This window comes from Schistocerca nitens, chromosome 1 (genome assembly GCF_023898315.1).
Source record: "Schistocerca nitens isolate TAMUIC-IGC-003100 chromosome 1, iqSchNite1.1, whole genome shotgun sequence".
Lineage (NCBI taxonomy): Eukaryota > Metazoa > Arthropoda > Insecta > Orthoptera > Acrididae > Schistocerca > Schistocerca nitens.
Window position 1 is genome coordinate 1,098,034,343 of NC_064614.1, and position 72,089 is coordinate 1,098,106,431.

Below are 72,089 nucleotides of genomic sequence, written 5' to 3' on the forward strand. Positions count from 1 at the left end.
ACGCAATGACCACAGTTACCCTCTTCCTGAGTGTAATAAAAAATTAGGTAGTTCGGTTACGGTGAAACGCACACGATCTTATTTCCCAAAGGAAAGGAAGTAGCAGTCTATGTGGAGGCAGATCTTGACGGCTGTTACACAGAAAGACAAGAACTGTGGTTGCCGCACGTTTATTGCGCAGAGAAAGCAGAGTTCACAGATGGTATTGTTTTTATTATCCAGTTGCAGAGTGGCTTCTATTGCGTCTCCGCAAACCTCAGCTGCTGGATGAACGGAGAGTATCCCGGGCGCTCGGTGACTGCCGAGTTCCCAGCTGTGGCCGCCGGCGTTTACTTGAAAGGCTGCCACGAGGAAGCGGCAGCTGCCAGAAAAACGTTCTGACTGACTGAAGGCTGTCTGCTTTAGCGGGAAGTCCAGCCGTGCCCTGCCGTCAGCTGGGAGTTAGCCAGTCACTCGAGTCAAGGGGGTCAGGAAATCGTGGCGTTTTGTAGCCTGCGGGTGCGGTATCTTCTGTCGGAATGAACGGCGGCACATCTGTTCACAAATTTTTGATTTTTACACTGACGGCTCGAAAGAAGTGCCAGAATGAACGGCAACTGTCAGGACGTGTACAAAAGACACCAGATACGATTCAACAAGTACATCTACATCAACACTCCGCAAGTCACCTGACGGTGTGCGTCGGAATGTATTTCTCATACAAGTGGATCCCCCCCGTTTCTTTTCTACACTACTGGCGATTAAAATTGCTACACCACGAAGATGACGTGCTACAGATACGAAATTTAACCGACAGGAAGAAGATGCTGTGATATGCAAATGATTAGCTTTTCAGAGCATTCACACAAGGTTGGCGCCGGTGGCGACACCTACAACGTGCTGACATGAAGAAAGTTTCCAACCGATTTCTCATACACAAACAGCAGTTGATCGGCGTTGCCTGGTGAAGCGTTGTTGTGATGCCTCGTGTAAGGAGGAGAAATGCGTACCATCACGTTTCCGACTTTCATAAAGGTCGGATTGTAGCCTATCGCGATTGCGGTTTATCGTATCGCGACACTGCTGGTCGCGTTGGTCGAGATCCAATGACTGTTAGCAGAATATGGAATCGGTGGGTTCAGGAGGGTAATACGCAACGCCGTGCTGGATCCCAACGGCCTCGTGTCACTACCAGCCGAGATGACAGGCATCTTATCAGCATGGCTATAACGGGTCGTGCAGCTACGTCTCGATCCCTGAGTCAACAGATGAGGACGTTTGCAAGACAACAACCATCTGCACGAACAGTTCGACGACGTTTGTAGCAACATGGACTATCAGCACGGAGACCGTAGCTGCGTTTACCCTTGACGCTGCATCTCAAACAGGAGCGCCTGCGATGGCGTACTCAACGACGAACCTGGGTGCACGAATGGCAAAACATAATTTTTTCGGCTGAATCCAAGTTCTGTTTACGGCATCATGATGGTCGCATCCGTGTTTGGCGACATCGCGGCGAACGCACGTTGGAAGCGTGTATTCGTCATCACCATACTGGCTTATCACCCGGCGTGATGGTATGGGGTTGGTTACACGTCTCGGTCACCCCTTGTTCGCATCGACGGCAATTTGAACAGTGGACGTTACATTTCAGATGTGTTACGACCCGTGGCTCTACCCTTCATTTGATCCCTGCGAAACCCTACATTTCAACAGGATAATGCACGATCACATCTTGCAGGTCCTGTACGGACCTTTCTGGTTACAGAAAATGTTCGACTGCTGCCCTGGCCAGCACATTCACCAGATCTCTCACCAATTGAAAACGTCTGATCAATGGTGGCCGAGCAACTGGCTCGTCACAATACGCCAGTCACTACTCTTGATCAACTGTGGTATCGTGTTGAAGCTGCATGGGCAGCTGTACCTGTACACGCCATCCAAGCGCTGTTTGACTCAATGCTCAGGCGTATCAAGGCAGTTATTACGGCCGGAGGGGGTTGTTCTGGGTACTGATTTCTCAGGATCTATGCACCCAGATTGCGTGAAAATGTAAACACATGTCAGTTCTAGTATATTTGTCCACTGAATAACCGTTTATCATCTGCATTTCTTCTTGGTGTAGCCATTTTAATGACCAGTAGTGTGTTTCCGAATGGCGCGTAGGAAGAATGAGTGTCGGTAAGCCCTGAGTATCACCTCTTAATTTCCCGAATTTTCTCGTTGTGGACGTTTCATGAGACCTATTTGGGAGGAGGTGGTATGTTGTCCCACTCTTTCCAGAAAGTACCCTCTCCAAATTTCAGTAGTAAATCTCTCTGTGATGCACACCGCCTCTCTTGTAGCATCTGCTACGCTCTCGCACCGACTAAACGATTCCGTGACGTAACGCGCCACTCTTCGTTGGATCTTCTCTATCTCTTCCATCTTTCATACCTGGTAAGGTGAAAAATACTGATCCGATTGAACAAGCGCCATATAAGCCACTTCTTTAGTGGATGAACTGCGATTCCTTAAGATAAGCCTCGGCTGCAAAATACTAACACGAATTCTTTACAGACGCATGGAAAAACTGGTAGAAGCCGACCTCGGGGAATATCAGTTTGGATTCCGTAGAAATGTTGGAACACGTGAGGCAATACTGACCCTATGACTTATCTTAGAAAATAGATTAAGGAAAGGCAAACCTACGTTTCTAGCATTTGTAGACTTAGAGAAAGCTTTTGACAATGTTGACTGGAACACTCTCAAACTTTAAAGGTCTTCTTCTTCATGTGCCGTCTCCTCTAAGAAGGTTGGCTGTCATCATGGCAATTTCTGATCTTGATTTGGCCGATCTAAGGAGTTCTGACGTTGAACAGTTGTACCAATTTTTTAGATTGTCAATCCAGGATGTCCGTCTTCTACCCCTCGTTCTCTTCCCACAAATTTTCCCTTCTAGTATTATTCGCAATATTTTGTAATTTACTCCCCTAATAACATGGCCTAAATATTGTAGCTTCCTTACTTTAATAGTTTTAATTAATTCTTTTTCCTTTCCCATTCTTCTTAGGACATCTTGATTAGTAATCCTCGACACCCAACTAATTCTAAGTATTCTTCTATATGCCCACAGTTCAAAAGCTTCTAAACTGTTCATGTCCTTCTTTTTCAATGTCCACGCTTCCATTCCGTATAATAATTTTGAGAATACATAGCATCTTAGCAACCTCATTTTTGTGTTTAAACAAATGTCTCTCGAACAGAATGCATTTTTCATCTTATTAAAGATACTTCTGGCCTGTCCTATTCTCGATTTAATTTCTTCTGAGCTTTCAATCTCCTCATTTACAATTGTTCCGAGATATTTAAATTTACGTACTTGATCGACTCTTTCCCTATTGCTTGTAAGATTTTCTTGTTGGTGTGTTTTAGATATCACCATGAACTTAGTCTTGCTTACGTTAAGAGTCAAGCCAAATTCTTCACTTTTTTCTGCGACTTTGTCAAGAAGTAATTGTAGATCTTTGAGGTTTCCAGCTAGTAGTACAGTGTCATCAGCAAACCTAACATTGTTAATGTTTAGCCCATTCACTTTAATGCCAGCTATTTCATTTGATAGAGCTGCCTGGATTATGTCTTCTGAATACATATTAAACAATAAGGGTGAGAGAACGCAACCTTGTCTCACACCCCTCTTTATTTCTATATCATTCGATAATTCATTTTCTACCTTCACGGTTGCGGTTTGATTGTAGTAGAGGTTGTATATAATGCGGATGTCTTTCTTATCAAGTGTTTTCTTTTCTAACAATTCTATGAGATGATCATGACGAACTTTGTCAAATGCTTTATTATAATCCAGAAAGCACACATATAGTGGCTGGTTAACCTCCATACATCGTTGCGCTAATATGTTAAAAGCAAACAATGCTTCTCTTGTACCGAGGGAACTTCTAAAACCGAATTGTGTTTCACTTATACCTTCTTCTACTTTTTTGTATATTCGTTGGTGTATAACTTTTAGAAATATCTTTAAGGTGTGACTTAAGGTGTGACTTTAAAGGTAGCAGGACTAAAATACAGGGAGTGAAAGGCTATTTACAATTTGTACAGAAACCAGATGTCAGTTATAAGAGTCGAGGGATGTGAAAGGGAAGCAGTGGTTGGGAAGGGAGTGAGACAGGGTTGTAGCCTATCCCCGATGTTATTCAATCTGTATATTGAGCAAGCAGTATAGGAAACAAAAGAAAAATTCGGAGTTGGAATTAAAATCCACGGAGAAGAAATAAAAACTTGGAGGCTCGCCGATGACATTGTAGTTCTGTCAGAGACAGCAAAGGACCTGGAAGACCAGCTGAACGGAATGGATAGGGTCTTGAAAGGAAGATATAAGATGAACATCAACAAAAGCAAAACGAGGATAATGGAATGTAGTCGAATTAAATCGGGTGATGCTGCGGGAATTAGATTAGGAAATGAGACGCTTAAAGTAGTAAATGAGTTTTGCTATTTTGGGAGCAAAATAACTGATGATTGTCGAAGTAGAGAGGATATAAAATGTAAACTGGCAATGGCAAGGAAAGCGTTTCTGAGAAGAGTAATTTGTTAACATCGGGTATAGATTTAAGTGTCAGTAAGTCGTTTCTGAAAGTATTTGTGTGGAGTGTAGTCCTGTATGGAAGTGAAACGTGGAAAATAAATAGTTTGGACAAGAAGAGAATAGAAGCTTTCGAAATGTGGTGCTATAGAAGAATGCTGAAGATTAGATGGGTAGATCACATAACTAATGAGGAGGTATTGAATAGAATAAGGGAGAAGAGAAATTTGTGGCACAACTTGACTAGAAGAAAGGATCGGTTGGTAGGACATATTCTGAGGCATCAAGGGATCACCAATTTAGTATTAGAGGGCAGCGTGGAGGATAAAAATCGTAGAGGGAGACCAAGAGATGAATTCACTAAACAGATTCAGAAGGATGTAGGTTGCAGTAGGTACTGGGAGATGAAGAAGCTTGCACAGGATAGAGTAGCATGGAAAGCTGCATGAAACCAGTCTCTGGACTGAAGACCACAACAACAACAACAACAACAACAAGATTCTTCCATGAATCTCAGTCTGGCATCTGCTTTTCCTTCTTGCTTTGTTTTATGTGATCATTCCACTTAGGGTCGCTCCAGATAGATACTCCTTGGTTACTGTTTGCGGAGTGAGTTATTAGTGTAGTTCTGCAGTGGTCGATTTCTTTTCGTAAATATGCGGAACACGTTATATTTATTTACGTTTAGGGTCAACTACCAGTTCGTGTACTATTCCTCTAACCTCCGTAGGTCTTTACAAAAACCGTTACTGTCTTTCGGCGTTGCCACTTTCTTATAGACAACCACATCATCTGCAAATAGCCTTAAAGAGCTGCCGACGCATAAAAATAGATTAAAATAGTCACTACTGCAGTACCAAATAATAGAATTTCAGTGGACAAGTTGCACAGCAATTTCAAATATTACCTTCTGTTTCAAGTTATTCAGTCAGTTCTATGGAAAAGAAGTACGTTTCAACATGCAAAAAGGTAGGTGGGGTAGTCAATATAATAGTGTGCCTCAACGAAGTGCGCTGTCACAAACTTCATGCCGGCCACGGTGGCCGAGCGGTTCTAGGCGCTTCAGTCTGGAACCGCGCGACCGCTCGCTCGCAGGTTCGAATCCTGCCTCGGACATGTCTGTGTGTGATGTCCTTAGGTTTGTTAGATGTAAGTAGTTATAAGATCTAGGGGACTGATGACCTCAGATGTTAAGTCCCATAGTGCTCAGAGCCATGTGAACCATTTGAACAAACTTCATTTAATTCGTACAGAAATAACCAAACAGCTCTCAGTAACATGGAGCGTTTCCTCGCTGCATATGATCTTGCTCTTACTGCAGAGGGTAAAAATTTCTTACTCGTCGAATAGCAGCTGACAAGGGCCCTGTCTAATATGTCAACGTAGTACAAACAAAATACGTTGAGGCTAAAACCTTTAAAAGCACAAGTATGGACAAGATCTAGAGTGGTGAGACAAAAACTCAAAATACAAACATCAAAAAAAGTTTTACATCACCCCGGTTCCCAGAACTCCTGAAGATTGACGTTGACTCTGGACATTGTATCACAGACACAGTCCCTTTGACTGTTCAGATATGTCACTAAACCCGCCCAAAGACTTAAACAACCATGCATGACCAGCGCCTATTAGACGGACGATGTCTGACAGCCAATCAGTTACAGTCGTTCCACTAGGAAGGAGGCACACGGCTCGTGTTATCTGTAGTTCAACCATGCCTAGACAGACAATACCGCGGTTCTATCTCGTCCGCATTGTTACTTTGTGCCAGGAAGGGCCCTCCTCGCTTCCTACGCCCGGGTTCCCGGGTTCGATTCACGGCGGGGTCAGGGATTTTCTTTGCCTCGTGATGACTGGGTGTTGTGTGATGTCCTTAGGTTAGTTAGGTTTAAGTAGTTCTAAGTTCTAGGGGACTGATGACCATAGATGTTAAGTCCCATAGTGCTCAGAGCCATTTTTGAAGGGCCCTCAAGAAGGAAAGTCTCCAGCCGTCTCGGAGTGAAGCATAGCGAAGTTGTTCGGACATGGAGGAGATAAAGAGAGACAGGAACTGTCGATGACATGCCTCGCTCAGGCCGCCCAAGGGCTGCTACTGCAGTGGATGACCGCTGTCTACGGATTGTGGCTCGGAGGAACCCTGACAGCGACGCTACCATGTTGAATGACGATTTTCTTGCAGCCACAGGACGTCGTGTTACGACTCAAACTGTGCGCAACAGGCTGCATGATGCCCAACTTCACTGCCGACGTCCATGGCGAGGTCCAACTTTGCAACCACGACACCATGCAGCGCGGTACAGATGGGCCCAACAACATGCCTAATGGACCGCTCAGGATTGTCATCATGTTCTCTTCACCGATGAGTGTCGCATATGCCGTCAACCAGACAATCGTCAGAGACGTGTTTGGAGGCCACTCGGTCATTCTGAATGCCTGAGACGCACGGTCCAGAGTGTGCAGCAAGGTGGAGGCTCCCTACTGTTTTGGGGTGGCATTATGTGGGGCTGACATAGGCCGCTTGTGTTCACGGAAGGCGCTGTAACGGCTGTGCGATACGTGAATGTCATCCTCCGACCGATTGTGCAACCATATCAGCAGCATATTGGCGAGGGATTCGTCTACATGGATGACAATTGGTGGCCCCATCGTGGACATCTTGTGAAAGACTTCCTTCAGGATAACGACATCGCTCGACTAGAGTGGCCAGCATGTTCTCCAGACATGAATCCTCTCGAACATGTCTGGGATGGATTGAAAAGGGCTTTCTTTATGGACGACGTGTCCCACCAACCACTCAGAGGGATGTACGCCGAATCGCCGTTGAGGCGTTGGACATCCTGGATCAACAGTGCCTTGATGTAGTTGTTTATAGTATGTCACGACGAATACAGGAATACATCAATGCAAGAGGACGTGCTACTGGGCATTAGAAATACTGGTGTGTACAGTTGTCTGGACCTCTGAAGGTCTCGCTGTATGGCGGCACAACATGCAATGTGTGGTTTTCATGAGCAATAAAAAGGGCGAAAATGATGTTTATGTCGATCTCTATTCCAATTTTCTGTACAGTTTCTGGAACTCTCGGAACCTACGTGATGCAAAACTTTTGTTGATGTGTGTATATTGCAAGGGTCAAGCAGTTGGGACACACACACTCCTAAACAGCTAGAGGTATTCCGTGATAGGTTTTTGACCTGTAAAAATCACGGCATCTAAACTTCTTAGAAAGTTATTTGCAATAATTGGAGTGGAAATCCATTTGTCCTCAGAACTATTGGTAAGGCCCTGTGCTTTTCCACTGCATTATAGGCCTGCCGAAACTAGATTAGATATGCCTCTATGAGAAACGTCGATGTCATCTGAAACGAAATGTGCCGTTTAACAACTGCCTATATGAAGTCGACACCCGACGATACGCTGTATAGTGCAGCTGGTTTCTCTATCATAAAAGTAGAGGCATATGGCACAAATGGCTGCAAGATCCCGAAAGGCAGGTTCAGCCGCCTAGTTGGAAGGGGTTTCCCTTTCCTTCGAACTCGCAGGCGCCTTTCATTCGAGAAGTATGAGAGCTGCTTGTGGAAGTGTACCTGTTACGTGTAGGTGACTGTAGTAGGTGTGTTTGCAGCATACTCATGTTCCTACTGGGGACACTGAGAGAAGGGAGAGGGTAAAACTCGCTGCCGGCACATAGCCCGCTTCTCTCGAAGACCACTTGGGGGGCCGCCAAACTTGACGTCCCCATCGGTCAGACGGATCACCTTCAACAATGTCTCAAGCCCTCACTTCATGATACTTGAAATTTAATCCTAGACACTGGCACAAAAATTTGTGATCAGGGACTTCACGCCACCAGCGCTTGTAATATTTCTGGTTTTGCAGCCATCAAATCAATCTATTCCAAATCGTGTCTTTCCATCTCAGCCCATGTTTCACAGAGGAGAACAACGGTTGAGGGAAAGTGGGAAACTCACATGTGATAGAGCAAACTGTGGTGCTCCGAAAGGATGACGCACTGTCATATTCTAAGAGGTAGTGCTTTATCGAGTTGCAGAGAATCCATCGACGAGTACTCAAATCATTGCACGTGACTTGAATGTGTCTCACTCGACTGCTTGGCGTGTTCTGCTTGAACAGCTATTCCATCCATATCATTCTCAGATGATACACACCATGCTATCGGCGGATTTTGTGCCACGTATCACTTTCTGTACTTGGTTTCTACACCGTTGTGTGGCGTTTCCTTAGTTTCCTATGCGAATTTTGTTCGCTGGTGAAGCACATTTCAACAGGGAAGGTGTTTTGAACGCTCGAAATTTTGGGATCAAGAAAACCTCAAAGCTACGTGTACACGAAGATTTAAGCACACCTTCGGCATCAGTATCTCGGTAGGTATCAGCGATGTTCGCGTGATTGGACCATACAACCTTTCCCCCACTTTAAGTACGCCGGTACTTGATATCCATGCAACAAGTGCTGGCGCAGATTATGGAAGCTGGGCCATTGGACATTCAGCACGAATTGTGGTTCCAGCATGATGGCGTGGTCCATATATTGCAATTCATGTCCGAAACCGTCTGAACGTAGTCTACAGCAACTGGTGGATCAGCCGAGGTGGACCACATGCTTGGCCGCCAAGATCCCCGTATTTAGCCCCTTTGGACCTTTCATTGTGGAGTCACATTAAAAGTCTTGTTTACAAGACCACTGTCCAGTTGGAGGAAGATGTAGTTACACCGATCATGGCTAGAGCAGACGTAACTGACCATACGCCACGTATGTGTGTATGCGAAGTTTCTGCATAGATGCACTGTGTGCACCGAACCTGGTGTTCGTCACATCGTACAGCTTTTGTAACATCACAGTAAGTAGGAAAGTCCCCTCTACAACCTCATGTGTAAAATAAATTGTGAAACACCCTGTATATTGAAAGGTCTCTGTTGGATTCCTTTCATGTTAATTTCTTAAATCTGTTGTCATTTACGGCATAAATTCCTCTTCTAAATTTACTGTGGTGTTTCTGACTATCTGGGAGGAGACTGAGCAGTGAAACGTGTTACTTTTACACATAAACAAGAACGATCTGTCACACTACTACACTTTAAAACACAGTTTATATGTAATTCATGTCACACAGTCTCATACGGAACCTACATCCGCTTTCTTTTATATACTGTATATGATAAGATACTGTCATCCCCCTTCCCTTCTGTGTGAGAGGATGAATGAGCAAATGTACTCGTATTTCTAGTTGCATGCTGGATGGTACCAGACAAGCCTGTCTGCTAGAGAACAGTAGGACCAACGTCGAAACAGGTAGCTACGCTTTCCAAAAGGAAAGAGGGTTCTATCCTTAGTATGGTCCTGTCCGTCCGTTGTCATGTTGGTATAGGAAGCTGCCTCTCTGGTCACTTCCGTTTGTATTTGTGAGGCACCCCTCAGGTAGGAGCCCAGGTCAGTCTGTCCGCGGCGAGCGTCTGAAGTGGTAAGATCTCCGGCTAAGCGCGTGTCTGCTAAGTCCGTAGGACAATGGATTTCTTAACTTCAGCCTAACTGAAAATTTAATCACCTTTATTTCAGGTTTAGCTCTAAAATATCTAATGTTATCTTAAATTGCAATGCAGTGTGATTCGAGTGTACAGTTCAGAATATCTTCCAGTAGTTGCTTTGTCACTACTTTATGAGTAAAGTGGAACCACGTGTTGATCAGTAACTCTAACTAAGATCATCAATCTTAAATGCGTATGTGCGTGAGATTATAACGTCTCGTCTTGACAATATTTTTCAATATAGCAACTTTTCTTTATGTTCAACCCACATGGGGTGTACTTTGTGAGACCAGTACCACGTGCTTATACAATTGTTTGACCCATCAGGTTAATAGTAAGACGATAGTAACCAGTTCGAGGTTTTTCTTTTGTAAATTGCATTTCGATGTAATTTATTTTAATTATCAAAATTATTGTGGAGTTATGCTCTTTGTGTAAAACAAGTTGACCACGTGTAGCTTGTGGTGTAATCATCAAAGTAGCCCTCAGCTATTCTTTTCGGGAAGATTTCACAGAGAGTTAGTATGCATTTAGTATACCAGTGTGTGGTAATTACATGACGGACAGGATTGCGCTACGAACGTAACTTCTTTGGGTGAAAATTGAATCGGTTGGTTGTGGTTAATTTCCTCTTGCATATGTTTCAACGTTCTTTGTGTGTTATTTTATTGAATGCAGTGTTGTATGCAGTCTCCCAATCTTGGCTCCATATTTGATGTGTTCCGTAAGATTACAAACTCACATTTTCACAATCCTAAATAAGGCACCAGTTTAATTGTGAATCAGATTTAATATGCTGAAATTTCAATGATCAATGTTAAAATAAATTTCCAAATATAAACTGATTTATTTCTTTTTATTTAAATTCTATTTTTTATATACATATCACCGGTTGTCGTATGACTATTAAAAGATTATAATTAATGTTAGTCTGGTTGGGAATTTGGTAAGCTAGACTGGATACCTGGTGAAACAGTTGCGCAGTAATGCAAGGTTAACTTCCCCAGATAGCTCACAGCTTTTAAACCGCTTTTATTGTTTATCAGTACCGCTTTCATAGCAAATTAAAGCAACAACATTACAATATGGTAATTCCCGGCGGGGTCAGGGATTTTCTCTGCCTCGTGATGACTGGGTGTTGTGTGCTGTCCTTAGGTTAGTTAGGTTTAAGTAGTTCTAAGTTCTAGGGGACTGATGACCATAGATGTTAAGTCCCATAGTGCTCAGAGCCATAGCCATTACAATATGGTAAAAAATATTTGTTCAGACATGGGCCATTTAGTTGCGCCTAGAACTCTATGGTGTAGGGATTCATCCTGTTGCCTCTTGAGTGTAACGCTGTTGCACATACTTCTGTCCTCAGCTTCAACCATTCTGTATGTATATTTTTCAGGTTCCGCTGGTAACAGAACACAATTAGTGATTCCGTAGAGTTCCAACAACACAAACAGTGAAATGAAGTGGTATTATGGTATGTTTTAACCAACGACGTTAATCGACAGGCGACAGGCAGATGTCATGTACGCCGAAGGACATTCTCAACGTCGCATTGCACTTGTTCAGCAGGCTGTTCCAAGAACTTGAAGACAAGGGATCATTCACATCACCGACAATTGACCGCATTGGATCTTGTACAGTTGACGTGCGAGTTATGGCAGAGTGTCCCCGATTCAGCGCAAACAGTTACTTGAGCCATACCACATGGAGCGTGAGCAAGCTCTCAGGACGCAGGACCACCATGCCGCATTACAGCTGATGAGCTCTTGAATTCTGAGACCAAGCGGTGCAGCTCCGCAGCTTGCCTATTACTTACAGATGAGGTGCGATTCACATAGAGTACTGTAGTAATTGATTACAAACACGCGAAAAGTGATGCTCTCTTAAACATACTGACGTTAGATTGAACAAAGCAAAAAGCAAAAATATCGTCGAAAATTTCGCCAATATTCTAACAACCCTTTAGTTCAAATGGTTCAAATGGCTCTGAGCACTATGAGACTTAACTTCTGAGGTCATCTGTCCCCTAGAACTTAGAACTAATTAAACCTAACTAACCTAAGGACATCGCACACATCCATGTTCGAGGCAGGATTCGAACCTGCGACCGTAGCGGTCGCTCGGTTCCAGACTGAAGCGCTTAGAACCGCTCGGCCACAACCCTTTAGTGCTAAAATACATTCCTTTGATTAGAAATCCCGTTAATTCAGATAGTGCAAAGAAGGAAGGAAGATCAGGGTTTAACGTTCCCTCGACATCATGATCTTTAGAGCTGGAGCACACGCTCGGATTGTTTTCGAAGACGGGGAAGGAAATCTGTCTTGCCCTTTGAAAGAAACCATCACGAAATTTGCTTGATTGAAAAAAATCACGGGAAATCTAAACCTGGCTTGCTGGACGCGGATTTTGGACTTCGTCCTCCCAAATGCGACTCCAGTGTGACAACAGTTCAGAAATTGAAGAACATGACTGTGAAATAAACAAGTCATTCAACGTATCTGGACGTTAAGCACATAGCCATTGACACGTAAATAATATCGAAAATTAATATGCTCGTTAAAACCGTCTTTTAATTAGATAATTATATGTCTGTTATTGACAGACATCTTTGGCGTGTGCTAAAAACTGGATATACAACGCATGTTAAATAGTACAAAACACTGTATACTAGAGATACTTTTATTTTCAAATGTATTTTGTCTTCTGTAATGCTGATGCCGGTGATAATGGCCATGCGCCCGGTACTAATGCAGCAGTAAATAAATGTCGTGTGACTAGGGCCTCCCGCTGGGTTGACCGTTCGCCGGGTGCAAGTCTTTCGATTTGACGCCACTTCGGCGACTGGCTCGTCGATGGGGATGAAATGATGATGATTAGCACAACACAACACCCAGTCCCTGAGTGGAGAAAATCTCCGACCCAGCCGGGAATCAAACCCGGGCCCTTATGATTGATATGCTGTCGCACTGACCATTCAGCTACCGGGGGGCGGACAAACCACCAGTAACGAAGCAAAGAAAAAGTTAGTCCTGTTGGGCAGACTACACACACACACACACACAAACACACATTTGTACTTTAACTTTTTATAGTTTCCCAATGAGTCTTCCCCGTGTGAAGTCACCTAAGACTTGTCTCCGGGCCATATTGTCGTGAAAAACATCATCACTGTGGATCATAAGTGCTCGCTGATTCACACACAGTCTTTTCCCGTTTCTTCAACTGGCTCACGCTATGTGACGTCCAGCTTTCTGTCTACGATTAGCGACATGCTCCCGCATTTTCATTCATCTTCATCCAGTTATCAACATGTCATGTTACTTTACCTATCTCTTTGTGAAGTTTTACGGAGCAGTGTCTATTGCGAACTCGGGCCAGTGTAAGTCCCAAAAGACACAAACGGCCGCTTGGGGCGCCCAACTGAGAGAGGCACCAGAGATGTACAAGTACAAAATTTGCGTACAACATGTGTAATAATTGACAGCGAAAACGGACACAGATAAAATGGAAACTAACGTTTGGCGTCATTGGCCGGGAGGCTCTTGCTGGGCAGGTCTTATTACATTCGACGCCACACTGGGCGACCTGCGCGCCGGATGGGGATGAAATGACGATGAAGACAACACAACACCCTGCCTCTGAGCGGAGAAAATCTATGACCCAGCCGATGGTAGTACCCGTGCCCGTAGGACGGCAATCCGTCACGCTGACGACTCAGCTATCGGGGCGGACAAGCGACACAGATGAGAGGTTACAATAACAGGAGCAAAAAGGAGCCGTTTTCGAGATAATTGTGAATGTGTGATTCTGAGTCGCCACTTACTTCAATATGAACGATTGTTCCAGTTAGCATACATGCAAAAATGGTTCAAATGGCTCTGAGCACTATGGAACTTAACTTCTGAGGTCATCAGTCCCCTAGAACTTAGAACTACGTAAACCTAACTAACCTAAGAACATCACACACATCTATGCCCGAGGCAGGATTCGAACCTGCGACCGTAGCGGTCGCGCGGTTCCAGACTGTAGCGCCTAGAACCGCTCGGCCACCCCGGCCGGCACCATAAATGCATTTCACATCCAAATTTCTAGATTAAATCCCCACCTAACCTGGCTCAAGTTTCTTCAGAGGGCTACCTTAAAAATAATACAATACAATTTCAACACCTTTCATGTTACAATTTGTGTTCCATGTGTAGTTCTCATATGGCTTTATTAATCGAACGTTTCTCTTTCGTATCACAAACAAAGTGGTCTTTCTCTTTTCAGGTGCATACGTAAAAATTTTTAGTGGCAACAAAGTTTTTAACAATTAACTACCAGATGGTGGGGTGTTCTTCACATGTCACAAACAGCTTACGCAGCTAAACAGTGTCTTACATTCAACAAGTCTGTTTGTAACCATACTATATTTTTTGTATTTCTGTCCCAATTTTTTCGATGAAATATGAAACAATTTGCTTCGACGATTTTTCTCTGTCGTCGATATCAATACTGGCTAGATATACGTCTACCCAGTCCTGAGAAAAAGGGATCTTAACAGAAGGACAGATCGACGGTCGGATAAAAAATGACAAAAAATGTTACTTGTGTGATATGATTAGAAATTAACAGTTTCGGATGTTTCTCCTTTGCAAGTACTGCGAAACCTTGTTTCTTTCCAAATATCGCGATTTTTAGGTCAATGGGAAGTAAGTATTGATGAGTAAGTTAGCGATATCGAAATATGTGACTATAAGTAGCAGTATCTTTTTGGTTTTATTGTTTTAATAGCTTACATTTATTAGCTTACTTTTCTCAAACCGCAAAGAAATTATAGACTGTAGTATTACACGCAAATTTCGACTTGATCTACCCGTTCCTCGGAAAAAGATTTTTGTATGTCCATGCCTCTGAGTCAATGTTTGGGGATTTTGGCCGTTCACTTAAGTTATAAAATGAAGCACTTCCAGTCGATCTTAACACCGCAAGTGCGTCTGCATGTGTTTTATTTTATTACGTACGGCTGAGAAACAGCGTCTAACAGAGAGATGGATAACAAATGACAAAAAAAAAAAAATGTTTTTCGTTTGTTATAATAACAAATAAACAATTTTAGAATTTTTGCTTTAGTTCTACATTTAGTCCTTACTACTTGCCAAATTCATGATTCTAGGTCGACGTGAAATACCCTATAGATTTCCATAACTGTGTTTGGGAGTACAAAAATATGTTACATAAATGGCCGTATCTTTCGAGTACATTGACTTAGAAGCTTAAATTTTTGACTGCGCCAAGGGGTCATAGATCACACTACGTGACATAAATTTAAACATGATATCTCTTCGCATTCCTGAGGAAAGGCGGTCTTAACACTCGGACAGACAGCCAGAAGCATAAAAAAGTGATTTATTTCCAGTTTTTGCCGATCGAGGTACAGAACCCTAAAAAACCAGAAATTTTCTTTTTCATGATTTCCACTAAGTTCAATAGGCACCATATTTTTATTGAAACTTGAGCAATACAACAGGTCATTTTTTTGTGTTTCTTCTTGATACTTTTAAATGTATCTCAGGAATTACCTAAAATGGGAATTGTTTTATCTTTCAATATTTATCTCCAGAAAAAGATTAAGAATCTTATTTCTGTTACACAGCAATGTCTATATAGTACTTACTTTAAAAGAGAAAAAAACAATAATCATTAGAATTAGCTTCTTGTCCAAAACTCTTAACTAGCGCCCAAGGAAAAGCAGCTCTTTTTGGGAGTAGATAGGTACGGTGGGGAGCGGGCGTCTGGGGGGGGGGGGGGAGGGCTGAAGGGAGGCACCAAATGATTTGTAGCTTGTGTGGAAAAATGTCTTCGAGACAGGCCTCCAGGGTGTCAACAGACAGTGCTCGTTACATGGCAGAGTGATCTATATCTCATCAAGTATTTGTTTCCAGGAGTACGGCAATTGGACTTTCATTCCAGTCAGACCTGTGGTATCACCTGTAACAATAGGGACAACCTTTTTAAACAGCCTAATTTACTATCCTCTTCCGCCCTTAAAGTCAGATTGGCCTCTGAGGCCGGTGATTCTAAAACTGCACCAGGCACCAGATAGTTCGCGAAGTCCATCGGGAGCTGACGGCAGCCTCTGAAGTTGGGCTGGGCGCCAGCGGCGGTGACGAGAGTCCGACAGCACTCGCTGAAGGTACTGTAATTAGTTTGCCGAAGTGAATAGCACTCAACGGGGCCACGCGGCTCTAACCAGGTATATAAATAACGCCACGGAACTAGAAGGTGTGCTAAAAACACGGAGTAATTATAACATGTGGGTCAAGGCACGGGAGTAAATGAGGGTAAAAAAAGAGTACGGCGGTGCAACGTGGGCGTTGTCTTCTCAGAGCCATTGCTCGCCAATGTTCTGTGTTCCCCGGCAGCACAGCAACTGGGGACGACACAGGTAGTTGCGTCGCATTTCACGGTTTCAGCGAAAGCAATTACAAACTAAGTTTATTTAATTCACGTTTAGTCCCCTAACCAGACAAGCATCCTCTTTCTACATATTCACCTAAAATACTCACTGAGAGTAAAAAGTTATTCTACTGAACAAATTACTATTTATTTGATAAATATTTAGTGGGAATTAAAGAAACAAATAACTTGTTAGAAAGAATACGCAATGAATATTACACGTTATTGCACTTGTAATATTAAAGTTAATTTTACGAAATAGGTAGGAATCCCCTAAAGGAATGGTCAGTATTCAGGGGTACCAGTGGAGCAAGCAGATTTTACACAAGAAAGAAGCTGCTGCGACCAGGTGCTGGCACTTACCACACACGTTGAACGAGGCTTTCAGGAAAAGAAGAAAACAGGGATAGTCCTCATTGACCTGAAAGCGTACGACACTACATGGTTAAATGGTCTCATGTAAAAACAGGCAAAGATAGTCAAATGCAAAGCAACGTTGAAGTTCATGAACAACATGCTGAGCGAAAGGAAGTCCAGGGTCAAATTAAATGGTGAAACCAGCAAGTACCAGCTAAAGTCTTAGCTCCCTGGCTCTTCAACATCTATATAGCAGATTTGCCTGATCTGCACTCACGTAAATTTGCCTACGCAAAGTAACTCGTTTCAAAACCTGGAATCAACACTAAATGAAGATCTAGTTACACTGAAAAAATACTATGACACATGGCATCTAAAAATCAATGTGACAAAAACAGTAAGCACAGCCGTGCACCTAAACAACAAGGAAGCGAGAAGGGAACTGCGCCTGGTTATAAAAGGTAAATCTGTCAGCCGCGAGAATTTGCCAAAATATCTCGGTATTAAGCTAGCTCGCAGCATGACTTTCAGACAACACCTAACTGATACTGCCCAAAAGCTCAAGACGAGAAAAACCTGCTCAACAGACTGGCAGTCACCACTTGGGGTTGTGATGCTGCCACTCTACGAACTACTGCACTGGCACTGGTGTCTAGCGCTGCAGAATACTGTGCCCCAGTCTGGAGCAGAAGCCCGCACGCCAAAAAAGTGGATGTAGAACTAAATGACACTCTGAGAACAGCCACCGGCACTCTCAGGCCAACCCCCGTTGAGTGGCTTCCGGTTCTGGCTAACATCGCTCCTACCTCCATATGTAGAGCGAAAGCAACCCAGGACATTGTTGTTGTTGTGGTCTTCAGTCCTGAGACTGGTTTCATGCAACTCTCCATGCTACTCTATTCTGTGCAAGCTTCTTCATCTCCCAGTACCTACTGCAGCCTACATCCTTCTGAATCTGTTTAGTGAATTCATCTCTTGGTCTCCCTCTACGATTTTAACCTTCCACGCTGCCCTCCAATACTAAATTGGTGATCCCTCAATGTCTCAGAACATGTCCTACCAACCGATCCCTTCTTCTAGTGAAGTTGTGCCACAAGCTCCGCTTCTCCCCAATTCTATTCAATACCTCCTCATTAGTTATGTGATCTACCCATCCAATCTTCAGCATTCTTCTATAGCATCACATTTCAAAAGCTTCTATTCTCTTCTTGTCTAAACTATTTATCGACCACTTTTCACTTCCATACCTGGCTACACTCCATACAAATACTTTCAGAAACGACTTTCTGACATTTAAATCTATACTCGATGTTAACAAATTTTTCTTCTTGAGAAACGCTTTCCTTGCCATTGCAAGTCTACATTTTATATCCTCTCTACTTCGACCATCATCAGTTATTTTGCTCCGCAAATAGCAAAACTCCTTTACTACTTTAAGTGTCTCATTTCCTAATCTAATTCCCTCAGCATCACCCGACTTAATTCGACTACATTCCATTATCCTCGTTTTGCTTTTGTTGATGTTCATCTTATACCCTCCTTTCAAGACACTGTCCATTCCGTTCAACTGCTCTTCCAAGTCCTTTGCTGTCTCTGACAGAATTACAATGTCATCGGCGAACCTCAAAGTTTTTATTTCTTCTCCATGGATTTTAATACCTACTCCGAACTCTTTTTTTGTTTCCTTTATTGCTTGCTCAATATATAGATTGAACAACATCGGGGATAGGCTACAACACTGTATCACTCCCTTCCCAACCACTGCTTCCCTATCATACCCCTCGACTCTAATAACTGCCATCTGCTTTCTGTACAAATTATAAACAGCTTTTCGCTCCCTGTGTTTTACCCCTGCCACCTTCCGAATTTGAAAGAGAGTATTCCAATCAACATTGTCAAAAGTTTTCTCTTAGTCTACAAATGCTAGAAACGTAGGTTTGCCTTTCCTTAATCTTTCTTCTAGGATAAGTCGTAGGGTCAGTATTGCCTCACGTGTTCCAATATTTCTACGGAATGCAAACTGATCTTCCCCGAGGTCGGCATCTATCAGTTTTTCCATTCGTCTGTAAAGAATTCGCGTTAGTATTTTGCAGCCGTGACTTATTAAACTGATAGTTCGGTAATTTTCACATCTGTCAACACCTGCTTTCTTTGGGATTGGAATTATGATATTCTTCTTGAAGTCTGAGGGTATCTCGCCTGTTTCATAAATCTTGCTCACCAGGTGGTAGAGTTTTATCAGGACTGGCTCTCCCAAGGCTGTCAGTAGTTCTAATGAAATGTTGTCTAGTCCGGGGGCCTTGTTTCGACTCAGGTCCTTCAGCGCTCTGTCAAATTCTTCACGCAGTATCGTATCTCCCATTTCATCTTCATCTACATCCTCTTCCATTTCCATAATATTGTCCTCAAGTACATCGCCCTTGTGTAGACCCTCTATATACTGCTTCCACCTTTCTGCTTTCCCTTCTTTGCTTAGAACTGGGTTTCCATCTGAGCTCTTGATATTCATGCAAGTGGTTCTCCTTTCTCCAAAGGTCTCTTTAATTTTCCTGTAGGCAGGACATAGTAGAAAAAATTGAAGCAAACCCAAGGCTATCCATACATGCCGACATGGGAGGACCCACGAGACTCAAGTCCAGGAAACCTATCGTCTGGAGCAGAACATTGGGCACAGAGGGTCTCGATGCTGAATGGAAGAATGTATGGCAGGGTCTGAGAAGAGGCGTCGTGGAAAACCATCGCCTAACCTACGACCCAACCAAAAGGGTTGAAGGCTTCAATCTCAACAGGAAACACTGGTCGGCTCTAAACAGGTATGTCACGGGAGTTGGACGATGCAGACACCAAACAACCAAATGGGGCTATGCAGACGATTCGTGTTGTGACTGTGACGAGGTACAAACAATGGACCATCTTCTGGTTTGTAACATTCATGGTCTCAGAGACGGCTCTCTGATGTCGCTCCACAAGTTAACGGACAATGCCAGTAAATGGCTCCATAATCTTAATGTTACTGTATACTTAACTGTCTTCAATTTATGTGATTTTTGTTCCATTTAATGTAATAATATAGTTTCCCTGACATAATTGTAATGTAATAACTGATATAATTTGTTTCCACATTGTAAGTTCCAAATGTTTACTGTGATTTATATTAAACTTATCTGTTCTTTGTAAAATGTATCTGGCAGATCGAACGAGAGGGATATGACAGGAACGATCATTCGAGGCAGAAAAGTGTAGTAAATTCGGGCTCTAAAATGCATACCTTAAGAACTATGAGCACTTGGTCAGTAGAAGAAATGTGTTTCACTGTAGTGAACAAGTGCTCGTAGATCTTAAAAGGTATGCACTAAAGAGCACATGTTCACTCGACTTCTATTCTCCTTTTGGTCCATACCATCAAAATACTGAAAGCAAAGCGCCTGCAGCACAAAAGATTTGTGTCACAGTATCTAAGATGACGAAGTGCTCGTAGCTTTAGAGGTATGCATTTTAGAGCCCATTTTTACTAGACTTTTTTGATTCAAAACAACGTTCGCTTATATTCTTGAACATTGACCGTTCTTCCTGGGACATGCTATACTAGTATGTTTGTCACCTTTTACGGAACGTGAAGAACGGTTTGAACTTCTGTTCCAGAGATAGGAAAATACAGTGTAACAAGTCAAATGTAACTTTTACAATAGGGAGATAATGTTTATAACCACCACACGAAGATCTCAGCTGTTAAGAACAGCAAGTGACGCTTTGGTTGTTTCGAAAAATCCTACAATAAAGTTTCAACAAATTCTCATAAATAAGATATTGCATGTACAACTAATTTGATTTTTTTTATCCAGATACGTCACTATATCCACATGCATCTACCGTAACGACGTATTTTTAACATGGTAAATTCTGCACACAATTCTATTCTTTAAATTTCATCGATTGGTAAGTAATATTGTTTACTTCCAAACCGAGTAAACTTAACACCAGTTACCGTTCACTTACCTTTGTTTGCTTGCTGGGCAAGTTAACAATATTTTCAAATGGCTCTAAGCATTATGGGACTCAACATCTGAGGTCATCAGTCCCTTAGACTTACAACTACGTAAACCTAACTAACCTAAGGACATCACACACATCCATGCCAGAGGCAGGATTCGAACCCGCGACCGTAGTAGCCGCATGGTTCCGGACTGAAGCGTCTAGAACCGCTCGTCCACAGCGGCTGGCAACAATATTTTACTGCGAAAGCTATCCAAAATACTAATTTAAAAGGTCGGTTCACGAATAGTACTTTTTGACCATTCGCAATCTTATAGGTACGCGTTATGTATATCATAGTACACGCATCAAAAAAAGTTTTGCATCACCTCGTTTCCGAGAGTTCCGGAACCTGTACAGAAAACTGGAACAGAGATCAACATAAATATCATTTCCGTCCTCTTTATTCCTCATGAAAACCACACGTTGCAGGTTGTTCCACCATACAGTGAGACCTTCAGAGATGGTGGTCCAGATTGCTGTACACACTGGTACCTCTAATACCCAGTAGCACGTCTTCTTGCATTGATTCATACCAGTATTCGTCGTGGCATACTATCCACAAGTTCATCAAGGCACTGTTGGTCCAGATTGTCCCACTCCTCAACGGCGATTCGGCGTAGATCCCTGAGAGTGGTTAGTGGGTCACGTCGTTTATAAACAGCCCTTTTCAATGTATCCCAGGCATATTCGATACGGTTCATGTCTGGAGAACACGCTGGCCACTCAAGTCGAGCGATGTCGTTATCCTGAAGGAACTCATTCACAAGATGTGCACGATGGGGGCGCGAATTGCCGTCCACGAAGATGAATGCCTCACCAATATGCTGCCGATACGGTTGCACTATCGGTCGGAGGATGGCATTCACGTATCGTACAGCCGTTACGGCGCCTTTCATGACCACCAGCGGCATACGTCGGCCCCACATAATGCCACCCCAAAACAGCAGGGAACCTCCACCTTGCTGCACTCGCTGGACTGTGTGTCTAAGGCGTTAAGCCTGACCGGGCTGCCTCCAAATACGTCTCATACGACTGTCTGGTTGAAGGCATATGTGTCACTCATCGGTGAAGAGAATGTGATGCCAATCCTGAGCGTTCCATTCGGCATGTTGTTAGGCCCAACTGTACCGCGCAGCATGGTGTCGTGGTTGCAAAGATGGACCTCGCCATGGATGTTGGGAGTGAAGCTGCGTATCATGCAGCCTATTGTGCACAGTTTGAGTCGTAGCACGACTTCCTGTGGCTGCACGAAAAGCATTATTCAACATGGCGGCGTTGCTGTCGGAGTTCCTCCGAGCCATAATCCGTAGGTAGCGGTCATCCACTGCAGTAATAGCCTTGGGCGGCCTGAGCGAAGCATTTCATCGACAGTTCCTGTCTCTCTGTATCTTTTCCACGTCCGAACAACATCGCTTTGGTTCACCCCGAGATGCCTGGACACTTTCGTTTTTGAGAGCCCTTCGTGGCACAAAGTAGCAATGCGGAGGCAATCGAACCGCAGTTTTGACCGTCTAGGCATTGTTGAACTACAGACAACACGAGCAGTGCACCTCCTTCCTGGTGGAAAGAGCGGCTGTCGGACCCCTTCCGTCTAATAGGCGCTGCTCGTGCATGGTTGTTTACAGCTTTAGGTGGGTTTAGAGACATCTCTGAACAGACAAAGGGATTGTGTCTGAGATACAATGTCCACAGTCAACGTCTATCTTCAGGAGTTCTGGGAATCAGGATGACGCAAAACTCTTTTGATGTGTGTAATTCACCAGCAGGAAATTCCCGAATATGCGTTGTCTGTTTTCTTCATTTATACACTCGAAACACTTTCTAAAACATTCACATGGAGGGCCTTATGGGTGACACCTTCTCCCTGTAATTTCTCTATTCCTTTCCTACATTTGTTTTGTTTCTGGATACCTACATATTTTACCCTTTTACGACCTCTTGTCGACTCCGCTGATTATTTGCATCAATTTTATCTACTTGCTGAATATCTTCGGAAGGATGCGTTTCTGCGATGATCCTCTGCACCTATAAAAATTTAGAGCTATAAGCTTAACATCCTTCCGCACATCTCAGAATAATTCCACACACAAAATAAAATACATTTATCTGTAGTTTGCAGTATATACTCGTTAACTCCATCATGTTGTTGTTGATGTGGTCTTCAGTCCTGAGACTGGTTTGATGCAGCTCTCCATGCTACTCTATCCGGTGCAAGCTTCTTCATCTCCCAGTACCTACTGCAACCTACATCCTTCTGAATCTGCTTAGTGTTGTGATCTCTTGGTCTCCCTCTACGATTTTTACCCTCCACGCTGCCCTCCAATGCTAAATTTGTGATCCCTTGATGCCTCAAAACATGTCCTACCAACCGATCCCTTCTTCTAGTCAAGTTGTGCCACAAACTTCTCTTCTCCCCAATCCTATTCAATACCTCCTCATTAGTTACATGATCTACCCACCTTATCTTCAGCATTCTTCTGTAGCACCACATTTCGAAAGCTTCTATTCTCTTCTTGTCCAAACTGGTTATCGTCCATGTTTCACTTCCATACATGGCTACACTCCATACAAATACTTTCAGAAACGACTTCCTGACACTTAAATCTATACTCGATGTTAACAAATTTCTCTTCTTCAGAAACGATTTCCTTGCCATTGCCAGTCTACATTTTATATCCTCTCTACTTCGACCATCATCAGTTATTTTACTCCCTAAATAGCAAAACTCCTTTACTACTTTAAGTGTCTCATTTCCTAATCTAATCCCCTCAGCATCACCCGATTTAATTTGACTACATTCCATTATCCTCGTTTTGCTTTTGTTGATGTTCATCTTATATCCTCCTTTCAAGACACTGTCCATTCCGTTCAACTGCCCTTCCAAGTCCTTTGCTGTCTCTGACAGAATTACAATGTCATCGGCGAACCTCAAAGTTTTTACTTCTTCTCCATGAATTTTAATACCTACTCCGAATTTTTCTTTTGTTTCCTTTACTGCTTGCTCAATATACAGATAGAATAACATCGGGGAGAGGCTACAACCCTGTCTCACTCCTTTCCCAACCACTGCTTCCCTTTCATGCCCCTCGACTCTTATAACTGCCATCTGGTTTCTGTACAAATTGTAAATAGCCTTTCGCTCCCTGTATTTTACCCCTGCTACCTTCAGAATTTGAAAGAGAGTATTCCAGTTAACGTTGTCAAAAGCTTTCTCTAAATCTACAAATGCTAAAAACGTAGGTTTGCCTTTTCTTAATCTTTCTTCGAAGATAAGTCGTAAGGTTAGTATTGCCTCACGTGTTCCAACATTTCTACGGAATCCAAACTGATCTTCCCCGAGGTCCGCTTCTACCAGTTTTTCCATTCGTCTGTAAAAAATTCGCGTTAGTATTTTGCAGCTGTGACTTATTAAACTGATAGTTCGGTAATTTTCACATCTGTCAACACCTGCTTTCTTTGGTATTGGAATTATTATATTCTTCTTGAAGTCTGTGGGTATTTCGCCAGTCTCATACATCTTGCTCACCAGACGGTAGAGTTTTGTCATGACTGGCTCTCCCAAGGCCATCAGTAGTTCTAATGGAATGTTGTCTACTCCCGGGGCCTTGTTTCGACTCAGGTCTTTCAGTGCTCTGTCAAACTCTTCACGCAGTATCTTATCTCCCATTTCATCTTCATCTACATCCTCTTCCACTTCCATAATACTGTCCTCACGTACATCGCCCTTGTATAAACCCTCTATATACTCCTTCCACCTTTCTGCCTTCCCTTCTTTGCTTAGAACTGGGTTGCCATCTGAGCTCTTGATATTCATACAAGTGGTTCTCTTCTCTCCAAAGGTCTCTTTAATTTTCCTGTAGGCAGTATCTATCTTACCCCTAGTGAGACAAGCCTCTACATCCTTACATTTGTCTTCTAGCCATCCCTGCTTAGCCATTTTGCACTTTCTGTCGATCTCATTTTTGAGACGTTTGTATTCCCTTTGGCCTGCTTCATTTACTGCATTTTTATATTTTCTCCTTTCATCAATTAAATTCAATATTTCTTCTGTTACCCAAGGATTTCTATTAGCCCTCGTCTTTTTACCTACTTGATCCTCTGCTGCCTTCACTACTTCATCCCTCAGAGCTACCCATTCTTCTTCTACTGTATTTCTTTCCCCCATTCCTGTCAATTGTTCCCTTATGCTCTCCCTGAAACTCTCTACAACCTCTGGTTCTTTCAGTTTATCCAGGTTCCATCTCCTTAAATTCCCACCTTTTTGCAGTTTCTTCAGTTTCAATCTGCAGTTCATAACCAATAGATTGTGGTCAGAATCCACATCTGCCCCTGGAAATGTCTTACAATTTAAAACCTGGTTCCTAAATCTCTGTCTTACCATTATATAATCTATCTGATACCTATTAGTATCTCCAGGATTCTTCCAGGTATACAACCTTCTTTTATGATTCTTGAACCAAGTGTTAGCTATGATTAAGTTATGCTCTGTGCAAAATTCTACAAGGCGGCTTCCTCTTTCATTTCTTCCCCCCAATCCATATTCACCTACTATGTTTCCTTCTCTCCCTTTTCCTACTGACGAATTCCAGTCACCCATGACTATTAAATTTTCATCTCCCTTCACTACCTGAATAATTTCTTTTATCTCGTCATACATTTCATCAATTTCTTCATCATCTGCAGAGCTAGTTGGCATATAAACTTGTACTACTGTAGTAGGCATGGGCTTTGTGTCTATCTTGGCCACAATAATGCGTTCACTATGCTGTTTGTAGTAGCTAACCCGCACTCCTATTTTTTTATTCATTATTAAACCTACTGCTGCATTACCCCTATTTGATTTTGTATTTATAACCCTGTAATCACCTGACCAAAAGTCTTGTTCCTCCTGCCACCGAACTTCACTAATTCCCACTATATCTAACTTTAACCTATCCATTTCCCTTTTTAAATTTTCTAACCTACCTGCCCGATTAAGGGATCTGACATTCCACGCTCCGATCCGTAGAATGCCAGATTTCTTTCTCCTGATAACGACGTCCTCTTGAGCAGTCCCCGCCCGGAGATCCGAATGGGGGACTATTTTACCTCCGGAATATTTTACCCAAGAGGACGCCATCATCATTTAATCATACAGTAAAGCTGCATGTCCTCGGGAAAAATTACGGCTGTAGTTTCCCCTTGCTTTCAGCCGTTCGCAGTACCAGCACAGCAAGGCCGTTTTGGTTAATGTTACAAGGCCAGATCAGTCAATCATCCAGACTGTTTCCCCTGCAACTACTGAAAAGGCTGCTGCCCCTCTTCAGGAACCACATGTTTGTCTGGCCTCTCAACAGATACCCCTCCGTTGTGGTTGCACCTTCGGTACGGCCATCTGTATCGCTGAGGCACGCAAGCCTCCCCACCAACGGCAAGGTCCATGGTTCATGGGGGAAGAACTCCATCATAGGTGTATATATATTCGTGAAGATATGCTGTAGTACTTCGCGCACTATGGGCTGGAGGGCCATCATGTTGGTACCACAGGTTCCTCCTTGTGTGCAGAGGAACGTCTTCTAGCATCTATGGAAGATGCTCTGTTAGGAGGCTGCGATACTTGCGCATGTTCAGTGCTCCTTCTATGGCAAACTGGCCTATGAACTGATACCCCTTATCCCGCACCACATGTTTACACTTCATGGGCGCTGACGTCACACCTGACGAAGTCAACAGCAATTGTCAGCAGATCAATAGTACACGTTTCAGCGGTTTACCCGGCCGTGATCGTTAAATGCGGCTTCATCACCAAACGACATACACGATACATCTGGAGTATCCCGTCTTAATGCCTGTGAACAGAAGTTAACATGATTTTCACATTCGTTTCCAAGCAGATCTTGATGGTGAGAGATGTGGTAAGGATGGAACCTACGTTAACGAAGAGTGCATAAGAACACTTGCCTGATTCATGCCACTTCCTCGTGCGACAGTGCGGGAGCTAACGTGCAGATCAACTTCAACAGTACCAACAACATTAATTTACCCCTCTTCTGTCGTCACTTATTTCCTTCTGTTACATTGTCTAGGTGTTACACTACCACTTTCAGGTAACTCGTTGAAGAGGTTGATAGATAATTCACGAGACGGTTGACGTCTATTGGGACGTCTTGCCGCTTACATCGTACAAGAATGATATTGCATTCTTCCTACATTCTCCATACACGATGAGCATGTAGGCTTTTTCTGCGTTGGTAGATCCCATCGTCCACTCACGACCTACTACTTGCTCTGTCACACACTAACTAGAAAGTTGCGCTACACTAAGGAAAACAGAAGCACACTGTAAGCAAACATAACAACATCGCATGTAGCAACTACACAGGTTGAATGGCACAAACAAGCGTATGTGTGGAAACTTTTCAAAACAACATATCTCGTAAACGACTCGCGCTAGAATCTGCTTATGGCTAACAAAATGGCTCTGAGCGCTATGGGACTCAACATCTTACGTCATAAGTCCCCTAGGGGACTGATGACCACAGATGTTAAGTCCCATAGTGCTCAGAGCCATTTGAACCATTTTTTATCACCCTGTAGAAAGAGCGTCATGGGTGAGGGGGCGGGGGGGGGGGGAGAGGTATGCTGTAAACAGAGCAGTTGTTGTCGTAATACGGAAACGGGGCTATTTATCTGACGTTCTAAACAGCATTATCATTTGTGACTGACAGTGTTCACAGCAATATCTACAGCTGTATCCGTACCTTGAAAATGCTACCAACAAAAGCCAGTTATGGATGTAGCTGCTTATGCAACTTTATCGCTGCATTTATACATCCTAAAAACCTGTCTTGCGTTATATATATATATATATATATATATATATATATATATATATATATATATATATATATATATATATATATATGCAGAAGTTGTTCTATACCAGACGGAGAGCGTGTACTGCCGCTGCCGGTGGTCATTTTGAACACAACCTGTGATGGCCTGTTGCTCCGTTACTGATCAGAATACACATAACTAGTGTATGCATTTGAGATATTCTTTAGTGTGTGCTAGCACAGGCGCTGTACAAGTATCAGTGTGGGAACTTTTCAAAACACGATATCTCGTAAACGGCTCGTGCTAGAATCTTGCAACAAACATCATTGACATTCTAATTTATCCTACTTTTAGTTTTTTAATGTCAACAGGCGTTGTTCCACAAAGCACAAAAATACACTTTGTAACTATTATTACAATCTGCTGATCGGATAACAATACAAGGTTATGACTACCATTCCATTCTGTGAAACCTGCACATCAACAGCACTTTCCATTTCCGATATATTTGCGCTGCAAGTTTTAGGTGATTCATCCCGCATAACCTCTTCTGCTAGTGCAGCTATCCGCTGTCTGTAGGTGGGTACTGCATGTTGACGTCGAACATGGGCTGTGGTCACATTAATGGATTGTGTAAGAAACAATTGCAAGCACCTTATCACATCATGTCAACGATGCTACGGATGGCGCTTAACATGCTTAGTATCACACTGTCACGTAAATGCACCTAAGCTACGCTCAGCGATGAGACTTAGCATTGTTTACCTGCTTAACGATGTATGCACCTTTACCTGATCAGTAACATCTTGTGATGCACATTTCCGTGCAAGAAGACATCCAAAATCTTTATCGGAGTCATATGCAGCCACATCATTCACTCATTCGTGTAGCTCGTTTCTGGAAAGCATTTTCTTGGTACGACCACCGCGCACATTACTACTACGGGCAGTCATGTTAGTGGCACTTAGTACTGTTTACATACACGCTTCCTGCCAAAGTCGCCTTTAGCTGGAATCTTAATTTGATGATAGAGCTGCTTCCCCTTGGGTTGGCGTGAAGCTTGCAACTAATAGGACTAAAGTAGATCAGTTACTATACGTTAACTCAGTTACCCGTCGGGAGTCGCTTACCGCCGTTTACAGCCGAGGTCCACATATATCGTAAACCATATTAATGGATACATCTGTCACTTCTCGGCAGAGCAGTTTCCCATTTTAGATTGCAGAGCAAACAGATTACATTTAGTTAACAACTGACTGGCATTCACAGGAGCCACTGGAGTGCAGGAAACCACCGTTTAAAAGTAAAGATCTTACCAACAAACAGATCTTTTGTAATGACGTTAGGTAAGAAATACTAAACTGAGTGCTCATTCCACGTGTTATATCTTAAACATGTAACGATAGTGGACTGTCAATCTCTTTCGCATCCAGTTGCACTACACTAAGCCTCTGACTAATGAAACACGTTTCAGGGATACGAGTGATAAGCACTCGATTTGGCATTTCTTATATAACGCCTGACTTTTATACACTGGTGAGTTTCGTGGACGCTAATCAATTGTCACCTCATAGTGGCCTAATAAGCGTAAAACTGGTTAGCAATAAGGAAATATTAGTGAAAAGAATAGTAGTTAATTGTTTTTTTATATCATAAACACTGAAGACATAACATCTAGAAAGTAACCTCTAGCATTGTTTTTCATTATTTGCCATGTACGCCTTCAAGTACTAACTACACACATCAAAAAAGTTTTGCATCACCCTGGTTCCCAGAACTCTTGAAGATAGACGTTGACTGTGGATATTGTATCACAGACACAGTCCCTTTGACTGTTCAGAGATGACACTAAACCCGCCCAAAGATGTAAACAACCATGCATGAGCAGCACCTATTAGGCAGAGGGGGCTGCGAGAGCCGATCAGTTCCATTCGTTCCACCAGGAAGAAGGTACATGGCTCGTGTTGTCTATAATTCAACCATGCCTAGACGGTGAATGGTTCGACCGCATCCACATTGTTACTTCGTGCCAGAAACGGCTGTCAACAATGGAAGTGTCCAGGCGTCTCGGAGTGAACCAAAGCGATGTTGTTCGGACATGGAGGAGATACGGAGAGACAGGAACTGTAGATGACATGCCTCGCTCAGGCCGCCCAAGGGCTACTACTGTAGTGGATGACCTACGGATTATGGCTCGGAGGAACACTGACAGCAACGCAACCATGTTGAATAACGCTTTTGGTGCAACCACAGGACCTCGAGTTACGACTCAAACTGTGCACAGTAGGCTGCATGATGCGCAACTTCGCTCCCATCGTCCATGGCGAGGTCCATGTTTGCAACCACGATACCATGCAGAGCAGTACAGATGGGCCCAACAACATGCCGAATGGACTGCTCAGGATTGGCATCAAGTTCTCATCACCGATGACTGTCGCATATGCCTTCAACCAGACAATCGTCGGAGACGTGTTTGGAGGCAGCCCGGTCAGGCTGAACGCCTTAGAAACACTGTCCATCGAGTACAGCAAGGTGGAGGCTCCCTGCTGTTTTGGGGTGCCATTATCTGGGGCCGACATACGCCGCCGGTGGTCGTGGAAGGCGCCGTGACGGCTGTACGGTACTTGAATGCCATCCTCCGACCGATAGTGCAACCATATCGGCAGCATATTGGCTAGGCATTCGTCTTCATGGAAGACAATTCGCGCCCCCATCGAGCACATCTTGTGAATGACTTCCTTCAGGATAACAACATCGTTCGACAGGAATGGCAAGCATGTTCTCCAGACAAGAACCCTATCGAACATGCCTGGGATAGATTGAAAAGGGCTGTTTATGGACGACGTGTCCCACCAACCACTCTGAGGGATCCACGCCGAATCGCCGTTGAGGAGTGGGACAATCTGGGTCAACAGTGCCTTGATAAATTTGTGGATAGTATGCTACGACGAATACAGGCATGCATCAATGCAAGAGGACGTGCTACTGGTATTAGAGGTACAGTTGTGTACAGCACTCTGATGAACCACCACCAAGAAGGTCTCACTGTAAGGTGAGACAACCTGCAATGTGTGGTCTTCATGTGCAATAAAAATGGCGGAAATGATGTTTATGTTGATCTGTATTCCAATTTTCTGTACAGGTTCCGGAACTCTCGGAACCGTGGTGATGCAAACCTTTTTTTTAATGTGTGTATAAACATGTGCTACGGTTCGAGAACATTTTTCCACTCAAGGGACGTACTATTTGGCGAACCCCCCCCCCCCCCCGCCCCCCTCTTCCACTTTCCCCGCCACAACTCATCTGATAGACATAAGTTACCTTCCCTTGGACACTGCTAGTGCTGCAACCTGTCGTCGGTGAGAGGTTATTGCACGTTGACGTCCAACAGAGCCGGTGGTCACGTTAATGTGACTGGAGCGTGTAAAAAACCGGTACAAGCATATTACTACATCACCTCGATGATGTAAATAATAGCGCTTAACACTCTTATCGCTGCACTGTCGCATAAATGGGCGTAAACCTACGCTAAGCGACGCTACTTAACCGCTCCCATCATAATCCATCTTGTTCCCACAGGTGTAAGTTGCCATCCCTTGGGCTCTTGATAAAGACTACAAAAATAAAACCAAATCTATTAATATAGGAAATGGCTTGTTTTTTTCTTTTAAAAAATGTACTACATTGATAGTACTCTATACCAGAAATATATTTCTCGTTCTTGTTCCAGGGCTATCTGTTAACACAAGGAACGATTTCCATTTAAATTAATTCTCAGATATTTGAAAAATTTAAGTAGAAGCAGAGAAAACGAAACCAGTTTTATTGTTCTAGTTGAATAATAATGTGCTCTCTGTGAAACTAACCGCAGAAAATCAAATATAAAATTCCTCTTACTATTTTTGTTTAACAATGGATCCTTTTAATTGCGTAATTTACTAATTATTTCAATTCCAATAGTAAAAATTGGGCCAGAAATACAAAAGAAATTATCTAGTTTTATGTTTATGTGCTGTTTAACTGTGTAAGTTACATGAGAGTTAAACTCGCCAGTTGTTGAAAATTGATAAAAATAGTCAAATTTTTTGAGTATGCAACTGAAAAGAAAACACATATTTGTAGAATCGTTCGGCAGTCAGCTTCAATTGCCGGTTCTCTAAATTTTTTCAATAGTGCTTCTCGAAAAAAACGTTGCCTTCCTTTCAGGGATTACCATGTGAGTTCCCGAAACGTCTCCGTAACACTTACGTTTTGTTCGAACCTACCAGTAACAAAGCTAACAGCCCGCCTCTGAATTGGTTCAATGTATTCCGTCAGTCCGACCTGGTACGGATCCCAAATACTCGAGCAGCACTCAAGAATGGGTCGCACCAGCCTCCTATATACGGTCTCCTTTATACGCGAACCACTCTTCCCTAAAATTCTCCCACTAAACTGAAGTCGACCACTCGCCTTCCCTACCGCAGTTCTCACATGCTCGTTCCATTTCATACCTTCTCAAAGAAAAGAAGAGATTGGAGCCGATAGACAGGACCTATTCTAATCTCTTCACCAAACGTAAGAATCAGTACCTCAAGGCATCGCCGTAGTTTCTTTCGGTACATTTCTTTTGAGTGCGAGACATTCCTTACGATACTGCGCATGTGTAAAGTATCGACACTTTTGTTCAATACTCTCTCCCTAATCAGGGAAGGACGTCTGGGACACCCAGTATATTATCATCTTTCTCTATACGCTCTCTAGCGATTTTTGCAATTCGACAAATCCTATTGTTCTTAAGTCTAGCCTCAATTATCGAGCACAACGTTACAACTGCCCCTGTTGCTCTTTTGTTGTTGTCTTCAGTACGAAGATCGATTTCATGCTTCACTCCACCCTTATCTATCCTGTGCACATCTGTCTGTTCCCTGCCTAACTACTGCACGCTACACCCTTTTGAGCCGGCCGCTTTGACCGAGCGGTTCTAGGCGCTTCAGTCTGGAACCGCGCTGCTGCTATGGTCGCGGGTTCGAATCCTGCCTCGGACATGGATGTGTGTGATGTCCTTAGGTTAGTTATGTTTAAGTAGTTCTAAGTCTAGGGGACTGATGACCTCAGATGTTAAGTCCCATAGTGCTTAGAGCCATTTGAACCATTTTGAACACCCTTTTGAACCTGCTTCCTGTACTCAATCCTCGGTCTGCCTCTACAATGTTTAACCCCCCACTTCCCTTCATTTCCAGAGTGAATACAATGGCTAGATATATATGTGGAAAATTTCTTTTAGTTACTGATTCTTAAATTTTTTGTTCCACTGTACATGATGGTCGTAGACACCACTCACCAAACTAAGCATACCCCCCTCCCCCCCCCCCCCCCCACTCGCACTCTCACTCGCCATCTGGGTCTCAGGAGGTAGTTACGCAATGAGACTGAAGTGAACGAATGATTAGAGCGTATCCCCCTCACCTTTCTGTTTCTTGTTTATTTCGATCCCCTGATCCCTGCACATCACACTTTATTTGAGTATTTTAGTTGTTGTAATACTCTTAATATTTCAAAATCAATTGTTCGTTAAGGGATCGTTACAGAATAGCATGCTACGTTGCTTCTGTACATTCTTGAGTGGAAGAGCAAAACGTGCTTGTCTCCATGTTAAAGCTCAATAGCCAATGAATAAATTAAGTTAGTGCCTAGTAAATTTCGAGATTAGTGATCATAATCCATTAATTCTTGGCCTCTCTCCCCAAATCCATTCACCCTGAATCCCAAGGTGTAACTAGATAGCGAGCTTTGAATGTACCGTGAATGAAAGGGAAGGTGGCCGTGTCCAGGCAAAAATTAATGACGTATCAAAGAATGTTGTACTGTTCTCGTCTTCAGCTCTCCCTCGACTGCCGATCGAGCAACCACAAAACATTCGTCCTAGTTATCCGTTGCGCATCTGAAACATTAAACATCATTTGTTTTCTTTTAGATCGGTTACGTCGTTGATACGTAATTTATCTGATGGGCATACAGAGCGATGAATAGCTTCAGGTGGCGCTGAATTCTGAAGTAAAAGAAACAGACAGCCAAGTACAAGTCACAGCAAGCGATAGCAGACCTTCGTGCGGAACATTTCTTGCGTTTTTAATGTATGTATTTTCTTTTAATTTCCATATAATTTATTTGGATTTTCTACATACTAATCTTGCCTTCTGATGTCCATTTATTTTTGGTTTCCTTCAAATTTTTCCTACAGCCTTTTCGCTTTTGCTTCTAGTCGTTTCCTGTTGGTTTCATTCGTAAGTAACTTACGTTTCTGTATGGCTCGCTTTACTTGACCATTTTCCTATTTCCTTCTTTTATCAATTAGCACAAGAATTAATTCTGTTACCGAACGATTCTTCGAAGTTACCAGTGAAACTTTCCGCTAAAAGAAAAGGAGGAAAAGGGCGAAAAGTAAAGTTGGAGTCAAAGAAACAACAACGCGGTCTTGGCTCACTTTCCTTGTAAATATGGAAGAGAAGGCTATAGTTTTTGAGAATCGTCACTAAGAATCGGTGTACGAAGAAGTCTAATACTGAAGTATTGAGGTCTGGGTGGGGGTTTACGTTCCTTGTACCTATATGTATCTGTTGAACTTCAGTCATTAGCCTTTTTAGAGATGTTCATTGCTCTTTAACTTAACTGCTGACTGTGGTATTCACTATCGCAGCAACTTTCTTCCGTGTCCCTTCCTCTGTCCAGCAGTGCTCTATTGCCATGAATGTCAGGAGTAGTAATTAAGTATCTCAACAAAAATAATATATACACTTAGCACATATTTATAATAAATACCTGAAGACAATCCATACAAATTATATATACACTCCTGGAAATGGAAAAAAGAACACATTGACACCGGTGTGTCAGACCCACCATACTTGCTCCGGACACTGCGAGAGGGCTGTACAAGCAATGATCACACGCACGGCACAGCGGACACACCAGGAACCGCGGTGTTGGCCGTCGAATGGCGCTAGCTGCGCAGCATTTGTGCACCGCCGCCGTCAGTGTCAGCCAGTTTGCCGTGGCATACGGAGCTCCATCGCAGTCTTTAACACTGGTAGCATGCCGTGACAGCGTGGACGTGAACCGTATGTGCAGTTGACGGACTTTGAGCGAGGGCGTATAGTGGGCATGCGGGAGGCCGGTTGGACGTACCGCCGAATTGCTCAACACGTGGGCCGTGAGGTCTCCACAGTACATCGATGTTGTCGCCAGTGGTCGGCGGAAGGTGCACGTGCCCGTCGACCTGGGACCGGACCGCAGCGACGCACGGATGCACGCCAAGACCGTAGGATCCTACGCAGTGCCGTAGGGGACCGCACCGCCACTTCCCAGCGAATTAGGGACACTGTTGCTCCTGGGGTATCGGCGAGGACCATTCGCAACCGTCTCCATGAAGCTGGGCTACGGTCCCGCACACCGTTAGGCCGTCTTCCGCTCACGCCCCAACATCGTGCAGCCCGCCTCCAGTGGTGTCGCGACAGGCGTGAATGGAGGGACGAATGGAGACGTGTCGTCTTCAGCGATGAGAGTCGCTTCTGCCTTGGTGCCAATGATGGTCGTATGCGTGTTTGGCGCCGTGCAGGTGAGCGCCACAATCAGGACTGCATACGACCGAGGCACACAGGGCCAACACCCGGCATCATGGTGTGGGGAGCGATCTCCTACACTGGCCGTACACCACTGGTGATCGTCGAGGGGACACTGAATAGTGCACGGTACATCCAAACCGTCATCGAACCCATCGTTCTACCATTCCTAGACCGGCAAGGGAACTTGCTGTTCCAACAGGACAATGCACGTCCGCATGTATCCCGTGCCACCCAACGTGCTCTAGAAGGTGTAAGTCAACTACCCTGGCCAGTAAGATCTCCGGATCTGTCCCCCATTGAGCATGTTTGGGACTGGATGAAGCGTCGTCTCACGCGGTCTGCACGTCCAGCACGAACGCTGGTCCAACTGAGGCGCCAGGTGGAAATGGCATGGCAAGCCGTTCCACAGGACTGCATCCAGCATCTCTACGATCGTCTCCATGGGAGAATAGCAGCCTGCATTGCTGCGAAAGGTGGATATACACTGTACTAGTGCCGACATTGTGCATGCTCTGTTGCCTGTGTCTATGTGCCTGTGGTTCTGTCAGTGTGATCATGTGATGTATCTGACCCCAGGAATGTGTCAATAAAGTTTCCCCTTCCTGGAACAATGAATTCACGGTGTTCTTATTTCAATTTCCAGGAGTGTAGTTAAACCTAACTAACCTAAGGACATCACAAACATCCATGCCCGAGGCAGGATTCGAACCTGCGACCGTAGCGGTCTTGCGGTTCCAGACTGCAGCGCCTTTAACCGCACGGCCACTTCGGCCGGCGGTGAAGAAAGAAAAGTAGAAAAAAATTGTATTTGGGACTGCGGACAACTGCACAATATCGTTCATTAAGGTAGTACCAAAAACCAAGTATATTTTTCTCCCCCTCAGCAAACAGTGAATCGTGAGTCTGCATATCCACTTCACGGAGTTCGTCATCGTTTTTGGGAAATATCCTGAGTCCGGAAAGAGGAACAGATGAGGATGTATCTGATAAGGAGTCGTACGGGTAATTAAGGCTAGCATCTGTCGCACCAAGGACTAGACGCCGCTGATCTGCGTACCGGCCGATGCTTATACGTTGTAACCTCCCCACAGAAAAGTAAAACAATGATAATGAGTCAAATGTTAACTCCCCACAAAATTATGTTAAATAATAATGCAAAATGGAACCAAGCTTAAACTCCCCACAAAATTGATAAATGAAAATTGACCAAAAACCACAATAATGTCAATTAACTAATGAACCATGTAGGTAATGTAACTTCCTAACAGAAATAATAATGTCTGGTAAATCTTTTTAAGGGCAGCATCGCTGACCTTCGGCCCTGTGAAATAATTAAATCTGATAATTTCTTACCTGAGTAAAACTGCATCTATATCTGCTCTTATTTTTCGGCACAGCTCCGTGCAATGCTGGCCCATATTTAATTTTGATTCTTGGAGGAAATGCATAGGAAATATTATTTAACTTGAAATGAATCTTTTTCTTTAAATGAGTTACTTTATAAAAGGTTATTATTGGGGCATCATTTTTTGAACAAATTAATTACAATCAACATACGTTATTAGCTGAGCGCAATGCTGCTTCATTTACCTTCTACTATAATACACATCGTCCACCACAATCCCGACCAGATTCGGAAGAACAGCACGCCGTCGACGCATGCCGACGCCCGCTCAATACAACCGTCCTCTCGCTACACGGAACTGCTCCAGACTGCTACTACTCTCCAACTGACTACTCTCTCTGCCCACTCGCCACACACTACTGCCGACTGACTACTACTGCAGACAGAGTGCAACTCGCAACTGAACACTCGCGCGGTCAAGCGCAGACTGGCAACGATAAATAACTCTCTGGTCAGAGATTCTGTCATGCCTCGCCATCGCTGGTAATGAATACATACGTGTTTCAACGTGTTTAAAACATCACAGATGACACAGACCGGGGTGTCTGCAAGCTGAATCCCGCGGAGGCGTGACCGACGTACTTCCTTCCCATTGACCGTGTTGTAACACACAGACTGGACATCAGATAAGGAGCGCACACTGATCACAAGACAGCACACCAGTCGACATGGAGACGCTTGCCATCACCACTGAGCCACCACTGCATGTGATAAGGTAAACTCATCATCGTATCCCCCTCAGATTTAGTGGTAAGATGGCCCAGTGCTCCGTCAAAAACTAAAATAATAGGAAGGAGGTCTACTGAACTGTCGAAAAAGAAGCAAAATACACTCCTGGAAATTGAAATAAGAACACCGTGAATTCATTGTCCCAGGAAGGGGAAACTTTATTGACACATTCCTGGGGTCAGATACATCACATGATCACACTGACAGAACCACAGGCACATAGACACAGGCAACAGAGCATGCACAATGTCGGCACTAGTACAGTGTATATCCACCTTGCGCAGCAATGCAGGCTGCTATTCTCCCATGGAGACGATCGTAGAGATGCTGGATGTAGTCCTGTGGAACGGCTTGCCATGCCATTTCCACCTGGCGCCTCAGTTGGACCAGCGTTCGTGCTGCACGTGCAGACCGCGTGAGACGACGCTTCATCCAGTCCCAAACATGCTCAATGGGGGACAGATCCGGAGATCTTACTGGCCAGGGTAGTTGACTTACACCTTCTAGAGCACGTTGGGTGGCACGGGATACATGCGGACGTGCATTGTCCTGTTGGAACAGCAAGTTCCCTTGCCGGTCTAGGAATGGTAGAACGATGGGTTCGATGACGGTTTGGATGTACCGTGCACTATTCAGTGTCCCCTCGACGATCACCAGTGGTGTATGGCCAGTGTAGGAGATCGCTCCCCACACCATGATGCCGGGTGTTGGCCCTGTGTGCCTCGGTCGTATGCAGTCCTGATTGTGGCGCTCACCTGCACGGCGCCAAACACGCATACGACCATCATTGGCACCAAGGCAGAAGCGACTCTCATCGCTGAAGACGACACGTCTCCATTCGTCCCTCCATTCACGCCTGTCGCGACACCACTGGAGGCGGGCTGCACGATGTTGGGGCGTGAGCGGAAGACGGCCTAACGGTGTGCGGGACCGTAGCCCAGCTTCATGGAGACGGTTGCGAATGGTCCTCGCCGATACCCCAGGAGCAACAGTGTCCCTAATTTGCTGGGAAGTGGCGGTGCGGTCCCCTACGGCACTGCGTAGGATCCTACGGTCTTGGCGTGCATCCGTGCGTCGCTGCGGTCCGGTCCCAGGTCGACGGGCACGTGCACCTTCCGCCGACCACTGGCGACAACATCGATGTACTGTGGAGACCTCACGCCCCACGTGTTGAGCAATTCGGCGGTACGTCCACCCGGCCTCCCGCATGCCCACTATACGCCCTCGCTCAAAGTCCGTCAACTGCACATACGGTTCACGTCCACGCTGTCGCGGCATGCTACCAGTGTTAAAGACTGCGATGGAGCTCCGTATGCCACGGCAAACTGGCTGACACTGACGGCGGCGGTGCACAAATGCTGCGCAGCTAGCGCCATTCGACGGCCAACACCGCGGTTCCTGGTGTGTCCGCTGTGCCGTGCGTGTGATCATTGCTTGTACAGCCCTCTCGCAGTGTCCGGAGCAAGTATGGTGGGTCTGACACACCGGTGTCAATTTGTTCTTTTTTCCATTTCCAGGAGTGTAGTTCACATATCCGATTACTAGTTGTTTTCATTTTTGTGAGAGGTTATGCGGCATCTCGCCTTCTCTGTTCGCTTATTTTGAATCCTCTTCCACTAAGCGAAGTTGATGGGAGATGGGGTAATGGCACTTGGCATGTTCTCCTCGTTAGTCTTGCGGCTGATACTGGAGAGCTGCGAGTAATCGTTTCCTGTATCCTTTCTGAAGTGTTGGCAGAAGAGCCAACACCGTGTTGCTAGAGGAGGCCGAAATGCACGCGTTTAATTACACGCAGACTGGCGTGAGGTCTGGAACAGGACAACGTCTTGAGAATTGCAAATAAAGTACGTAGATGATGTAATACTTAACTTTAATCCAGAATTGGTGTACATCGCTCTTGATGATACATGCTTCACAATAATAAATATCAATTGAATACGGCGCCTTGCTAGGTCGTAGCAATTGACGTAGCTGAAGGCTATGCTAACTATCGTCTCGGTAAATGAGAGCGTAGTTTGTCAGTGAACCACTCCTAGCAACGTCGGCTGTACAACTGGGACGAGTGCAAGGACGTCTCTCTAGACCTGCCGTGTGGCGGCGCTCGGTCTGCGATCACTGATAGTGGCGACACGCGTGTCCGACGTATACTAACGGACCGCGGCCGATTTAAAGGCTACCACCTAGCAAGTGTGGTGTCTGGCGGTGACACCACTCTTTCCATAGTTTCGTCTGCTACAACCCGCCGTTGCAAACACTGGTTGTTAGCAGGACAACCATTTAACTTGAATTAGTTCGCCAGGATCTTAATGGCTTGTGTGGTAGGAGATGGGCTGTGATATTTACTCGTGAAACTGATCTTCGTACCACATTCCACGCTGTCGCTCACCAACAACAGGTCGTCTTTCTTCTGTTGTCCACATTATTTTAGTCTACATGCAAAAAATTGAAAAATTTTAACGTAGAGACAGAAATGGTCAGGAACCATATGTTGAGGTGCCAAAAGCGATGGGGTACCTCCTAACATCGTGTCGGGTCTCCTTTTGCACGACGTAGTGTAGCAACTCGACGTATCACGGACTCAACAAGTCGTTGGAACTTCCCTGCAGAAATATTGAGCCACACTGTCTCTATAGCCGCCCATAATTGCGAAAGTGTTGTCGCTGCAGAATTTTGTGCACGAACTGACCTCTGGATTATGCCTCATAAACGTTCGATGGGATTCATGTCGGGTGATCTGGATGGCCAAATCATTCGCTCGAATTGTTCAGAATATTCTTCTAACCAACTGCGAAAACCTGTGACCCTATGACATGACATCGTTATTTGGGAACATGAAGTCCATGCATGCCTGGGGATGTCCTCCGACTAGCCGAACATAGTCATTTCCAGTCAATGAGCGGTTCAGTTGGACCACAGGACCCAGTCCATTTCATATAAACACAGTTCACACCATTATGAAGCAACAACCAGCTTCAATAGCGCCTTGTTGAGAACTTGGGCCCATGGCTTCGTGGGGTCTGCACCACTCTCGAACCCTCCCATGAGTTCAACTGAAATCGGGACTCATCTGGGCACGGTTTTTTACAGTTGTCTAGAGTCCAACCGACATAGTCACGAGCCCAGGAGAGGCGCTGCCAGTGATGTGCTGTTAGCAAAGGCACTCGCGTCTGTCGTCTGCTGCCATAGCCCATTAACGCAAAATTTCGGCGCACTGTCCTAACGGATACGTACGTCCCACATTGATTTCTGCGCTTATTGCACGCAGTGTTGCTTGTCTGTTAGCACTGACATCTCTGCGCAAACGCTGCTGCTCTCGGTCGTTAAGTGAAGGCCGTCGGGCACTGTGTTGTCTGGCTGAAATTTGCTATTCTCGGCACATCTTACACATTGTGGATCTCCGAATGTTGGATTCACTCGGTGGAACCCCTCGCTTACCCATACAACCGTTTTAGATCTTGTCTCCGAGAATATTTCGATTCTCAAGTGCATGTTGTAGTTACCTGCCATAAGTTTTTAAGTTGCCACAAGCTCTGCGGACATTGCTACAGGGAGTGCATCGCGAAGTTGCGTGGTTTGTCCTGAGACCGTCGGTTCCATTGTGCCAATCCGCAGTGCAACAGAGAAATAATCCTCGTCCACTTACCTGATGAAGGGCTCTGAAACGACGTCCGGAAATTCAAGGATCTCACTTTGGGGACATGCTCCGCATCATTAGTGCTTTTGAAAAATCTCTACAGTTGTCTATGACTTGCAGGACTCTGGAAAGTACACTATTGGCCATTAAAATTGCTACACCACGAAGATGACGTGCTACAGACGCGAGATTTAACCAACAGGAAGAAGATGCTGTGATATGCAAATGATTAGCTTTTCAGAGCATTCACACAAGGTTGGCGCCGGTGGCGACACCTACAACGTGCTGACATGGGGATAGTTTCCAACCGATTTCTCATACACAAACAGTAGTTGACCGGCTGGTGAAACGTTGTTGTGATGCCTCGCGTAAGGAGGAGAAATACGTACCATCACGTTTCCGACTTTGATAAAGGTCGGATTGTAGCCTATAGCTAATGCGGTTTATCGTATCGCGACTTTGCTGCTCGCGTAGGTCGAGATCCAATGACTGTTAGCAGAATATGGAATCGGTAGGTTCAGGAGGGTAATACTGAACGCCGTGCTGGATCCCAACGGCCTCGTATCACTAGCAGTCGACATGACAGGCATCTTATCCGCTTGGCTGTAACGGATCGTGCAGCCACGTCTCGATCCCTGAGTCAACAGATGGGGACGTTTGCAAGAGAACAACCATATGCACGAACAGTTCGACTACGTTTGCAGCAGCATGGACTATCAGCTCGGAGACCACGGCTGCAGTTACCCTTGACGCTGCATCACAGACAGGAGTGTCTGCAATGGTGCACTCAACGACGAACCTGGGTGCACGAATGGCAAAACGTCATTTTTTCGGATGAATCCAGGTTCTGTTTACAGCATCATGATGGTCGCATCCGTGTTTGGCGACATCGCGGTGAACGCAAAATGGAAGCGTGTATTCGTCATCGCCATACTGGCGTATCACCCGGCGTGATGGTATGGGGTGCCATTGGTTACACGTCTCGCTCACCTCTTGTTCCCATTGACGGCACTTTGAACAGTGGACGTTACATTTCAGATATGTTACGACCCCTGGCTCTACCCTTCATTCGATCCCTGCGAAAGCCTACATTTCAGCAGGATAATGCACGATCGCCAGCATGTTGCAGGTCCTGTACGGGCCTTTGTGGATACAGGAAATATTCGACTGCTGCCCTGGCCAGCACAGTCTCACCAATTGAAAACGTCTGGTCAATGGTGGCCGAGCAACTGGCTCGTCACAATACGCCAGTCATTACTCTTGATGAACTGTGGTATCGTGTTGAAGCTGCACGGGCAGCTGTACCTGTACACGCCATCCAAGCTCTGTCTGACTCAATGCCCAGGCGTATCAAGGCCGTTATTACGGCCAGAGATGGTTGTTCTGGGTACTGATATCTCAGGATCAATGCACCCAAAATGCGTGAAAATGTAATCACATGTCAGTTCTAGTATAATATATTTGTCCAATGAATACCAGTGTATCATCTGCATCTCTTCTTTGTGTAACAATTTTAATGGCCAGTAGTGTTTTTATGGCCCACCCATCTCACAGGGACAGCTAGGACAATGACTGCCACGTGAATCTGACTCACCTTCTTTGGACAAAGCCTCAGCCAATGGGCGACACGAACCATAGCTGCCCTTGTGCAGCAACTGTTTCATCACTCATCCACAGCGATAGTGTATTTCCGAAATGGAATGTCTCGCGCGTCTAGCTCCAGCTAACATTCCACTTTCAAATTCTGTTACTTCCCGTCGTACGGCCATAATCACGTCCGAAACCTCTTCACACGAATCACTCGAGTACAAATGGCAGCGCTGCCGATGCTCTGCCATTTTACTCGTATACTTTGTATACTCGAGACTACCGCCATCTGCATATGTGCATATCGTGTAAGCTACTTTTGTAAGCACTTTTCGATAAGTGAAATTATATTGTACAATTTAACTGTTGTGATTAATGGAAAAGGTGAGGAAGGGGAAACTGGAAACATCCTCTCAATCATTTAATCTAGATTCACACGACAGAGAAAGATCACAGGAATAACCGACCACCTTTACAAACATGCACTAATTTGCAAATAGGTTTATTTCCCTTGCAAGATTTGGTCAGCGTAAGTACATGAGATGAGAAGCCGTACGCCCACGTGCAAGGATCGGAGTTCACCACGTGATGAACTGGGTCACACATTTATGGTATCAAAGCAGAATTTAAGTGTAAACCACAAATACAAGAAGCGTTTCTTTTCTTAGGGAACGACTATAAAATGAATTTGTCACTACAACGGAATACTAAATCACCATGGCAGAAACCTTCCGATGATTCAAGGTACACGTGGTCCGTTGAGAATTAAACCATTACAAAAGTTCGGCTTAATTCACGAAAATCCGATGTTTCAACGAATTTATCCCGCACAAAACAGATTAAATTAGCACTGGAAAAACCTATCAGTGTGCAGTAGGAATCGGAAACGTACATGGTTTACCAAACCCGTAGTACAATACGAACACAAGCATATACTATCACCAAGAAACCACAAAAAATAGAAAAAATAAATAAAACCACTCACGCAAAACACAGAATTAGTCTCACATTGGCACGAGATGTAAGTTTACTAGCTGTTCCTAATCATATTCAATAGTGGATGCTCCACACGACGATGTCCCAAAGCAACAAAGCCAATATCGTCCACAAGTATTTTTAAACACGATCATGACCTATTGTTAACCAATTGTAGCACAGTCCGAGCAGAAATTCGTAAGGTTTCAATTAGGCTGAACGACTTAAATATTCCAACGAATTTAACATAGGAAAATCGCGAGTAACACTACCTCCTACTTTGTCATTAGTACTAGAAGCCTTACGTAGGAGCTGCGAACCGTACTCACCAACAGCCTGGAGAAGAGTGCTTCCTCTGCACAAAGCTCCTAGCAACGCCCCCCCCCCCCCCCCGACCAGAGGGATCGTTTCAGCCACCAACCTGACAAACACACAAATCTCGGGACAAAAGGGGTGAACCTCGGATGAAGCTCTTTGCTCAGGTAAGCAATTCTAAGTTGGTGAGCCTGTGTACCCTACCAAACGACAGGAACTCATCTTCTGCTCCCATCAGACGACAACCAACTAGCTTCCACCACAAAATAAGCCTGGAAAGATACGTAAAACACCTATTAGCTCACATTCAACGACACATAAGGTAACATAACGGAGGGGCATGATAAATATGGCTTATGATTTCACGTAGAACATAAAATTGGAATACAGTACATTGAAATACTAGTGCAAGGCACCATTTTCTTGCATTTTACGTTGGATATATAGTGAATTACTTTCAGTTCCACTGCTCAGTCTTTCTGGGAGAGTTAATAAGAAAAATCGCAATTACGCAGTGGATCAAATGAGACGTATCTGAATCATGTGAGGCAAACATGTATGAAAAGACTCGACAGAGACGTTTCAATCGCTATCCCACGATTTTGGTCACCTCGGTGTATGAACACCCTGCGTGTTCTCTCAGAAGCCACCTCGCGGTCTCGCCGTTCTCGGAATCGTGTTGAAACGTGTCCGTCTGGGAACTGCTTGACATACGGAGAAGGGAAACAGCGTGAACAGTTTGCTTCTCACACTCCCGGGCGCCCGCGGCGAGAGTAAAGAGGTGCGAGCAGCTATGGGGAAACGGGAGCAGGGGGAGGCGTACGGAGAAATTGAGCGCCCGTGAGGCGGCCCCTCAATTTATCCAGGCTGCCGTGGCGCCGAGCCAACAGCGGCAGCACGTGTTTACAGGGCGCGTTTACCACAAGCAGGAGCGCCGCCGCTCGCGCCGCAGCCCGCCCACGCTGCCTGTCCACCTCGGTTTACCGGCTCTCCGCCATCTCCTGCGCTCACGAGAGAGGTCCCCAGCGGTGGGATCAACTTTTTGGAACATCTCTACAGTGATGTAGGTTAACATCCCAGCCATTCATTCTGGTGGACTCTCATTTGCGAGTTACTGACAAAAAAAAAAAAAAAAAATCGGAATTTTGCATGGTGCTCAGTAGCATTAACACAGTAGTATAACACTGATTAAAATTCTTCTGGCAAGGGATCCTCCGCACCGCACCCCCGTCAGATTTAGTTATAAGTTGGCACAGTGGATAGGCCTTGAAAAACGGAACACAGATCAATCGAGAAAACAGGACGAAGATGTGCGGAACTATGAAAAAAATAAGCAAAATATACAAACTGAGTAGTCCATGGGCCAGATAGGCAACATCCAGTACAGTGTGAGCTCAGGAACGTCGTGGTCCCGTGGTTAGCGTGAGCAGCTGCAAAACGACAGGTCCTTGATTCAAGTCTTCCCACGAGTGAAAAGTTTAATTTTTTATTTTCAGACAATTATTATCTGTCATGTGACGCACATGCCGTCACCAGTGTCGTATAGAATATATCAGACGTGTTTTCCTGTGGAGGAATCGGTTGACCTATGACCTTGCGATCAAATGTTTTCGGTTCCCATTGGAGCGGCCCGTCCTTTCGTCTACTAATCGCACGGTTTTGCGGTGCGGTCGCAAAACACAGACACTAAACTTATTACAGTGAACAGAGACGCCAATGAACGAACGGACAGATCATAACTTTGCGAAAATAAAGAAAGTAAACTTTTCACTCTAGGGAAGACTTGAACCAAGGACCTCTCGTTCGGCAGCTGCTCACGCTAGCCACGGGACCACGGCGCTCCTGAGCTCGCACTATACTTCATGTTGCCTGTCTTGCGCATGGACAACTCAGTTTGTGTATTTTGCTTATTTTTTTTCATAGTTCCACACAACTTCTCCCTGTTTTCTCGATTGATCTGTGTTCAGTTTTTCAAGGCCTATCCACTGTGCCAACTTATAACTAAATCTGACGGGGGTGCGATGGGGAGGTTCCCTTGTGGGTATTGTGCCGCGTCATTACTAAAAACTAACAACAATAATAAACTGAAACCGACGTTTCGGCCGAATTGCAACGGCCTTCCTCAGGGCACGACTGGTTTTGCATGGGGATAGGTTCTTCTATTTATTACAATCGATGTCTGACGTCACTGTTGTAAAACTTTTAATTGGCCCTCTAATATGATTGGCTAGTCATGACGTAAGGGAAGATGGAAGGAGAGCGGCTATTCGTGGATATCCATGTCGTCAACGATTGGTAGCTGTCCGCCAATCAGCGTTCGGCTTCTGGTCGGCAAGTTTTCCTCCTGGTGTGCGCGGAAGTGGAATGACAGTTGCTCTACATCTACATCTACATACATACTCCGCAAGCCACCTGACGGTGTGTGGCGAAGGGTACCTTGAGTACCTCTGTCGGTTCTCCCTTCTATTCCAGTCTGGGAGACATTACGTGAATACTGTGTAATACCGCCTCTAACCTTGACAATGGCTGGCCCCACAAAGGCTCCTTCATGTTTGCCACATTGAACTGAATCCAATCATTGTTGGTGAGATATTGTGGAGCTGTCAAAATGCTGGGATGTAGTTCGTCACGTTTCATCCGCAGATAGTATAAGACATTTTGTGTGCGATTAAAATCGCGTTATTCTGCGGGCTTGTCTACATCTTCATCTACATCCATACTCCGCAAGCCACCTGACGGTGTGTGGCGGAGGGTACTTTGAGTACCTCTGTCGGTTATCCCTTCTATTCCAGTCTCGTATTGTTGGTGGAAAGAAAGATTGTCGGTATGCCTCTGCGTGGGCTCTAATCTCTCTGATTTTATCCTCATTATCTCTTCGCGAGATATACGTAGGAGGAAGCAATATACTGCTTGAGTCCTCGGTGAAGGTATGTTCTCGAAACTTCAACAAAAGCCTGTACCGAGCTACTGAGCGTCTCTCCTGCAGAGTCTTCCTCTGGAGTTTATCTATCATCTCCATAACACTTCCGCGATTACTAAATGATCCTGTAACGAAGCGCGCTGCTCTCCGTTGGATCTTCTCTATCTCTTCTATCAACCCTATCTGGTACGGATCCCACACTGCTGAGCAGTATTCAAGCAGTGGCCGAACAAGCGTACTGTAACCTACTTCCTTTGTTTTCGGATTCCATTTCCTTAGGATTCTTCCAATGAATCTCAGTGTGGCATCTGCTTTACCGACTATCAACTTGATATGATCATTCCATTTTAAATCACTCCTAATGCGTACTCCCAGATAATGTATGGAATTAACTGCTTCCAGTTGCTGACCTGCTATATTGTACCTAAATGATAAGGGATGCTCTACTGCTGTTTGTGCAGATACGCCCGTGTCTCGTGTAGCTTCTGCCCCGCGACCGCTCGCGGCCCGTTGGACTGGGATGACCGGCAGCCAGGACGCCGGGAGTTTGTAGCCATCTTCTCTGTTGATGTTGGCAGGCTGCTTAATAATTTCGATCGCCTCCCGTATTTTGCGTTCTCGCATCCAAGATGTTTTCGCCAGTACTCGGGCTTCCTGGAACATGATAGGTTGTCCACAGTCACGGTGGTGTTCCGTTATCGCCGATTTATTATGTTGCTGTAATCGTACATAGCGTTCGTGTTCTGCTACTCGTAAGCTGACAGGTCTCCCTGTTTCTCCCATGTAGGTCGCTCCACACTCACACCGTAGTTGTGCCGCGGGCAGTCGCGGGGCAGAAGCTACACGGGACACGGACTTACCTGCACCAACAGCTGTAGAGCAACTGTCAGTCCACTTCCGCGCACACCAGGAGGAAAACCAGAAGCCGAACGCTGATTGGCGGACAGCTACCAATCGTTGACGACATGGATATCCACGAATAGCCGCTTTCCTTCCATCTTCCCTTACGTCATGACTAGCCAATCATATTAGAGGGCCAATTAAAAGTTTCACAACAGTGACGTCAGACATCCATAGTCTGTAATAAATAGAAGAACCTATCCCCATGCAAAACCAGTCGTGCCCTGAGGAAGGCCGTTGCAATTCGGCCGAAACGTCGGTTTTAGTTTATTATTGTTGTTACTTTTTAACAATGACGCGGCATAATACCCAGAATAATTTTAATCACTATGACACCGGCCGCGGAAACCTACGTTCTTATATTAGTATAAAATTACCTGTTTGTGTGGTGTAGTGGGTACGATAAAGCCTTGATGGTCAGAAGGTTGTGGGTTCGAATATTGCCTGATACTTTAAATCTTTATCCAAATTACTTTGATCGTCACTTTCATTCAATTAATTGGTTTGAATGGAATTTTTAATTACAAATCCTTTGTCAAGTCGTTTTAATGATTTTAGCAATTTCATTTACCAATTTCAGATGATTTTAATTAAATATAGTAGGTCTATAACTTTGCTTCCACCGTTTTTTTTCTCGAAGTTCGGGGCTTTATTGCGAAAACTTACAAAAAAAATTATGATTCATAGTATTGCCCATCGCTGGCCTCTACATTCTCCCATCTTTCGGATAGCATACGAATCCCGTGGCGGAAGAATTGGGCGTCTTTTGTGGGGATCCATGAATCGATTAAGTTTTGCACTTGTTCATATGATCGGAAATGCTGGTCAGCCAGACTGTAGACCACTGATCGAAAAAGGTGGTACTCAGAGAGAGAGCAACGTACGGAGAATACGGCGGGAGGGACAGGACTTCTCATTTCGACGTTTCCATGTGTATTTTGACGGGTTTTGCGACATGGGGTCGAGCACTGAACTGCTGCAAAATTACCTTTACGTGCCTATCGTTGTATTGAGGCCGTTTGTGTTTCAGTGCTGGGCTCAAACGCATCAATTGCTTTCGATAATGATGTCCTGTGACTGTCTTCGTCTGCTTCAGTAGCTACGAAAACGTTCTGTCTTCCACTGCGATGCCGGTCTTCGACATAAAAATCACCGTTCTTAAGGCGTTGAAAACATTCTCTGCACGTTCTTCCACTAATACTTTCCTCACCATTGGTCTTACCCAATATTTTAAGAGCTACAGCCGCAAATTTCTTCATGTTAAAGCAGAAAATTAAAACTTCCCGCAAATGGCGAGAAATGGGTACGTAAGTTGAAGTACTTAATCGAGAATAACCTTATGATGCAATCACAAATCGACTAATATTGGTAAGGCATTATGTTTACAGATGCCTAAGCTTATTGTATTACACCTATGACCAACCACCTGAACCCCACTTGCCGCTACTGCCGCCTATTGCAAAACGGCGGAAGCAAATTTGTAGACCTAATAGATATTAATTAAAATTTATTTTGGTTCGCTTTATCGTCCTATTTTATCGTTAATGTTATTGGATTCACTATTTCTATACCTCATATGGCTTGAATTTCGTTTTACTTATAATCCCTTCTTTCCTTTAAATCTTCATCTGAGTTTATTTGTCCAAAACTCAGTAGGAATTTGGGCTATGTTTTAAATGTTTGTACAGGGATTACTATACAAAAAATGCACATCTTGTTAAGAAAAACGCATTTTTGACACCAATGCACAGTTAATATAAACGGATAACTTCCTGTTTTGTTTTCTAACCGATAGCTCGGCATTTTCAAATCTTAAATTACATTTTTGAACCACTGCACAGTCACTTTCAATATATTATTTTGTGTTTTATTTTTTAAGCGATATACCGGCTTTTTCAAATATTTAATTATTATAATAGGTAAATAAAATAAAATTCGCAAAAATTCCAAGTGGAAAAAGAATGATGTAAAGAAAAAATGAGAGCAAATGAAAAAATCCTATGATGGTTCAAATGATTTGATGAGGAAATAGAAATGAAAAATTACATTTAAACCAGTTAACTGAATGAAAATTATGATCAAAGTCATTTAGATAAAGATTTAAAAATAAAAAAGGTTTAAGGTACACGACGAAATTCGAATGCACGACCATGAGCTTGCCTTACCCTATCCATTACACCACACAACTAGTCTACAAAATTCTTTTCTTTTAACGCTATTGAGCGCCAGGTGAAGTTCCAGTCTTTTCCCCGATTACCCCCAAACAAGGGCGCTCTTTGGTCAATGGCTGCACGGTGTGATACCCGGAATAGTAGCCTAGATGACGATATAGGTAGTTTCAAAGAGCTGATCCCACTACTGAAGACCTCTCCTCGTTAGTGGCAATGTGACATGAAGTTCTCAGTCAAACACGCGCAAAAAGGTTAAATGGAATTGGACTCCTGCCTGTGACAAAGTGTTTTGCGATTTAAAGCGACCTTACTCCATCTGACTTGCCTTATGGCCTAAGAGCCATATAAATCCTGATCTCTAGCAGCCGATACCTCAGACTAAGATTAGGGCTTGGAGTCGTCTGATGAAGTACACGGTGTGGAACGCATTTCCACATTTATATCCAAAACTTTAATGCAGTCTCAGTGCAGCTACAACCAGATGGAAACAGACGCTCTGGGTGTTTTCTCTTCAAAACTTCAGATTATGTGTATGGCCAATGATTCACACTACTGACTGACCACAAACTTCTCTTACAATTATACAATGCAGAAGCAAACGTCCTAAACAGAACGGCATGTTGCCTCTAGAGGTGGGCATTGTTTTCGTCTGACTACTCTTACAACATCAAGTATCAATACACGGGTCACCATGTCAACGCCAATCATCTCTGCAGATTGCTAATGGGGCTGGATGTGGAATTAGACTTGGTTCCCAAGGCCAGTTCCCCATGGGCGTCAAGGCAGAAGAAGCTGTAGCCAACTTTTTCTTGTGTGTGTGTGTGTGTGTGTGTGTGTGTGTGTGTGTGTGTGTGTGTGTATGTAAGAGAGACAAGTGTGTGGCTGTATGTGTTGTGGGTGTGTCAGTGGTTATTCGGTGTAAGTTGTAGAATGTTGAATATGAAAGTAATAGCTGACAGAGTGGCTGAAAGTTTTGGTGTTCCACTGATCTGAGTTTTGGTCTAAATGTTCCGTGCATGGTTCATGGACATGTGAGTGGAAGGGGGTTAGGTGGTATGATTATTATTATTATTATGGTTGTTGTTATTATTATAACAATCCTCTGTTGGAGTGTTACTCTATTATTTTATCTATTTTATCTATTTGTGTAAACAATGAGTTGTTTGGCATTAGGGCCTGTGCTTGTTCATTCAACAGGTTTTTCTTTTATTGCTCTGGTTTTCTGTATGTGGTATTTTTCTTTCAGAGTTAGGATGCGTTTTTTATTGTTGATTCTAATTATTTTCGCATCTTATTCTGAAGAGGCTTGTTTGTGATTGTGTTATCTTAGGTGTTCTGCACGTGTGGAGTGATTTGTCCCATACTTCCAGGCTCTCATCCATTCTTTGTATGTGATATCAAATGTTGTGCCTGTTTGCCCTAAAAAAATTCATACATATACACACTATTTTTCTCTCTTTTACCTCTCTCTTATACACACACAATTTACAATTAGTGACAGAAGACTAATAGTACTCCACAGCAGTGAGGGCAAACAATATACAATTGTGAAGAAAAAAGTTTGTGAATATGAAAAAGTGCTTATGTTTTGTAAGTAAAGTTATAGTGCGATATCCCGCGTGTGACCGTATGAGGGGAAACGCAGATGCCAGCCAGTAACGGAAGATCTGTAAGTAATAACTTATTTACTTAAAAAATAAGACGTGAACTGTTTTACAGCCTACAGGTATCACATATCAAAACAAAGCTGTATCATTCTAGATCCCACTGAAGATTCATTAAAGTAAAAGGTGGACCGCATCTGGTAGGAATAAAATACATTGCAGCAAAAAAAGGCGGTTTTTATTCACAAAAAAAAGAAAAAAATAGTTGTGTGCTTACTGCGGATGATGGACGTACAAACAAACTTGTTATTCACGCCATAACAGGCATTTCCATGTCGTCTGTACCAGGAATTCAGAAGACTTCAACTGAACATTCATAAAACTACACACCACGTAAAATTCAACACCATATGCAAATGTAGTGATCTTGTTCCTGAATATATCAATGTAAAGATTAAAAAAAGTTCACCTAGCACTCAAAAAGCAATGCATGCCGCCTAGAAAATGGGGTTAAAATTCGAAATCAAATCCCTATGATTACAAGAGCTAAATTATGAGTTATATAAGACACCATTAATAATGGGGCATCCTTCTCCCATGTGGTCAACAAGATCGAAAGTCGCACAAAAACTGCTGCACAAAGAATGGAAACGGTTCTGAGAAGAAATATTGCTCAACTCGAAAAACTCCAATCACAACACAAAAACTGTAAATGCAACCAACAAAAGGTTCTGAGAAGAAATATTACTCAACTCGAAAAACTCCAATCACAACACTAAAACTGTAAATTCAACCAACAAAAATACATACACACAATTTCTACCCAAGATTAGTGAACCTTACAGACATAATAATAAAAACCAGCAAAGAAAGACAACTGACTGACAAAGGATTAAAACACAGTGTATATTTGGAAATAGATGAAATTACACAGAAAATCTAATTATAGAAGCAGAAAGTGTATTGTTTGGGAAGACAGTGAAGAAAAAAGCAATATTAACATTGGATTAAGTAGAGAACTAGTAAAAAAGAGAATTCCATAACGTAATAACCAATATGAAACCACAACAACGCAAAGGCAACACAAACACAGGATCTGCATCACTCAGAAAATGTAGAAAAAACTTCGTAATGAAAATTTCATCATTTCAAAAGCAGACAAGGAGAACACAGTAGTACTTACAACAAAGAACAGTACATTGAAAAAATCATCTCAAAACATATCATTACAAAATCCAAATCAGACCCATCAAATAGATTCCAGACAAAATAAAAAAAAAAAAATTACCAATGGGGTTCCCAGTCCCAGGAGCCTTAGCAAATATTTTTATAAACCATCTTCAACAGATCATTTTCCTAAAAATAGTGGCAAAAGAATATAACATATTATATTGGTTCAGGTGTATGGATGACATCCTCTACTTAATAGACGAACCACAAACAAAAATTCATACATGACATACTGATATCAACAAGGTACATAAAAATATAAAATTCACAACTGAAAGAGAACAGAGCAATGAGCATACGTTTGAAATGTACCGTAAATCCACAGCAACTGACATTATCATTCCCCAATCCTTAAACCACCCACAATCACAAAAGCAAGCAGCACTTCTGTACATGCTCCATAGACTCAGCACAGTGCCACACAACAAAGAAAACTACCAAAAGGAGTTAGCATAAAAATGCAGATAACTGAAAACAATGGTTACAACAGTAACATAGTCACAAACCTAAACAACCAAATTAAAAGTAAAATAAAAGCAGAAACCACCAAACCACAGACAACAAGACAGTAGAACCATACACAATTATCAACACTCAGTTCTACGACAACTACACAAAATAATGAGGAGAATATAAGAGAAAATACAAGAAGGTACACAATGGCTTATGAACACAAACTCACACATAAAATCACCAATATTTTCAAAAGTCAGGGCATAAACAAAGCATACACTAATAATAATAATAATAACACCACCCAACCCGTTTCCACTCACTTGTCCATAAGCCCCTCTACAAAACATTTAAACCAAAACTCAAATGAGCCGAAGACACATGCACACACACACACACACAGAGAGAGATATAAACATAACATAAATGTTTTAGTTTTCAACGTATTCTTCTTTAGGTTGGCAAGATATATGTGAACAAACCAAACAGGGTGAGACACATAGTAAACTCATAATAGCTACATCTTTAAATCACAATTTTTCATCAGATATCTACAACTAGTGACAGAAGGCTAATAGTGCTCGACGCCAATAAGAGCAAACAATATGAAAATTGTGAAAAGTTCGAAACATCAAAAAATACTTATGTTTCGAAAGTAAAGTTATAGTGCGATCTCCAGCATGTGTCCAGATGATAGGAAACGCGGGTGTCAAACGAAAACGGGAGAACTATATACAATCATTTATTTACGTAAAAAAATGAAGCACGAACTGTTTTAAAATCTCCAAATATCACATACCAAAACAAAACTTTGTCATTCTAGATCTCACTGAAGGTGTCTTAAAGTAAAAGGCGATACGTGTCTGGAAGAAATAAAATACATTGGCTGCTTTTATTTAGAAATTGAATGTTTCTGTTCTTACTGTGGATGATGACCTCGTAAAAAACTTGTTAATGATAAAGGTGTTCACTCCACTACAAAATCAAAGAAGGATTTCAATTAACTCAGTTAATTAGATACAAACGCATATGAGATGGTTTAACAATCGTTGACAATAATAAACCAATGCCTTTGCAAACCCGCACAAAGGATCTGGAATGTGATTCGGAATGAACGTGTAGCTGGATAAAACAATTACATTTGTGTAAGTCGTATTGTGATTGCCGAAGTTTACTGTATAAAGACAGAAAACATTACATACGAGCATGTGTTTGAATCTATGGCAGGAGCTGAAGCCTCTTGAAGGGAGCCAATCATGGCGCTGGATAGCCCAAAGTCACAAAGCAGATATCTCTTGTGGGATCTGCCTAAAATCTTCAAAGAGCCCCTAAACTTTTTAAACTTTTCTGTGCCCGTCACACTCTCTCAGCTGTTACCTTAAAGACACGTATATTTTGATTACTGACTGCCTGCAGTTCTGACCACGTTAGTCGTTCTTCCAGGACTCTGACAAAAACGACGTGGTTCCTCCGACAAAACACAGCTCGCTAAAAACAGTCTCATTTGTCCTGGTATAACCTGGAGATGTTATCTGCTTTGTGACTTGGGGCCATCCAGCGCCATGGTGGCTCTCTTCAAAGCACTATATAGTCAGACTACCTGGCGTCATCACTAACAAGAACGCACGTAGGCCTTCCACGAATTTTTCTGGGGACTCTTTCCCTTTCTCAGTTGTATCACCCATGGCGTGTCCCCTTGTCTACAGCCAAGTGCAACTTGCTTTCACAGAGGCTGCTTATTTAGGTCTATGTGCAGTTCAATACAGTGTATTACAATCTACGTTAGTTGAGTACTAGCAGTTCATATTTCATTTGCGGGTAGAAATTAATTTATTCCAATTTTTTTCATTCTTGTTTGCCGGCCGGTGTGGCCGAGCGGTTCTGGCACTTCAGTCTGGAACCTCGCGACCGCTACGGTCGCAGGCTCGAATCCTGCCTCGGGCGAAAGAACTTGCCCCCCTTCTAACAGCCGTGTACCGCAAGTCTCTAGAGGAACGGAGGGTTCCAAATGATTGGAAAAGAGCACAGGTAGTCCCAATCTTCAAGAAGGGTCGTCGAGCAGATGCGCAAAACTATAGACCTATATCTCTGACGTCGATCTGTTGTAGAATTTTAGAACATGTTTTTTGCTCGAGTATCATGTCGTTTTTGGAAACCCAGAATCTACTATGTAGGAATCAACATGGATTCCGGAAACAGCGATCGTGTGAGACCCAACTCGCGTTATTTGTTCATGAGACCCAGAAAATATTAGATACAGGCTCCCAGGTAGATGCTATTTTTCTTGACTTCCGGAAGGCGTTCGATACAGTTCCGCACTGTCGCCTGATAAACAAAGTAAGAGCCTACGGAATATCAGACCAGCTGTGTGGCTGGATTGAAGAGTTTTTAGCAAACAGAACACAGCATGTTGTTATCAATGGAGAGACATCTACAGACGTTAAAGTAACCTCTGGCGTGCCACAGGGGAGTGTTATGGGACCATTGCTTTTCACAATATATATAAATGACCTAGTAGATAGTGTCGGAAGTTCCATGCGGCTTTTCGCGGATGATGCTGTAGTATACAGAGAAGTTGCAGCATTAGAAAATTGTAGCGAAATGCAGGAAGATCTGCAGCGGATAGGCACTTGGTGCAGGGAGTGGCAACTGTCCCTTAACATAGACAAATGTAATGTATTGCGAATACATAGAAAGAAGGATCCTATCATATAATCCTATGATTATATGATAGCGGAACAAACACTGGTAGCAGTTACTTCTGTAAAATATGTGGGAGTATGCGTGCGGAACGATTTGAAGTGGAATGATCATATAAAATTAATTGTTGGTAAGGCGGGTACCAGGTTGAGATTCATTGGGAGAGTGCTTAGAAAATGTAGTCCATCAACAAAGGAGGTGGCTTACAAAACACTCGTTCGACCTATACTTGAGTATTGCTCATCAGTGTGGGATCCGTACCAGATCGGGTTGACGGAGGAGATAGAGAAGATCCAAAGAAGAGCGGCGCGTTTCGTCACAGGGTTATTTGGTAACCGTGATAGCGTTACGGAGATGTTTAGCAAACTCAAGTGGCAGACTCTGGAAGAGAGGCGCTCTGCATCGCGGTGTAGCTTGCTCGCCAGGTTTCGAGAGGGTGCGTTTCTGGATGAGGTATCGAGTATATTGCTTCCCCCTACTTATACCTCCCGAGGAGATCACGAATGTAAAATTAGAGAGATTAGAGCGCGCACGGAGGCTTTCAGACAGTCGTTCTTCCCGCGAACCATACGCGACTGGAACAGGAAAGGGAGGTAATGACAGTGGCACGTAAAGTGCCCTCCGCCACACACCGTTGGGTGGCTTGCGGAGTATGAATGTAGATGTAGATGTAGATGGATGTGTGTGATGTCCTTAGGTTAGTTAGGTTTAAGTAGTTCTAAGTTCTAGGGGATTGATGACTTCTGATGTTAAGTCCTATAGTGCTCAGAGCCATTTGAACCATTCTTGTTTTACGTCAGTTACGGGACATTCCGAAAAAGAAGCAGTCGCCTAACAACACACTGTGGATTATGAGGAAAACAGCGAAAACAATGGCACACTTTCTGAACACCAAGGGTGTTTTGCTGATTTCCGATGAGAAGACGTAACTGCGCTGACAATGGACAAGAGGGCAAAATCCAGTTCACGGCAGCTATCAAACTGCTTATCAGAATGCATTCATCACGTTCTTGGAACGGCTGGATATTGGAGAAATACTACTGCACTGCTTAGAGTACTCGTTTTATGAGTGGGTCTGTCTATAGCCTTGAGCTTCCTACTAGGAACCAATTTTTTTTTTTACAGTAAAGTGTACATTGTTATCCACAAACGGACATGATATACCTGGGTTGGTTAAAAAAACTGAGATTCAAGAGGAACCTTCAATAATATCTATTATTCAAATCTTTGGAAAAGGTATGCTAAACAATAAATGCACTGCACCTTGCCTTTCCGAGCACCTACATGGTTTGATCAAACTGTATCTTTCAGTCCTCATCAATACGAGGGTGAGTCAAATGAAAACCTTAAATATTTTTTTAAATATTATTTATTGTGCAGAAGTGGTACAAAGCTGTATCACTTTTCAACATAATCTCCCCCACGGTCAATGCAAGTTCTCCAGCGCTTACAAAGTGCATAAATTCCTTTAGAAGAAAATTCTTTTGGTAGTCCGCGCAACCATTCATGCACCGCGTGGCGTACCTCTTCATCAGAACGGAACTTCTTTCCTCCCATTGCGTCTTTGAATGGTCCAAACTTACGGAAATAACTTGGGGCAAAGTCTGATAAGTATGGTGGATATGGAAGACACTCAAAATGCAGGTGTGTGATTGTTGCAACTGTTGTACGGGCAGTGTGGGGCCTTGCATTGTCATGTTGCAAAAGGACACCTGCTGACAGCAATCCACGTCGCTATGATTTGATTGCAGACCGCAGATGATTTTTTAGGAGATCTGTATATGATGCACTGGTGACAGTGGTCCCTCTAGGCATGTAGTGCTCCAAAATGGCGCTTTTTTCGTCCCAAATCAGAGTCAGCATAACCTTCCCTGATGGTTCTGTTCGAAATTTCTTTGGTTTTGGTGATGAGGAATGGCGCCATTCCTTGCTCGCTCTCTTCATTTCCGGTTGGTGGAAGTGAAATCAGGTTTCGTCCCCAGTAACTATTCTTACAACGAAACCATCACCTTCTCGTTCAAAGCGCCGAGAAAGTTCTTCACAAGCATCAATACGTCGTTCTCTCATTTCAGGAGTCAGTTGCCGTGGCACTCATCTTGCAGACACTTTGTGAAACTGGAACACATCATGCACAATGTGGTGTGCTGACCCATGACTAATCTGTAAACATGCTGCAATGTCATTCAGTGTCACTCGGCGGTTTTCCTTCATTATGGCTTCAACTGCTGCAATGTTCTGTGGAGTCACAACTCGTTGTGCCTGACCTGGACGAGGTGCATCTTCCACTGAAGTCACACCATTTGCGAACTTCCTAATCCATTCGTAGACTTGCTGCTGTGACAAACATGCATCACCATACTGAACCTTCATTTGTCGATGAATTTCAGTACGTTTCACACCTTCACTACGCAAAAACCGAATAACGGAACGCTGTTCTTCCCTGGTGCAAGTCGCAAGTGGGACGGCCATCTTTATACTGACAAATGGTTCAAATGGCTCTGAGCACTATGGGACTTAACATCTATGGTCATCAGTCCCCTAGAACTTAGAACTACTTAAACCTAACTAACGTAAGGACAGCACACAACACCCAGTCATTACGAGGCAGAGAAAATCCCTGACCACGCCGGGAATCGAACCCGGGAACCCGGGCGTGGGAAGCGAGAACGCTACCGCACGACCACGAGCTGCGGAGTTTATACTGACACTGCGACGGTATGTGTGCATCTGCACTATGCTGCCACCTACAGGCCAATCTGCACGCTGTTTGTAGCACGGTTACCAGTTTACAGAATAAGGCGCGAAATTTCGATTTGTTATCACAAATTTAAGGTTTTCATTTGACTCACCCTCGTATATCGGATGTTCCTGCTAAGGATTGTTAGGTGCATTTTCTCTGGTGTTTCGGCATATATTTCCGGTTTGTTTTTGTAGTGTGTTAGGGAGAGTCACCCCAAACTAATACAGCTCACCACGTATTTCATGGGACGCCCTGCGTCGGCGGAAGGCGCCGGTTTGTTTACATTACAAACAAAATCATTTTCAAGCGGAATTTTATGTGCCCTTTCGATGGAGCAGTCCCAGTTTATTCTAGTGCGATGTCGATGTTTGTTTTATCGCTGTGTGTTAACAGGGACAATAAAACATGAAGAATAACCAGTAGTCCAGCAGCGACTAAGCTGCGCTGCTGCTTGGCAATAGCAATCAGCGCAGGGCTTGACGGTACTGTCACTGCTAGACTACTGGTTATTCTTCGTGTTTTACTGTCACTGTTAATCAAACACATCCCTAAACTGAATCCTGTACTACACTACTTTGCGGCCTCTCCATCGAATCAGCACATACAATTCCACTTCAAAAATTATCTTGTTTGTAACAGGAAACAAACCGACGCTTTCAGTCAACACTAGGCTTCACATGAAAGACGTGATTATCAGTATTTATTTGCAAATGTTTAAATGCGCACTGAAAAGCTGAATGAAAATTTGTACCAAGGCCAGGAATCGAACCTGGCTCTCCTGCTTGCTGCGCGTATGCACTAACCTATACGACACCCTAGCATAGTGGCTTCGCACAATAGAAAGAACTAGCCTAACACGCCTCCCTCCTCAATCTAAATTCTCATTCATGCCTCAACTGCTGTTCCACCTAAACTTGAAAAGCATTGGAGAGGCTCTCCAGCTGTATGGGATATAACCTCAACATGAGGCACAAAGGAGAATTTGGATTGAGGAGGGAGGTGTTCAAATGGTTCAAATGGCTCTGAGCACTATGGGACTTCACTTCTGAGGTCATCAGTCCCCTACAACTTAGAACTACTTGAACCTACAGGGTGTTTCAAAAATGACCGGTATATTTGAAACGGCAATAAAAACTAAACGAGCAGCGATAGAAATACACCGTTTGTTGCAATATGCTTTGGACAACAGTACATTTTCAGGCAGACAAACTTTCGAAATTACAGTAGTTACAATTTTCAACAACAGATGGCGCTGCGGTCTGGGAAACACTATAGTACGATATTTTCCACATATCCACCATGCGTAGCAATAATATGGCGTAGTCTCTGAATGAAATTACCCGAAACCTTTGACAACGTGTCTGGCGGAATGGCTTCACATGCAGATGAGATGTACTGCTTCAGCTGTTCAATTGTTTCTGGATTCTGGCGGTACACCTGGTCTTTCAAGTGTCCCCACAGAAAGAAGTCACAGGGGTTCATGTCTGGCGAATAGGGAGGCCAATCCACGACGCCTCCTGTATGTTTCGGATAGCCCAAAGCAATCACACGATCATCGAAATATTCATTCAGGAAATTAAAGACGTCGGCCGTGCGATGTGGCCGGGCACCATCTTGCATAAACCACGAGGTGTTCGCAGTGTCGTCTAAGGCAGTTTGTACCGCCACAAATTCACGAAGAATGTCCAGATAGCGTGATGCAGTAATCGTTTCGGATCTGAAAAATGGGCCAATGATGCCTTTGGAAGAAATGGCGGCCCAGACCAGTACGTTTTGAGGATGCAGGGACGATGGGACTGCAACATGGGGCTTTTCGGTTCCCCATATGCGACAGTTCTGTTTATTGACGAAGCCGTCCAGGTAAAAATAAGCTTCGTCAGTAAACCAAATGCTGCCCACATGCATATCGCCGTCATCAATCCTGTGCACTATATCGTTAGCGAATGTCTCTCGTGCAGCAATGGTAGCGGCGCTGAGGGGTTGCCGCGTTTGAATTTTGTATGGATAGAGGTGTAAACTCTGGCGCATGAGACGATACGTGGACGTTGGCGTCATTTGGACCGCAGCTGCAACACGGCGAACGGAAACCCGAGGCCGCTGTTGGATCACCTGCTGCACTAGCTGCGCGTTGCCCTCTGTGGTTGCCGTACGCGGTCGCCCTACCTTTCCAGCACGTTCATCCGTCACGTTCCCAGTCCGTTGAAATTTTTCAAACAGATCCTTTATTGTATCGCTTTTCGGTCCTTTGGTTACATTAAACCTCCGTCGAAAACTTCGTCTTGTTGCAACAACACTGTGTTCTAGGCGGTGGAATTCCAACACCAGAAAAATCCTCTGTTCTAAGGAATAAACCATGTTGTCTACAGCACACTTGCACGTTGTGAACAGCACACGCTTACAGCAGAAAGACGACGTACAGAATGGCGCACCCACAGACTGCGTTGTCTTCTATATCTTCCACATCACTTGCAGCGCCATCCGTTGTTGAAAATTGTAACTACTGTAATTTCGAAAGTTTGTCCGCCTGAAAATGTACTGTTGTCCCAAGCATATTGCAACAAACGGTGTATTTCTATCGCTGCTCGTTTAGTTTTTATTGCCGTTTCAAATATACCGGTCATTTTTGAAACACCATGTAACTAACCGTCCGCATCTCGTGGTCGTGCGGTAGCGTTCTCGCTTCCCACGCCCGGGTTCCCGGGTTCGATTCCCGGCGTGGTCAGGGATTTTCTCTGGCCTCGTGATGACTGGGTGTTGTGTGCTGTCCTTAGGTTAGTTAGGTTTAAGTAGTTCTAAGTTCTAGGGGACTGATGGCCATAGATGTTAAGTCCCATAGTGCTCAGAGCCATTTGAACCTAACTAACCTAAGGACACCACACACATCCATGCCTGAGGCAGGATTCGAACCTGCGACCTTAGCGGTCGCGCGGTTCCAGACTGTAGCGCCTAGAACCGCTCGGCCACCCCAGCCGGCGAGGGAGGTGTGCTAGGGTAGTCTGTGCAGTTGCACAAAGCCATTGTGCCAGGGTGGCGTAGTGGTTAGCGCACCTGCTTAGTGAGCAGAGGATCCGGGTTCGAATCCTGCCACTGGTATAAATATCCATTCATTCCTTCAGTCTGCATGTATACAGCATATGTGTTTGAGTCTTGAAAAGGTCTCTGGTACAAAATACTTTCGTTTGATTGCAGCATGTATGCCTCGGTTTCAGGCAGGATCCTTCATTTCGTTCGGTGCTGAGGTGCCATTCCAATACAGTCGGAGTGCCTCTGTAGCGCTGTCCCAGTTTAGAGGGAGCTGCTGATGGCTCTTAGAAGGGACACATTATATGTTCCACATATACATCCACATAAATACTCAGCAAGCTAATGTACAGTGCACGGAGTAATGTATTGAGTACTAATGTTAACTGTTTTCTGCGTTATTCCATTCACTTATTGGACGAGGTAAAATCTCTATTTGCCCCTGCAGACACCCTAATTCTCTTATTCTCATGATCACTACGGGAGATGTACAGTATGATGGGGGCAACATATTGGACGTACGGTCTTCTTCAAACACATGTTCTCTAAATGCGAACATCTCCACTAGACAGTGCCACATGTTCCTCCAAAAAATCGTAACACAACACACACACAAATGCCATACTAACTAATGTCAATACACCCGACCTTTGAATCGCGTCGTGGAGATAAATAAAACGGTGACTGGTAACAGTAAACTTGTTGTTTCATTTAATATGTTCTCTAAATTTAGCCAACAAGGTTTCATTAGAATTACGGCGCCGTCTTTCGTCCAATGATTCACTTTTAACTATTCGCTTTTAACTATTCACTTTTAACTATTTAGTTTTTCCGTATTTCTGCTACAGTTTCTCGTTGGCTGCCAGTAACACTCTGTCCCGCCTACCCATGATTTAAAGAGTCGAACTCCAACGTATAAAATAGATTCAAACGTCTGATTACTGTGCAAATGAGCTAATGTGTTACATACTTGACGTTAATATTATATACCTGAGAACACAAAACCCTAATTAAGTTGGTTATATTAGTTTCGAATTATTCACCCGCGGAGTAATGAAAAACTCATAACCAAAACTGATAAACCAAAAAATTGACAACGCCTTCGCATACTACACTCCTGGAAATTGAAATAAGAACCCCGTGAATTCATTGTCCCAGGAAGGGGAAACTTTATTGACACATTCCTGGGGTCAGATACATCACATGATCACACTGACAGAACCACAGGCACATAGACACAGGCAACAGAGCATGCACAATGTCGGCACTAGTACAGTGTATATCCACCTTTCGCAGCAATGCAGGCTGCTATTCTCCCATGGAGACGATCGTAGAGATGCTGGATGTAGTCCTGTGGAACGGCTTGCCATGCCATTTCCACCTGGCGCCTCAGTTGGACCAGCGTTCGTGCTGGACGTGCAGACCGCGTGAGACGACGCTTCATCCAGTCCCAAACATGCTCAATGGGGGACAGATCCGGAGATCTTGCTGGCCAGGGTAGTTGACTTACACCTTCTAGAGCACGTTGGGTGGCACGGGATACATGCGGACGTGCATTGTCCTGTTGGAACAGCAAGTTCCCTTGCCGGTCTAGGAATGGTAGAACGATGGGTTCGATGACGGTTTGGATGTACCGTGCACTATTCAGTGTCCCCTCGACGATCACCAGTGGTGTACGGCCAGTGTAGGAGATCGCTCCCCACACCATGATGCCGGGTGTTGGCCCTGTGTGCCTCGGTCGTATGCAGTCCTGATTGTGGCGCTCACCTGCACGGCGCCAAACACGCATACGACCATCATTGGCACCAAGGCAGAAGCGACTCTCATCGCTGAAGAAGACACGTCTCCATTCGTCCCTCCATTCACGCCTGTCGCGACACCACTGGAGGCGGGCTGCACGATGTTGGGGCGTGAGCGGAAGACGGCCTAACGGTCTTGGCGTGCATCCGTGCGTCGCTGCGGTCCGGTCCCAGGTCGACGGGCACGTGCACCTTCCGCCGACCACTGGCGACAACATCGATGTACTGTGGAGACCTCACGCCTCACGTGTTGAGGAAGTCGGCGGTACGTCCACCCGGCCTCCTGCATGCCCACTATACGCCCTCGCTCAAAGTCCGTCAACTGCACATACGGTTCACGTCCACACTGTCGCGGCATGCTACCAGTGTTAAAGACTGCGATGGAGCTCCGTATGCCACGGCAAACTGGCTGACACTGACGGCGGCGGTGCACAAATGCTGCGCAGCTAGCGCCATTCGACGGCCAACACCGCGGTTCCTGGTGTGTCCGCTGTGCCGTGCGTGTGATCATTGCTTGTACAGCCCTCTCGCAGTGTCCGGAGCAAGTATGGTGGGTCTGACACACCGGTGTCAATGTGTTCTTTTTTCCATTTCCAGGAGTGTATATGCCTCTGCAGCTCAGTGGCCATCGTGGCTAAGTGCTATTTGGAGGACCCGGGTTCGATTCGCGGTTGTGTCTGTGATTCTTCCTTGTTAGGAGGTCTGGAACGGGCCGGACTCAGCCTCGTTATGCCAACTCTGGAATTACTTGAGTGACAAGTAGCGCCTCCAAGGTCAAGAAACCCGACTACCCCGCTGCATACCGTATCCAGTGGCGCCATTGATACAGCGTGCCACGGGATTGGTCGGTCCCAGAATGTGGGGCTTTGCTTAGCTTTTCTTTTAAATGTCCCTATAAGACCTTTTTGACCGACAGTGCATACTTTAAAACCGTTTCTTCTAGTCCTGATCACAGTAACATTAAGTTGTAAATGCAAAGCCGTTAAATTACAGTTTAATAATATAATTTTCTGCAAATATTACGGAATTAATTTTGTACTGTAACTTACGTCATGGATATACAACAGAATACAAGAGGAACATTTAACAGGTGATAGACTGTTTTCCTTTCATTATTTTGTGCGGCTGTGGAGGAAGGGAGGAGGGGGGGGGGTGGAATTTAGGCAAGGTTCGAAATTATGTCAAAAGTTTCTTGGACGCCGCTAAGAGCTCAGTATCAAATAGTAGGTGAGTATAGTTTGACCAGTTTGTGCTTTGCCTTAACAAAACTACCTTTTCACGCATCTCAAGTGTTCGTAACGGCATATTTCTTGAACAATGTGTTGTACAATGACATAATTTTGCAGAAGTATATGTGGACACTCTCCGCTAGATGTGTTGCTAATGGAGAAAGTAGTAAAGAAGTAAGAATTAAAACGTCGTTCCTGGTGCTGAGGTTTTGATGCACGAACACCGAAAATGCAGTAAGCGAAAACACTTTCTCATTTCATTATTTTGTTCAGGGTATCACCAACAGAAAATTTTTAAAAGTTTTGAAATGATGTGTAAAGTATCTGGAAAGTCGCTAAGTGCTCCCATCCTCGAACAGTTGATGAATTTCGTATGTATAATTTGTTCGTCGTGAGCTACGCTGTCTCTCGGCGTAAGATTTTAGTGCTTAATGAATTACATTATGGTACCATTTTAAATTTTTGAATTCGGACAACAATTATGTGAGATACTGAAAATCAAATATTTATTGCTCCTGCAAGCTGCTAGATAGACAACCTTCAACTGGGACTGAGCGACAGTTTTAACCATTTAGCAATATACGTAGATATCGACCTTTCACCATCGTAGCAGTGTGTTTCGGAATTCGTTCGATATACTGGGTAGTCATGATTAAAGTCCAGTTACTCACGTCGGTCTAGTGTGGGCTGTAATTATCATATGGAGCAGCGAAATTTAGTAGATACGCTAATGCATTAAAGCAGAACTGACTTGTGCTGGAAAAAAATTAGTTCCAATTTTCGGTACCAGGTGCAAATCTGGCACTGTACACGATTTGCAAGACAGTACGACCTACGTGCTGTCATTTGACAAGGCATAACGGTTAATGATAAAATCAACATTGTGCCTCTCTAACTTGTTTACGTTTTCTGCCTGTGTCCTGTTATTAATCCATTACACACATACGGAAACATTTCTGTACGTCTTTCTTGCATTCAAAATGGTTCAAATGGCTCTGAGCACTATGGGACTTAACACCTATGGTCATCAGTCCCCTAGAACTTAGAACTACTTAAACCTAACTAACCTAAGGACATCACACAACACCCAGTCATTCTTGCATTCACAGTGCCATTTTTCATCTGGTGGCCAAAATTCAAAGTATTTTTTTTCCAGTGTAGAACGGTTCTGTATTAACCCATAAGCATATCTAGTAAGTTTCGCTGTTGTACGATAATTATAGCCCGCACTGGACCTCCGTGAGTAGGTGCACCTTTTTTTGCTATCGTTTCGGCCTGCTATGGAGCACGAAGATTTTTATCTCTTCCCTGATTGTTTTCCTCTTTTGCCAGCAGATTTTCATTTTCGCTGACTGTGCCTCTTTTCTCTGCTTTGAGTAGGTGCACTTTAGTTATAACCACGCGGCTTATACTTGATACGAACCCCGAAGAGTGGAACAATTTCTCTACAAGTGGCTGCGCTAGCGGCTTGTAGGGGATTTTTTTTATAAAGGCTTTGCATTTTGCCAGAATCCTCCCAACAATTTTAAGTCTTCCCTTCGCTTTCCTTAATACTGATTTTACGTGATCGTCTCATTTCTTTTCGGTTCTTACAATCATCCTTAAATTCTTGCACGGTGTGACGTGTACTAAACACGTTCATCATTTATCTTGTAATCTGTTACCGTCGGCATCTTTCTCTTTCTTACAGGCGTGCTCTTACTTATGCCCACACTTTAAGTGAGCTGACATTCGTTTGTGTGAGTTTTCAGTATTTTCGCATGTTCCACAGACAGGGGTACTGTTTCGCTTCCTTAGCGCTCAACCGGGTACAGTGTTGCAGTGTCGAACTCCATCCGGAAATGTAGGAAGATGAAATCTACTGTTCCACTTGCATCTATTGTTTATTATATTTCGTCTATGAATAAGGCAAGCTGTTTTTCAGACGAGTGGTTTTTATTTTCGTTGTAGGTGTAATATTTATGGCAGTACGCATTTATTACAGACTGAGAGGTAGTTGGTGTACTGTATGAAATGAAAAATACTTGACAGAAAACTTTTTCAAACTCATATCATCAATATACGTCGCACTCATTCAAAAATGGACAGAAGGCTAGCAGCATTTTTTTTATTTATTTATTTTGAATTTTGGTTTCATGAGCATCTTGTTCAGAGAGTCTCGAGGACAGTCGTCTGGAACAAAATCGCGCGCATTCCGAGTCAGGAAAGAAAGCGCAACAGAAAGAGATGCGGGAGGAGTACGTGGATACAGCGTATCACAGGCGACGAGAAGCGCTCTCTCGAATGGTAGCGAAAGCGCCCGAACATGCACGCCACAGGCGCTCGGTTCTGCGATAATATTGCGCTGCGCAAGACAGCCAGGCACGCGTTGTAAACAGCGCCGCACGTCTATGGGTCAGAGGGGACATCGCTTTCGGTTACGACCATAAATAAGAGGGTTCTCTTCGGCTGACAAATGTGTATTTATGGCCAGAAACAACTGCAAGAGAGCGCGGAAGGTACACGAGAGTGCGTAGTTGCGCAGCGCGCGGGCGCAGTTCTGGAAGCTTCAGGTCGTGCGCCCGCCGACGCAGTGACGCCGCGCATGCGCAGCGCGCTCCACCTGCCGCCCCAGTTCCCAGCGGGTCTCTGCTGCCCCGGCTAACCGCCGGCAGGCTGTCCCACACCCCCGACTCCTGCGCACTGGGCGCTTATCTCTGGCCGCGTTCACGCGATGGCAGAATTAGTACGCGGACGCGATGGCGATCTCTTGCCGTGTGGGGTCGCTCCGGTTCTGCTGTACTTAAACTGCTGGGGCTCATTTGCTGCAAGCCACGCGTCGTGCACAACCTGCGTGCCACTCCCCGAGACATTAGTAACATATTATTTCTCTCGAATCAGATCGTATCTCTATTGGAGAGGGCGGTATACGGGCGAACGTCTTATTTGACGTTACGCCTCTCTGTGTTGTGGTCTTTCATGCGGAGATAAGTTTGAAGCAGCTCTCCGCGCTGCGCGAGTTTCATCATCTCTAACTCTTGCAACCGACATCCAATTGAAACTGATCGTTGTTGTTGATGTGGGTTACCAACACAAGTACAAGGAGAGCGTACCAATAGGGACAAGAAAGGTGGCATGAAGGGCGCCAAAACAGAAATAACAATCATCCATTTATTGCAGCATTACACACGCACATCATGATATATGAGACATTATTACAAACAGTGTGCATAATGAAGGCCGCACAATTTTACCAATGTAAGAAATTAAAATAATACTAGCATAAAATTAACCAAAGTGCCGTGAAGGAAATGTTTATGAGAAGAACACGACTGGGCCGCAAGAGAGGAGGAAACACAATACTTAACTCAGGTACGCCGAAACAAACCACGGACACCAGGCCGCGTCAACAACGGACACGTAAGGCACGCAACTACTCTCTCCGTTGCGGTTCCGCGCGTTCCACCCAAGTAATAGCTACCTGAAACATTTTAATACTTGGAACAGTACGCCAGTGATCAGCAAATTTGAAAAACAATAACATGACATAAAAAACAATAATTTAAGAAAATCACATCATATGAGTATGAGCTTAAGGTCTTTCGGTAATTAACAGATTACGAAAGGTAGAGGGGCATGTGCCACTATTAAATCTTGCGTGATTACACTACTAAATTTCTCATTACTCAAGTTGCAATTAACGCAACAAGAATTAAATCATTTAAGTGATAATGTTACTTTAAAATAATAATAACACCCAGTCATCACGAGGCAGAGAAAATCCCTGACCCCGCCGGCAATCGAACCCGGGAACCCGGGCGTGGGAAGCGAGAACGCTACCGCACGACCACGAGCTGCGGACTTCTGAGGTGGTCTTGGTGTTCTTCTACGGTGGCAGCATCATTCATATAGAAATTTTCGCTCTGCGGCGGATTGTGTGCTGATATGAAACTTCCTGGCAGATTAAAACTGTGAACGGGATCTGGAATCGAACATGAAACCCTTGCCTTCCGCGGGCTTGTGCTCCACCCGCTGGCTCTCACGACCGATCCTTACAGATTTCTTCCGCCAGTACCCCGTCTTCTTACTTCCAAACTCAACGGGATTTCTCCTGCGAAACTTGTGGGATTAGCACTCGTGGGAAAAGGATACTGTGGAGACACTGCTTAGTCACAGTTTGGGGGATGTTTCCAGTATGCAATTTTCACTCTTCAGCGGGGTATGCACTGATGCCAGGAACTTCCAGCGTTTTTCATAATTCGAAGAATGAATTCGTCTCTTATGTTTACGTTTCGCTTGTAGACTTCGCCCTTCAACAGTCCCCACAGGCAAATATCGAAACAGGTAACGTCCGATGACGTTGGCGGTCAAGAAACGTGAACATTGACGACTCACCTGCAGGGTTCCTCTCTTGCTGTAGTCTTTTAGCCCTCAACCGGCGTGGTCGAAAATCTTGAACACTAAATGCGCTGTGGAGTCCTGGAGACGTCAAAAGAAAAAAAATTGTGTCCGGTAATGACTTTTGTTGTTGCTTAGGGACGTATATGTAATGAGAGGAAACAAACTTTTTTTATTTACAGCCAATTTAGAAACAAACTAAAGCCAAAATATCAGAAACAAGACACATTGCAAAAATAAACATAGTCTTTCTATTGTATCTATTTTCTAAGAAAAAAGTAACCAATAAAAACTTCTCTTATCAAATGCACATTTGTTGACGTATAAATTACACCGAAGCGCTAAAGAAACTCGTATAGGCATGCGTATTCAAATACAGAGATATTTAAAGAGGCAGAATGCGGCGCTGCGGTCGGCAACGCCTATATAAGACAACAAGTGTCTGGCGCAGTTGTCAGATCGGTTACTGCTGCTTAAAACGCAAGTTATCAAGATATAAGTGAGTTTGAAAGTGGTGTTATAGTCGGCGCACGTATGATGAGACACAGCTTCTCCCAGGTAGCGATAAAGTGGGGATTTTCCCATACGAACATTTCCCGAGAGTATCGTGAATATCAGGAATCTGGTAAAACATCAAATCTCCGACGCCGTTGATGTTGGAAAAAGATCTTGCAAGAACGCGACCAACGACGACTGAAGAGAATCGTTCATCGCGACAGAAGTGCAAATCTACCGCAACTTGCTGCAGATTTCAGTTCCGGGCCACCAACAAGTGACAGCGAGCGAACCATTCAACGAAACATCATCGATATGGGCTTTAGAAGTAGAAGGCCCACTCGTGTACCTTTAATGACTGCACAGCACCTTTATGCCTCGCCTGGGGCTGTCAGCACAGACATTTGACTGTTGATGACTGGAAACATGTTGACTGGTCGAACGAGTCTCGTTTCAAAGTGTATCGAGCGGATGGACGTGTACGGGTATGGAGACAGCCTCATGAATCCATGGATGTCAGCAAACTTGTCCGCAGCTCATGGTCTAGTGATTAGCGGTACTGCCTCCGGATCACGGGATACCGGTTTCGAATCACGCCCGGGTCGGGGATTTTCTCCGCCTGGGGACTGGCTATTTGTGTTGTCCTCCTCATTTTCATCATCATGCAGGAAAATGACGATACTGGAAAGTGAAAAGATTGGGAATTTGTACGGGTGCTGAGCGTCTCACAAATCAAATTGATCTCCATCATCAAGCTTGCAGAGGCTCTGTAATGGTGCAGGGCCGGCCGAAGTGGCCTAGCGGTTCTAGGCGCTACAGTCTGGAACCGCGCGACCACAACGGTCGCAGGTTCGAATCCTGCCTCGGGCATGGATGTGTGTGATGTCCTTAGGTTAGTTAGGTTTAATTAGTTCTAAGTTCTAGGGGACTGATGACCTGAGCAGTTAAGTCCCATAGTGCTTAGAGCCATTTTTAATGGTGCAGGGCGTGTGCAGTTGGAGTGATATGGGACCCCTGATATGTCTAGATATGACTCGACAGGTGACACGTACGTAAGTATCCTGTCTGATCACCTGCATCCATTCGTGTCCACTGTGGATTCCGACGGACTCGCGCAATTCCAGCAGGACAATGCGACATCCTACACGTCCAGAATTGCTACAGAGAGGCTCCAGGAACACTCTTCTGAGTTTAAACACTTCTGCAGTCTACCAGACTCCCCGGACATGAACATTACTGAGCATATCTCGGATGCCTTGCAACGTGCTGTTCAGAAGAGATCTCCATCCGACTCGTATTCTTACGGATTTGTCGACAGCCCTGTAGGATTCATGGTGTCTGTTCCCTCCAACACTACTTCAGACATTAGTCGAGTTCACGCCACGTCGGGTTGAGGCACTTCTGCGTTCTCGCGGGGGGCCCTACACGACATACGGTAGATGTACCAATTTCTTTGGCTCTTCAGTGCGTAAGAAAAGAGCATCAATGGAAAATACTGACGTCGCTCCAAACAAAGCATGTAAAAAGCGATGACATTTTGGGTTCTTGCAGATATGCAATGCTCTGAACACACAATTTTCGTCTTCACTTTCAGCAACCAGCATCTCATCTTCAGGTCATCGGATACTTCACTAGAATGTTCTCTTGCTGCTTAGACATAATTTGAAATGGCATTTTCGATGGTAATGTTACTCTCGAGATAGCCATCTTGATCTGAACAGTCATACCACATTCCTGAAACCATCTTTGTACACATTCCTCAAATTTAGGTTCAAAATGTCTCTGAGCACTATGGGACTTAACTTCTGAGGTCATCAGTCATCTAGAACTTAGAACTACTTAAACCTAACTAACCTAAGAACGTCATACACGTCCATGCCTGAGGCGGTATTCGAACCTGCGACCGTAGCGGTCGCGCGGTTCCAGACTGTAGCGCCTAGAACCGGTCGGCCACCTCGGCCGGTTCAAATTTAGGATCCGTAGCGTTAACTTCTTTTTGGATTGGCGGACATGTTCACTAAACAGAAAATATTACACTAAATGCGTCGTGCAGTCCCAAGGACTCTTTAAGTAAGTTGTTTAAAATGCTTGTTTTGATAACAGACTGCAACCGCCTCAGCACCTGGCGTGTCTCCCCCACGGTAGGAAGGTACTAAACAGCGCATGCTCCTGATCATCAAATGCAATAGTTACTGCAGCTTCATGAAACTTCCTGGCAGATTAAAACTGTGTGCCAGACCGAGACGCGAACTCGGGACCAAGGCAAAGCTCCCGAGTTCGAGTCTCGGTCCGGCACACGGTTTTTTTTCTGCCAGGAAGTTTCATATCAGCGCACACTCCGCTGCAGAGTGTAAATCTCATTCTGGAAACATCCCCCAGGCTGTGGCTAAGCCATGTCTCCGCAATATCCTTTCTTTCAGGAGTGCTAGTTCTGCAAGGTCGGCAGGAGAGCTT